At 30.5% G+C, this 72,089-nt stretch overlaps 3 protein-coding genes across 5 annotated transcripts; 2 read left to right on the plus strand and 1 right to left on the minus strand.

Moving 5' to 3' along the window:
- Positions 1-335: 335 nt before the first annotated feature.
- On the plus strand, positions 336-25,861 carry LOC129963551 (putative inorganic phosphate cotransporter). Of its 3 annotated transcripts, XM_056078004.1 has the most exons (11): positions 336-400; positions 1,903-2,091; positions 4,312-4,523; positions 6,815-7,051; positions 10,131-10,314; positions 12,378-12,508; positions 14,922-15,071; positions 17,594-17,726; positions 19,067-19,222; positions 21,265-21,350; positions 24,289-25,861. In XM_056078004.1, exons 2-11 carry the CDS (start codon positions 1,989-1,991, stop codon positions 24,496-24,498), a joined length of 1,602 nt encoding a protein of 533 aa, XP_055933979.1. In that variant the 5' UTR covers positions 336-400; positions 1,903-1,988; the 3' UTR covers positions 24,499-25,861. The 3 variants fall into 3 exon arrangements, with proteins under 3 accessions (XP_055933979.1, XP_055933981.1, XP_055933980.1); XM_056078006.1 differs by lacking the exon at positions 6,815-7,051; XM_056078005.1 differs by lacking the exon at positions 336-400 and having other exon boundaries at positions 1,910-2,091; positions 4,394-4,523.
- A 116-nt stretch (positions 25,862-25,977) lies between these two features.
- On the minus strand, positions 25,978-55,225 carry LOC129963550 (cytochrome P450 3A5-like). Its single transcript, XM_056078003.1, has 14 exons — positions 55,057-55,225; positions 52,292-52,388; positions 51,475-51,530; positions 50,244-50,340; positions 48,964-49,080; positions 47,977-48,065; positions 45,971-46,116; positions 41,440-41,564; positions 40,873-41,017; positions 37,582-37,742; positions 36,850-36,938; positions 33,347-33,490; positions 29,882-30,038; positions 25,978-27,952 (listed from the first exon to the last, which is right to left on the minus strand). The coding sequence occupies exons 1-14, from the start codon at positions 55,152-55,154 to the stop codon at positions 27,866-27,868; spliced, it is 1,608 nt and encodes a 535-aa protein (XP_055933978.1). The 5' UTR covers positions 55,155-55,225; the 3' UTR covers positions 25,978-27,865.
- An 8,083-nt stretch (positions 55,226-63,308) lies between these two features.
- On the plus strand, positions 63,309-70,510 carry LOC129962773 (lipopolysaccharide-induced tumor necrosis factor-alpha factor homolog). The gene is made up of 4 exons (XM_056076768.1): positions 63,309-63,394; positions 67,324-67,407; positions 69,072-69,240; positions 70,408-70,510. The coding sequence occupies exons 2-4, from the start codon at positions 67,395-67,397 to the stop codon at positions 70,508-70,510; spliced, it is 285 nt and encodes a 94-aa protein (XP_055932743.1). The 5' UTR covers positions 63,309-63,394; positions 67,324-67,394.
- Positions 70,511-72,089: the final 1,579 nt, after the last annotated feature.

Consider the following 72,089-nt stretch of genomic DNA (forward strand, 5'->3'; position numbering starts at 1 on the left):
TTGGAGAAACATTTCAAAATTCTTCATTCATTGTGGTAAAGAAGAAAAAAAATATACAATTCTAATACAAATTTCAATAAGGGTTATTCATTCTGCTTATACAGTAATAATCACATAAGAATTCATACATATGCAAAAAATACATATTTAAATGCATATCTCAAGAATGACATCATATGACAGAGATGAAATACTCAAAGTGCTGAATAATTTTATATGTTGATAACAGCTAGGAACATTTTTATATCTCAAGCAATAATTTCAAGATTCTAAAGGTGAATAGCGACACGTGATGGAAGAAGAATTTATGTTTTCGTAAAAAGAGTATCAGATTTCTTTTTGAATTTTCTCTTCAAGTCAGAGGTTGCTAGAAATTTTCTGTAAGGAATTTTTACAATTGGCAAGTATTCTTTAAAAAATGATTGAAATTTTTTGGCTTATAAAACTTTTTTGAGTGAATATTGTTATGTATTTATTCAATGTGTAGTAATATTTCTAAAATGAAAATAACTAATTATATGTTATGCAATCGCAATTAGGGATACATCATTTTTTAAAGTATTTTTATATCAAACACTGATCTATCTCTATAAAGTAATAGTTCCTTTCATTATAAGTTTTCGTAATTTACCATTAAAAATGTGCAAAATTAGAAGATTCTATATCGAGTCAATCGAATGACGTAGGAATATGGTAATGACTTTCACAATAGAAGTATTACAAATAAAAATTCATATTTGCAAAAGAAGATCTAAATTTCGCTTTCTCGTATTCGAAGTAGAACCATAACCGTCAAAAAGTTTGAACTCGAGATTTTGATGAATTTCCTGTTTGAAGGCATCTTTGAACCAGAAAAGCATATTTTTGTCATTATGTTTGTTTGTCTGTCTATTTGTCTGTGAATACGATAATTTAAAAAGGCTTTGAGTTAGACGGGTGAAATTTGGTATTTGAAATTACAACTAATTTTGTAAATTTCTGCCAAATTTTGAAGAAAATACATTTAAAGGAAGTTTTTCTGTCTAGCTATCCGAGTACAAATACCCTAGATAACTACAAAATGCAAAGGGTTCAAAATTTGGGTATCAAATTTTGAACCAAATCCTTCAAACGGTCGACCGTCTATCTATCTGTATTATCGTATTCTTGTAAACGGAATAATTCATAAATCGTTTTAAATCGATGAATTCGTTATATTTTCTTGTGACTATAATTATAATTCCGTGTCAAATTTTGGTGTCAGTCGGCAGGAAAAAGGTGTCCAAAATATATATTCTCAGGCAGGAATCAGTAAAAATATTAGATTTACGTCATATTAAGTAATTATTATTCGCCATTTCAGTTTTACCCAAGGTCCCCAGTTTTATGTGTGTGAGAGAGTGGGGAGAATTCCAGAAAGTATTGTGGACATCATTGCCGCGCATTTAAAATCGCCATAATAAAATAATAAAAATGTACTTTTGCTGCATTTCGATTACTGAATTTTCTTGCTATTTCGCTTGTAAACTTGTGACGTAGAAAACAGAGTAAAGCCTTTTATTACTTTCCAACCTTATTTAATTTTAGTTCGATTTTAACTTTTTCGTGTTTCCTTTTGTTTTTAAGAGCTTCTCCTCTTTAATGTAATAAAATAAAACGCAAACGCATTGTTGTTGCGTTTCAAACTTTTCTTCCATATTTTGACAACTTATTTATAAAGTATTATAAAGCTATTTGTTGCCTTTGTACAACATTCAACTATAGTTGCTTTGCGAATTTCTTGATTTTCTGTATTTTAAATATTCATCTAAACTTGCAAACTGAATGAAAGGGTATTACTTATTTTCGACTCTAACATTTTGAGATTTGAAGAATATTTGTCGTATTTTATTTTTCTATTATTATATTTTTTTCCTTTTTTAGGGTTTTATTGTTTAAAATTGAGAAAAACTATTAATTATCTATGAATAAAAAGATCTAGATTGTTTTCATTAACCGCTGACTTAAAGATGACTTGTGGAACAACGACTGTTAGCAATATAAAAGAATTTGATACATGTTCTGCAAATTGCAATCAAAAGGGATCTTTAAAGAAAGATGTACTGAAAACTGGTAAGCTTTATTAGTTCTTTGAATAATTCTGATGAATATTATATAATAAAATTGCGAATAATTAATACTTATCTGTTTCCTGTATTGGATAGATTAATTGTAAGTTCATTTCTAAAATTAGGAAAAGTCTTAAGATAGTTTCATTTTTTTCAATTATGATTAATTATTATTATGTATTTAGATATTTAATTTTTACTTTCCTTGCTTTCAAAAATCTATGAAATCATTTATCATTTTAATTTGTTAAATTAAATATGGTGAAGAGAGCATTATGTGCTATAGGCATTATATGCAAGAGGGCATTATGTGCTATAGGCATTATATGCAAGAGGGCATTATGTGCTATAGGCATTATATGCAAGAGGGCATTATATATAATAAGCATTTTGTTCGAGATGGCATTATGGGCAAAATGCATTATAGGCAGGAGAGCATTATATATAATAAGCATTATGGGCAAAATGCATTATATACAGGAGGGAATTATGTGCAATAGGCATTTTTTTCAAGAGGACATTATATACAATAGGCATTTTGTTCAAGAGGGCATTATATGGAATAGTCATTTATTCAAGAGGGCATTATATGGAATAGCCATTTTATTCAAGAGTGCATTATATGGAATAGGCATTATATGAAAAAGGGCATTATATGGAATAGACATTATGTGAAAAAGGGCATTATATGCATGTGGGCATTATGCTCAACGCGCAATAGCTAAGCGTAACAAGCTAGGCGGAGGCCAAAAATCAAATTTTCTCTGATTCAGCTCAGCGGTAACTCGGATATTCTGCCCAGGTTTGGCTCATATCTAGTTGTTCTATGTTTCTTACTACTTTCTACTTCTACTTATATTAATTTTATTTAGTACTTTCTTATATACTAAGTATACAAAAAGAAAGTGTTATAATCGTCACTAAATTCGAAGCTGAGATTATGACGAAGTCCCGACGTTTCAGACGTCTCTGAATTCGAAAACCACATTTTTGGAAATATGTCTCTCTGTGAACACGGTAGCTAAAAAATGCTTTGCATTAGATGGATAAAAGTTGGTATATGGTTTCTATTCCAAATTTGTAAATTTTTATCAAATATCGAACGAAATCCATTCTAAAGAAGTCTGTTTGTCTCAATGTCCAAATATAACCCCCAAATAAAGCACAATAATTATGTCACGGGGTTTGGTTGTCTATAGGTCTGTATTCTCATAAGCACGTGATAACTCAAAAACGTCATGATTTAAATATACGAAATTTAATATATGTTTTTGGGATTATACTTGTAGTCCTGAGTCATATTTTGAGTTCAATTGTTAGTAATGAAGTTGTCCAAAATGTGCCTTATGCTTTAGAATTAATCACAAAAGTTCGCATGCTTATAATCAGTTTTATAACTATTGTTCGCCAATGGCATGCGACTAATAATGCATAAGTACATTTATTATAGAGTATACTAAAACATTTCGAAGAAACCACTCTTGCTGGTTTTTCTTCGTTTGCCAATAGAGATTCAATTGCTCTTGCTTTGTTTTCCTCCACAATTTCTCATTCGCTGTTTTCTGGTTACGCCATCGCTTTCAGGCTGCCAAGAAGGAAGCAACAACAAAAATACTTTGTAATATAATAACAAATAATACAAAAACAAAAATAAGAAATATTCGACAACAACAAAAATACTTTGATAATTTTCAAAAAACATTTCGATATCCTTAATTTGCTTAGAGGTAAAGCTGTTTCCAGAAAACAGAATTTAGTTTGATTCTTCTAAGCAATATTGCTTACAGCGATGTTTTTGTTTATAAGCTGACGAGACACCATTGCATGCAGTGAATGTTTAGAATGCTCTTTTTGCTTTTTTTGATTTATAAAAGACCACTAATCACTCAGAATTCTTTTCTGTTTTTTGCTTTTCATTAAATATGCCGATTAAGAATTTCATGCAACCATCACATTTCTGTTTAAAGCAGAAAAGTAAAATTTTGAAGAACATTCTAAGATGTCGATTGATACCAAATATATTTAGAATTTTATAAAATTAAGTTATTTGAATATTTTTTCACAAAAAAAAAAAAAAAAAAATCAGAATAATAATAGTGTATTTAAATCGCTACAACAATTTATCGAATTCTATAAACGATTGATAATCTTTTACTCTACTCATAATTTTGGCGATTTTTATTACTGCAAGTAACAATTTGTACAATATTTAATATTTTTTTAGATCCGACAAGATCGATTTTTCAGTATCGCTATTTAGTGACTCTTTTGGAATTTTTTGCTTTCTTCGAAATAAATGCTTATAGGTTGACTACAAGCATCAGCGTCGTGGCGATGATAAACAATACTGCAACCAGTTCGCACGCAGTATTTAATAATACCACTGATTCCTGCCCTTTAAATTCTGCTGAAGAAACTGAATATTCAGTCTCCAAGGTAAGTATAATTTACTTAAATATTAAGGAGTAAAAAACTTAAATGAGTATAACTTTCAGCTTATTATGTAACAATATGATTATACTTGAATGGTGATGTCAGTTATAATAGTATTCACGTCTATGTGCTCATTTTAAAAAAAGGCGCCATAATGTGAGCTCTCAAATCAGATGTCAATCCTTCAAACCATGCCATTTAAATCACTACTTACTTTAACTAGAAGCTTCTGTTTGTTCAATACAAATGAGGATAAAATGAAAAAAATGCAATCAATCACTGTAAACAATCAAATCTTATTCTTCAAACCATAGGGTTAAAACTGATACCAGAAGTTATATTTATTTCAATAAAGAGCTTTTATTCAGTACTGATGGTAAACTTTGTCCATTAAAAAAATAAAATTGTAAATAAATACAAACAATAAAAAATGAATTAAAAAATTGTAAATAAATGCAAACAATAAAAAATGAATTAAAAAATTGTAAATAAATGCAAGCAATCAAATCTTGATTCTTCAAACCATAAAGTTAAAGCTGATACCAGAAGTTATATTTATTTCAATAAAGAACTGTTATTGATGGTAAACTTTGTCCAGTAAAAAGATAAAATTGCAAATAAATGCAAACAATAAAAAATGAATTTAAAAAAAATGTAAATAAATGCAAACAATCAAATCTTGATTCTTCAAACCATAGGTTTAAAACTGATGCCAGAAGTTATATTTATTTCAACAAAGAGCTCTTATTCAGTATTGATGGTAAACTTTGTCCAGTAAAAAGATAAAATTGTAAATAAATACAAACAATAAAAAAATGAATTTAAAACATTGCAAATAAATACAAACAATAAAAAAATGAATTTAAAAAATTGTAAATAAATACAAACAATAAAAAAATGAAATTAAAAAATTGTAAATAAATACAAACAATAAAAAAATGAATTTAAAAAATTGTAAATAAATACAAACAATAAAAAAAAGAATTTAAAAAATTGTAAATAAACTCAAACCATCAAATCTTGATTTTTCAGAGCATAAGGTTAAAACTGATACCAGAAGTTATATTTATTTCAATAAAGAACTGTTATGATGGTAAACTTTGTCCAGTAAAAAGATAAAAAGAGTAAATAAATGTAAGCAATCGTGTGTTAATCCTTCAAACTATAAAATTCGATAAATTCAATCTCTATTCGTTTTATCGGGGAGCCTTTGTTTATTGAGTACGAATGAAAAAAAATAAGAAGAAAAATTGTAAATATTCGTAAACGATCGAATAATGATTTTTTTAAACCATAAGATTAAACCATATAGCTTTTATCGGAATTTTAAGGTAAAAAGAATGCAATATGAATGGATTCCCTTAGAAAAATTATTTAATTGTTCAAACGAAAAGTATTAAATATAATATCTATATTTTAATAAATATAGCACATACAAATGATTATTTATTTTTCTCAATTGATCAATTGGATAAATTCTACAAATTAGCATTAAAAAATAACAGCTTTGATCTTTTATGATGATGTGATTGATGAACTGTGTTCATCTTAGCTAATTTCATTTTTTTTTTCATTTGGTAAATATGATTAAGAATAGACACATGATGAAGTAATACAACAGATAACAAAAAAATATATAATGGACTGTTGAATTCCTATTAAAACCATAATAAAATTAATATTTTTTTGTTCTTACGGAATTATTTAAATGTATTTAAAATTTTCTCGAAGGCTTTCATGGTTAACACAGATAAGAAGCCTCGGGGATAAAAAAGAATCCTCTAAAACACACAAAATATGCGTGCTATGCGATGCACTATTTTTTCTGCTAATAAAGAAAATACTCTTTTCATAACCACCTATAAGTTATTATTAAATTAAATATCTTCTGAACATCTTCCATTTGCCCATTTTTTTAAATAAAAAAAAAAAAATTGCGAATGTAAGTAAGATAAACATATTATTTTTCTTGTGGTTTTAAGATCATTTTATGAAGGATATTTTCAAATCACTTCAGTACTTGCACGAGTAAGGCTATAACATATTCACGCTCAATTTTTGCAAATAATGTTTTAACTAAAAAAACTTTGCAAATGATCAGTTTTAATGTAATATTTCTAATCCAAGTATTTTATAAATGTCCTTGAACTTTTACCAAAATAATGTCTTCTGAAACATGGTACCATACGCATTTTATCGCATTTACGAGAAGATGAAAATCAAAAAGAATATATTCATATTTAATAAATGCAAATTGAAATTCAATTTCAATTTCTTTTTCCCTCATATTTAAGACAGGTGGGGATTTTGATTGGAACCCTGCGATGCAAGGATATATTTTGGGATCCAGCTTCCTCGGATTTGTTATATCACAAACACCTGGTGGAATGTTATCTGAAAGATTTGGCGCGAAAACTATCATCCTGTGCGGACTGTTCCTTTCAACGTTGGGTCATTTGCTGTCCCCTCTAGCAGCTTATGCCAGTAGTTACTGGATGATAGCGGCGCAGTTTCTAAGGGGGTTTGGCCAAGTGAGTTTCTACTTAGACTAACAAAACTAGCGTTTCTTTGAAAATCTGTTGTAAATTTCTGCTTCAAGTTTTTATTTTTGTCGAAGAAATATATGCTTTATTAAAAAATATTTCTTTATGCTCTTCACCTTTTTTAAAAAAATATTAGCGTATAAGAATTTCAATTTAAAAAAAAAATTATATTATATTCCGTATGATAATTCCAATTTTTAATTTATTAAATTTCAGCAAGTTGTTGCTTGTTCATCAAGTTGTAACGCTTGATTCAGAATAGAGGTCTTAAAAGTTATATATATGTTATTTGGAGTGAAACAAGCCATTTAAATATAAACACTGTTTTAATTAATCACTATACAATTATGATTTAAATTATCATTATCTTTGGAAGGCAAACGATAAAGTGTGAGATGCAATGGTTACGAAAGTATTTATTTCAAAATGCTGGGAAAAAAATTATGGAATTCGAATACACAATACAATGAAGCATCTTTCAAGAATTTTTCAGGGAACCTATGTAAAACGGAATTTAAAATACCAGTGGGTGTGGTCGCGTCAAAACTCGTATACTCTATAATAAAAGTGTTATTCTAGAGAACAACTTTCATGGAATTGGAGTAAAATAGTTACGAAATATTTCCCTTCTTTACTGCATCAAGCGGAAATTTTTACTGAATCCATTCAGTTATCATTGGCGAGTGTTTTGACGATTAATAGATTTGAAAATCGAGTTTGAATTTTAGACATGGTTTATTCAAACGATTGAAACAAAATTTTGTCACAAAATCACATACTAAATTTGATATATTTAAGTAATTGCATCTTTCAGATAACACATTTATATGTTTCTGAAAGTACAGACCAACAGACGGTCAATCCCTGGTTGTATTTGGCTTATAATTTCATACATGGCTACACTATAGAAATTAATATGTGTACCGAATTTTACCCATCAAGCTTTCTTCGATTTGTATTAATTGTGTTAAATTATATTCGAACAGCAGGACTTTGAATAGATTTTGCTCAAAATTTAATAGAAACCTATAAATTTGATGCAAAGACCATATACCAAATTTCATCTATCTAGCTCAAAGAGTTCTTGAGCTATATTAGTCACAGACAGACAGATAGACAACTTTTAAAAATGTGTTTTTCGAATTCAAGGAGGTTTAAAATTTAGTGATTCGTCAAAATCTCAGGTTCAATTTTTCGATGATTACAATTCTTTCTCTATACTTCGTATATGAAAGAGTAAAAAGATGTATAATTGAAATTTGGTAAATAACTTTTATTAGTACAAATTTAATGCAACTAATACGGATTCATTTAAAAGTAAGAATTTTAAAGGTGTTATTTAAACCTTCTTTTACTCATAATTTTTCGAAGCGGAGTTTCCAAAAGTTATTGCTAATTTCTCCTTGTATTTGTCCTTGTATTTTTTTCTGTCATAGGCCATAGTTTACCGATTTGAAGTTGAGATATTTTTTTTCTTTGCCAATTCTGCGTTTGTTAAGTTTATATTTTTTATCAAATTCTTTTGAGATTTTAATTCCATCTTTCAATAAAAGTGCTTTACTCTTTCAAGATATTTTAAGTTTTTAAGAGGCAAACAGAATAGCAAAAATGAAATTTAAAAAAAAACGTGTACTCAAGCGCATACGAATTCGAGAATGACATACTTATTAAACACTACGCAATAAAAAAATATCCGGAAGTTTTCAGATTAGAGCATTTTTCCGAATTTCTCTAAAAATCTAGCCTACACTTTGGATAAAAAATATGTAAAGAAAATTGACGGCATTTTCTGAATATTTATGGTAATAAAAATTATTTCTACTTCATTTTAAATTAACTAAATAAGCATTTATCTATATAATATACCAATTTATTTTTGTATTCTATTATTTCGCATTTTAATAAATTGATTTAGTATGCTTTAGTTTTCAAACGTTAATTAAAATCTCAGTTTTTTCAATATCTTAGTATATTATTGAATGAAAATTATTTCCATATTATTTAAACTCAAAAAATAAGCTTTTATCTATACTAATATAACATTTTATTTTTGTACTCTTTTTTTTTCATATTAAAATGCTTTTCGTTTAGTTTAGTTAAGTGATATTAACATTCTGTTTTGAAGCGACATTATAGTTATTTCGGAGAACTATAGTCACTAATTTAACTGTTAACTAAGCAGTTAACTACAGTAGACTCCCGATTCTCCGCGGGCGGGTTATCCGCGCCTGCCGCACTAACTTTTCTTTTTTGCTTCCAAGCAAAGGGAAAATGCTTCCAAAGCAAGAAGCAAACACAAATGACTGATTTCTTCAAAAAGGTGTAGTTTTACAGTTATGCTTTTGTAATTACATAATACATAACAGTATTAAAACAGTACATATGTATTAATTTTTCTGTGTATCCTTGACGCCTCTCGTAAGTACAAAGCACTTTTCTGTTTTCATTAACAAAATGCATTTTAGGTTAATTTTAAGTGATATACTTAAATATTAAGCGTTAGTTAAACATTTCCTGCTGTTTATTTTACGTTTTATTGTACATAAAACGATTTTTGAAAGTTGGGATGACTGTTTTCTCTTTTGCTATACCCGTTTTTAGCTTTTTTCGGATTATCCGCGATTTTTGCTATCCGCGGCGGCCGCGCCACCCAATTCCGCGGATAATCGGGAGTATACTGTATGTCCAAAACTGTAGTCAGATGGTGAGAGAGACTCTTGAGCTGGCTCAGGAAATCCGCAATAAGCCAGCGGGAATGAATTTTCATTGTTTCAGTTATTGAATTTATACTCAACACATTGCTCTAGTATTCATCAAATTCTTTTTGTCTGTATATTGTCGCGACTATATGATTCATAGCAATTTTAAAAAATGAAATAAAGATAGACGATTCAAGACAAAAATATCATATAATGATATTCTGACTTATGATTCTAATGCCTCTAAATTTATTTAAAATTTGAATATAAAAAGGCTAAAATCATTTAAATCAGAATATCTGAATTAATTTTTTAAAATTCGAAATCTCTTCATATTTATACAAGTGTGAATAAATTAACACTGTCAGGGCTTGATTCCTGCCGCCCATTGCGTTTTGGCTGCCAATTGGTTTCCGAGATCGGAGAGAGGTCTGCTCAATTCTCTGGTCATGGCTGGGTACTCGAGTGGAGCCTTAATAAGTGGTTTCTCATCAGGGCCTATGTGCTCTTCAACATTTCTAGGAGGATGGCCATCCGTCTATTATGTCTATGGTGAGTTACAAAAAACATTTCATTTTTTGTAAGTTTACTGCAATAACGTAGGTAACTACGTTAAAAAATCGATTTTTTTTAAATATGATTTTTTAATTAATATTTTTAATGTTTGAACATTAATATTTTTAATGTTTAAACATTAGTATTTTTAATGTTTGAACATAGTATTTTTAATGTTTGAACATAATATTTTTAATGTTAGTATTGTGGGGAAAGCTTATAAGCCAGTTAACAACTACGCTGCACGAGCAATTGCTTTTGTATTGTGGTCATGTTACTCGACTGCGAACCAGAAGGTCCCAGGTTCTATCTTCGCTCAATTCAAACCGCCACAGTATTTTTGAAAAATTTGTTTTTTTTTTAAATTAAATTTTTTTTTTATAAAACCTTTTGAGTTTTGTTTTTGAGTGCAGTTTTTTGGAAAGCTAACTTATTTTTATATTTGTATTTATATACTTTTTAATCCTATTTTACATTTTTACAAACTATTATTTCTAATTCTTATCTTTGATAGAATTTTCATATGAAAATCTTCATAAATTTAAACATAAAGCATATATATATATATATATATATTTCAAATTTGGTGTAGCAATTTCTTAATATGTTCTGCAGTTCCTGAACTGGAGAATAAATTATCTACTCTATCGGAAACATTATATAGTTTTTCAATGTTTCATAATGTCAAAATGATTGAAATTTCATGTTATTTATCAGTTGAACTCAAATATTTAAAGAATAGATAGAAATAAAGTTTTTTTTTTTTGGTTCATGAATTAAGTAATATGTTTCTTAAGCTATCTGCAAAATTTTAAGCCAACTACTAGATAAACTTCTAAACCAAAACATTTTTGCTTCTTTTTAAATAATAAACAACTTTCGTCAGCCAAGTGGTATATTTTGGTTTCAAAAATGTTTTATACTTTTTAATATTTTTTGTGCAAAACTCAAAAATATAACTATTTCAGAGCCTTTTTCAAAAAAAAAAAAAAAAAAAAAAAAAATTGATCTCATAAGCTTTTATGTTGTCACACACTTTTAGGCATTTTAAAAAGTATAATAATAGGATCATAAAATACTTGTAAAAGTAAGAATGGAAATATTAAGAAATATTATTGCACTGTTTCTCGGACCAGGTAAGACTCTTTAAATGTTCGCTATGCGTCTGAGATGAAATTTTTAGAAAATGTTATAAAATATATTTTTAATTCTTACTTAAATTAAGTTATAAAAATACCTATAAAACAAAAATATCTCAATTAAAAACTAAAATTGTTTTGAAAAATAAGGAGAAATATATATATATATATATAGGGAAAATAGATAAAAGATATAACCTTCTGGTTTAGAGTTTTATGAAATGATTTATTCAAATTATTACAGATAATTTCGTAAATAATATTATCTTGTTCCCGATTAAGAAATGAGTCGGATTTCCTGTAGTTTTTATTCATTGAGGCTGACTGATAGATAACATGAGTTTAAATTTTTTTTCGCATTATGTAGCATTCAGATAACTGCAAAGTGTTTTTTGAATGAACAAATTATTTATTCGCTAAATCAGGAACTGTAGGATACATTGAGAAATTTTTATTTTAATTTGAATAAAAAAATGCCTGATATTTTATTTTGTTTTAAATATAATAATTTTTTAATAAAATTAATACAAAACAAAATTGATTTAATTAATCAATTCTAAAAATGAAATTAATTTTAATAAATAATTTCGCAGGTATATTTTATTAAAAATTCAATTTTTGAGAAAATAGAATTTAAATATGTAAAATAGAGTTAAAGTGTAAATTATACAAATATAAGAATAAATATAACTTCCCCAAAAAACAAATTTAGAAAAAAAATCCAAAGGATTTTTTTTTTACAATAAACTGTTCAAAACATAAAAATATTGCATAAAAAAGTATTCAATATGTTCGTTAAAAATCGACTTTCAAAGTAGTCGCTTATTTTTTAACAAATTAATTGATTTGTTAGAATAGCATGAATCCAATTAATTCAAGTGATATATCACAAATAATTACTCTTTCTTTTTCTCTTCACAGGAGCTCTAGGATTAGTATTATGTCTTTGTTTTCATGTTTTTATATTTGAATCGCCCACGGGCCATCCAAGAATCAGCGATGCAGAATTATCTCTTATTTTGAATGACCAAGAATCACAACTAACACTGAAGGCAAGTTATATTTCATTTTGTATTGATCAAGAATGCCACATTAATTCAGATAATCTCACAAATTGTCTGATATATATATATATATATATATATATATATGTGTGTGTGTGTGTGTGTGTGTGTGTGTGTGTGTGTGTGTGTGTGTGTGTGTGTGTGTGTGTGTGTGTGTGTGTATTAAAAGAAAATACGGTCTTCCAAGCTGAATTACTAGCACTCAATAGAGCAGTCAAATACGCAACCTCTCTTCCTACATCAGATCCCATCACAATTTACGTCGACAATAAAGCAAGTATACAAGCCTCAAGTTCACCAAAATCTAATAGCCAATTAGCAAGAGATACATTCACCCTTCTTCTTGCAAATCCTCACATTAAAATTTCATGGATCAAGGCACATGTAGGCTATGAAGGGAATGAAGCGGCGGACAAACTAGCCAAAACAGCGGCTAATGCTAATCAAGATCGGAATGTAATGAAGCTTCCAAGATGTCATCTGAAGAACATCCTCCAAACCGATATGATGACAAGATGGCAAAATTAATGGGAAGAAGGCGAAACAGGCCGCTCCACATTCAACATAATACCGAAAGTTTCTCTCTACGCGACCAACTGGAACAGAGCGGATGTCCTTTTCTTCACTGGACACGGCCCATTCCCGACATACCTACACAGATTCCACCTGGCCAACTCTCCTTATTGTAGCTGTGGGGAGATAGGATCCCCAATTCACTATGCCACCGAATGCCTACTGACTCTCTCATGGCACATGAGGAAGCCAGAAACAAGTCTTGAGGAAGAATGGTACAGGAGAGTTGCATCGAATACCCTTTCACGCGGCAAGATCCACTCCATAGTAAACCATATTCATAAATACCAAGACCTCTTCAAGACAACACAATAGCTGAGACCAAAATGCCACTTATCAAAATCAGCCGAAATTATAACTTCAAAAGTCCCTCAAAAGTGCAGTTCTGACGAAGGAAATCAAAACCACAGGACTCAGAAGGACGTTACAGATTTCTGACCTTTCAGTGATAATTTATATGCTTATACATATCATATAGATGTTCTCAATGTAATTTATCAGTTTTTTTCAGTTAGTAATCTCGTTTCCCTTTAAGTTGAACCCATAGTGACCATTTGTTTAAGTATCCTTGTCCCCTCTATTCGGTTATTACGTCACCAAAAAATTAAATACAGTCGTGTAGGATTTGACGCCGTTGGGATTCTCTCTGGAGAACCCTGGATGGTCTGTCGTCTCTTTCTTTCTACCAACATTTTCTTTCTTTCTTTTTTTTTTCCTTCCATCTTGTGCTCATCCAACTGGTTAGATAACTTAGTGTTATAGGTACCGGGGGCACAGGATGGCGTTATGTTATGTGTGTGTGTGTGTGTGAGTGTGTGTATTAATGAAATAAATATAGTATCAACGGTGAATTAGCTTGTCAGAAAAGGCAACTAGTATAAAGTTAAATATTCTTAAAAGAATTAAAGAATTTTAGAAATTATTTAAAAGCGGAAAGAAAAATATTAGTATTATTCAAAAGATAATCTTTTTTTTTTAAATTTTTATGCTATAATATTTTTGGTTGGTTTGGTTTGGTTATATTAACGTCCCGTTTTGAAGCAACACTAGGGCTATTTTGGGACGGACCTCGTAATTGTGAACCACGGTCAGTTGACGAGGACGACACCTGAGCTGGCACCCCCCTCTCCACACCACACCAGTGGGAGGACGTTTGGTCATGACGGATTTAACGTGCAACAGACCCCCTTACACGACGGTTCTTCGGTGGAATCGGGTCACGAACCTGAAACCCTCCGGTTCCGAAGCCGAGACCTTACCATGAGGCCACCGCGGCTCTCATAATATTTTTGGATGTTATCGTGCAGAAACTTCAAACTTTCGCTTAATTTTAATTAATTATTCTTCTAATTAAATTTGTTTTAAAAAATCACTCCACAATGTACATTTGCCAAAGCATACACATTATTAAGCGAAAATGAAGCTTTTACTCGATGATTAGCAGCATGCAATCTCTTCATTATCAGAAGAGATTGCATGCCACTAAATGTCAAACTTAGAAAGAAGAGACTAGAAATGCGTGGATGGCTTTTATTCATTTATAAGAAGTACTTGAGATACTTTTAAATTGTTGTCGGTGCTTATTGGCCTTGATGATCAAGCGCAATCAGTAACAATTTCAGCAATTAGTTTTTTAGAGGCACGGGAAAAGGAACGTATAGTATATATTTAAATATTTTAGGAATAAAATTTAGCTTGCAAAACTGAAATTATTTATTTTACGTAGGGTTATTCTGGGAAACTAAAAGCTTGAAATACAGTTCTCTTTTCGTTTATTAAGATAGATGAAGTGATTTTGCTTTTATAAATGTGGTAAATTTTGTTTTAGAGACCACCCACACCATGGAAAAGTATCCTCACCTCCGGCCCAGTTTACGCAGTGACGTACGCAATATTTGGCACCTACTGGATGGTGTCTCACTTCCTCTCAGTTCAGCCAATTTTTCTGGGAACCATTTTACACTTCTCAATTCAAGAAGTAGGTTTAGTTATTTTTTTATCAATTAAGTGTATATAAAGATGTACGTAATATTTGGCCCCTATTGGATGGTGTCTCACATCCTCTCGGGTACCATTTTACACTTTTTCTTCAAGAAGTAAGTTTAGTTATCTTTCTTCAACCGAAAGTAATTTGGACTAAATTTTAAAAAACAGAGTCTAAGTTTTTGTAATATTTAAATTACTTTTTTTACTTTATACTATATGAAGTATATAAAGAAAAAAGTAATATAATCATCAACAAATTTAGCATCAAGATTTTGATATATCACCTCATTTAATCTCTCTGTGCATAAAAAACACATTTTTTGGAATTTCGTCTGTCTTTTAGGAGGGTAATTGAAAAACGAATGAAATTTGGTGTGCTGTATTCTTGCCAAATTTCTAGATTTCTATGAAATTTTGGACAAAATCCATCCATATGAAATTTCATAATCCATCTGCCTGAATGCAAGCGAGCATGAAAACTATAAAACATAAATAACATTTGTGTCGCATTTTAGCATCTAACGAAGAGATGCGTATAAAAAATTTAACTAATATCTTCAAAAGTTTGACCCCTGCTGATCACTAAATTCGAGTTTGTGTACTCCAAGTCTTAGATGGGTGACATTTGAAATGTAATATTATTATTAACACTGTTGTTTTATTGCAAAGTTTTATTTCAGCGGTTTATAAAAAAGGCATCCATAATTTGTTAACTGTATTGCAAGATACGAAACACTCATGTGCGAGAAAATAAAAAATCTGGCTATTCGTGGCATTCATTGTTTCGCCTGAAGTCCATATGTGGGGTAGAGGGAATTTAGAGAATACGCCAGAATGCTTCAGGAAAAACAATTTTGCTGTTTTTTTAAATGGAATATGGAGAGTAAATGGAAAGTAAAATGGAGTGTAAAAATTATAGGCTAATAGAAATAAGAAGGCTTGTTTTTAAATATATTTAGTGAGTTCGTTTTTTTGTTTGTTTGTTTTAAACACACGAGAATAACTACTTCCTTTATAAAAATAATTTTTCTCTTCTCTTTTATATTACTTTCGTTCTTCAATGGTTATATATATTCCTTCATATAATCTTGAAAGTCTTAACTTTTCCCTTGTTTATATATCAATATGTTCACATATTGATTTTTTCTAGTGCTTTTGTATACTATAATTTTTTGTTATAATTTTCCTTTGAATTATTCATTTGTACACATTAACTGCAATTTTTTTTGTTGTATATTTAACGATTTTATTTACGATTCTATTCTGTACTATATTTTTATTTTTTATACTGTAATTGTTACTCGATTCGTATGTTTGCTTGCTTCTTTTTTTACTGCCATAATAATATTTTTATTTTTTATTTTTTTATAATTAGTAACCTTTTAGCTGCCACGATCCTGATTTGGGAATTTTTGGAATTTTACGTACTCCATTTGGCACACCTGACAGTTTAATTTCATGCAGTATAAATCAATCAATATTATGTGTAGCAGAAACAATATTCGGTGCTCCGTTTCTTTACAACAAGTGAACGAATTTGAAATTCGTCAGCAAGTTAAACGGAACAGAATTGTCATATTTGGCACAAATTTTTGATTTGGTTTTTATATTATTGCCAAGCAGATACTTTAGTATAGAATTCAATGATACACACACGAAGTATAGCTAAACTAATTTATTAATTGAACACAGAACTGAGAATACAGTAACTGACAAATCTTCTGCTTTTATATAAGCAGAGAAAGTTCCAGAATACTCTTCTGGAGACAGTAAGAAAAGTCCAGAACACTTGTCTGGTAAACTAAAGAAATGCCCAGTATCTTCTGGAACATGAAATAAAGTAAAACATAAAAACCGAGGAATTAAGTATTTACATATACTATTAATTGCATTGTCTCTAGCGGGATTCGAACCCAGGTCTCTTGATCATGAGACCAGTGCCGTGACCATTCGGCCATGGAGATTCGACTGTCTTTCTTCAATGAGGCATTATAATGAAATACTGTACAAAAATATGTAATGTAGGTGTTATAGTAATGATCTGTTACTTACTCAATCTTTTGTTTTGTATTGAAATGATATTACTGTCCATTTTATGACTGTATTGAAATGATATTACTGTCCCTTTTATGACTCTTTTTCAAAGATATCAAATATTTCCATAATTTGAAAATAATTATGCTGTTACACAATATTTTTGTGCATACATATAATTGAATCGACCAAAAAAATTTTAAAAATTGATAGTTATTGGGTTAATTAAGATTTTGTGTAGATTGAAATTAAGATTTTTGTAAGATTTTGTGTAGATTGATTGCTAATGTTAAAATGTGAAAAATAAAGATTGTCTAATTTTAGTTTATACTTTATGAAGTAACAAACCCTACTTCGAAATTTTATGTTCCTAATATTATCTGTCCTTCCATTCTTTAGAATTGTGAGTGGGCTAAATTTGAAAGACTGTAAGGACATATCAAATTTGTAATTATCTTTAAAAATTATTACCTTTTCCAGAATGGATTTTTCACTTCCGTTCCGTTTGCGTTTCAAATTTTTCTCACCTTCACAGCGAGTTGGGTATCGAAATGGTTGAACACGCACGGCTACGTGGGCGTGGATAAAGTGCGAAAAGGGAGCAATTTATTATGTATGCCTAACTTATTATCTCTTATGTCTTGAATCAATGTATTATTTTCGTTGTTACTAAATATTTAGTGAGTTCAAAAGTTTAAGTCATATTTTACTCCATTTTCTTCGAATTGTCTTTCAAATAAATAGTTTGAGATAATTTTCTTGTATTCAAAAATGTTATATTTAAAGCTAAACTTATATATATTATATAAAATATTCTTTTCAAAAATTCATTGGATTTCATTTACTTTACATGAAAATTAGTTTGGCGTAATTATTTCAAAATTAAATAAACTGAAAATATACATATTTTTGTTAAACTTTTCATTTTATTAAGATAAATTTTTTTAAGATAAATGTTCCAGTTAAGGAGACAAAAGTACAATGTTTTAATCAAATTTTCCATTAAAAGTAAAAATGAAAAGATAGTAATAAGAAGATAAAAAAATGAAAAGTTTATCAAATACTAATACATATCTACACTGAAAGTTACTTTTTGCTACTTACAGAAATGTTAGTAAAGCTGTTTTGATTTTCTTAGAAATTTCAAATCTGAAATGTCATGAACACATTTTGATTTACCTTTATTTGTTCTTCTGGAAGAGGATTGAAATTTTCGCCACTGTGTTTCTCTGTGGCAATACATAATTTTGATATTTTCAAAATTAAAAAAAGACGAAATAAGTAAAGATAAAATGAATTACTTTTTCTATATTCACAATGATGATCGTAAATTTTTTTAACGAAAATATCCTAAACTTCAAACTTAATGAAGTTATATTTACGACAGTTCGATGATGATGTCGTGTCCGTGTTACCACGGAAGGAGGGGTGCAGTAGCTTCTGAGCGTAAAGACCCTTTAGCACCCAAGGGCAGATGTCTGACTTCTAGCTCATATGAAGATAACACTCACACATTCGTTTGCACAACCACTTTTTATAGAGAGGCACATTCGCACACCTCACAGATAGAACACAGATTAAGAACGACCATGCCCGAACTGGGACTTGAACCCAGGAAACCCAGATCATGGGGAAGACGCGCTACCCCTATGATAGGACGTCAGCTACGAAAGTTTTAAAAAGTTTTTTTTTACGAAATTAAGTTTTACGAACGAGTGCAACTAACTTTTTGACTGATTTCTGTTAATAAGAAAAAATTACAGAAATAAAATAAAGATAGACGAATCAAACAATTATGTTTCCAAGTAAAGATTTGAATTTCGTTTTAAATTCTTTTTTCATTTTGTAAACGCCTTAAAGAAACTTTTACAATCACAGTGCACTGTACTTTTCTCATATACATGCATTATATTCAATTTTTTGTATTAACGTAATTATTTTTGCTTTCACCAGTTAGCTTGGGATACTCGCTATGCCTCTTGGGAGTCTACTTCTCAGGTTGTGAAAGACTGCCGAGCACCGGCTTCGGAATCGCTGCCATGTGCTTTATTGGCCTCTCCTTCACAGGTTGCATGATTGCTCCGGTCGATATGTCTCCCACTTTTGCAGGTACTTCCAGAAACGTTTATTACTTAATTAGGTACATGCTAATTAACAGTAAATGTCATATCAAAGGATAAATAGCGCCTTCGTCTACCAGCTATTCGCATACCATAGCCAACCATACTGCTGGCTTTAATTTAGTCATGTCAGCCAGGGAATGACATCATACAATATCGAAAGAAATATTATTTTAAATCACTTTTGAGCAATAAACATGGAGCAGTCTGATTGGTTAGATGGACGAGTAAAATGTGGAAACTGATTCACGAATAAAATTGGCGAAATCGTTCTTATTGTTTAAGTTGTATCGATACCTCTATAAAATGGAAAGATAAAGTGGGAGGCGAACATTGATAATGTGTTTAGGAGTGATTTTTTTTTTGAGAAATTAGTAATTTTGATTTATATATATATATATATATATATATATATATATTAGGTAGATAGATAGATAGATAGATAGAGATTTTAAACCAATCTATACTTATAATAAAGCTCAATGTGTGTGTGTGTGTGTTGGCGCTCTACAAGAGAGGTCATTTGACATAAAGCTACCACATTTGGTACATGTATACCTTAGAGGTCGGAAATGTGCACCTGGGGTCCCTTTTTTGAAATTTTAATTAGAATTTTAATTATTAATTAAAAACTAACTTTCCCGCCAAAAAAATCTTCCATTTTCCCCACCGCCAAATGAGTAAGGCTTTAGTGTTTTTTTCTCCCAACAGTAATAAGGCTAGGGTTAACATTTTACGGCGGATTATTTCAAACGATTCTGTTTATTTTCTTAATGTTTGATGCATTTAAAATTAAACATTGTTAATTAATCCATGGTTCAGATTCATTCTGAAGTACTTTTGAATTAAAATAACACAGAATAAAGGAAATTAAAAATGTATAATCTGCATAGCGTTACCCCAACTGGCGTAGAAAAATTCACGCATTTGCGTTACCGTAAAAGGCGAAGAAAATTCACGTATGCGCACTGTGTTCTGATTGTTGGCATGGCAACCATTATCAACGGGCGATTTAAATTACTTTTAGGTTAGTTGTATGCCTTTGTAAGTAAATTGTATTTATGTTAGTTATATATTTTTTGTATATGCTTATAGTTTTAAGTACATCGTTTTTTAAGTAGTTTTTTTTAACCTGTTTTCAATGATTTAAATTATTTTTAGGTTAGTTGCATGCTTTTGTAATTAAATTGTATTTATGTTAGTTATATATTTTTTTATATATGCTTATAGTCTTAAGAACATCGTTTTTTAAGTAGTTTTTTTAAACCTGTTTTCGACCGATTATTTTAAACGATTCATTTTATTTTCTTAGTGTTTGATGCATTTAAAATGAAACATTGTTAATGAATCGATCCGTTCATGATGAATCTGAGAAAATTTTGTTGACAAATTCTTGAGATATTACATAAATTAAGAAAGATATCCTTTAGTGCCCATAAAGTTTAAACGCTCAGTGACTCTATTATCAGTAATCATATTATTAAAAAAAAATGCTTTGTTTCAGTAAAAAAATATTATTATATTAATTGCAGATTAATCATTTACACTTTAATTTGAAGCATAAATTGTACGAGGGGTAACAGAAAATGAGAGAGATACATATCACGTTATGACTGAAGGCCTTTATAATATTATGAGTGAATTATATCACTATCAAAATGTTAAGTTTTAAAATATTTTGCTGAAGAATCTATTAAAGTTGGAATTGCATAAAATATTTAATTATTAAAATTTTAACGAACATTAAGATTGGCGAACCGGCTGGTCGCCAAAGGCGGCTAGTCATAAATAAACGAAATGAATTTTTCAAAGTATGAATTCAGCTTCCAAAAAATCGTTTTATTTTAGGATAATCTTAATGAATCAAATTTTAAAAAAATATATTCAATTTCTGTTGACATTATATATTAAAAATTATTGATAGCAACGAAACTTTTAGCAAACGATTTTTCATGTCAAAAAAATTTTTTTTGAAGAGAATAAAAAAGATAATGAAGAAATGTGCATGTTTTATTTATTTATTTATTGCAGGAAGCGTGATGGGACTGTCGTCTACCATTGGCAGCTTGGCAGCCTTTATATTTCCCGTTTTAGTTGGTATCATGACAGACGGACAAGTATGGTCTTATTCTCATCTTTATCATGCATTACAGAATATTATAATTATCAGAAAATGGCTTGAATATTTTCGGAGATAGTGCTAAAATTCTGCTATTATTTGTTCTTATAGAGAAATATATTTCGATGCACTAAAATACATTCTAGTGTATTTTCTGAGTTAATTAGTCATCTGACACTTTTGTAAGAATTATAATTTTAAATTCTGATAAATATTGAAAACAATATAAAACCATTGGTAAAAATTCCTTCATTTTAGATTTTAGCAATTTTTTAATTTTACATTCTGATTTTTATTGGTTTTAAATTTTGTAAATGGCACAGGTAAATAAATATAGAAAAATGAAAAAAAAAAGTTTGAAAAAAAATGGTTTGTATTAGAATTTAACACTAAACATACCGGGAGCGATCAAATGACCGTTTTCCAATGGCAATTCCAATATATCGGTGCAATGCCGGTTATGTTTAGGATTAAATCATAATAATTCTTTATTTTATATGCTTTTTAGAATACTTTGCATATTATTTTTTTCAGAATGCATATTGTTTTTGAGAATTCTTTATATAATATTTTTATAATTAATCTGTAATTTGAAGTAAATAACATTTAAAAAACTATGATTGAAGAATATATTTGCTGTGAAGAAGTTTTCTGTTATTTTTTAATATGTCGTTAAGAACAATGTAATAAATCATGAATAAGAGTTTTTAATGAATAAAATTGATGAACAAAAGTTGATGGAAGGTAAAAAAAATGCAACTTAAACATAATATCATGTAAAAATATTTTGATGGATACGGTCTAATTTAAAATATTTTATTATTCTTCAATCCTTCCTACATATTATAACACCTATGTTTTTGAAAATGTATGAGAATGAATTCTTAATATTCAACTCGTGAATTTAAAATAAATAAACTACTTCGGTGCTGATAATTAGTATCTAATATCGTAGTTGTTTCGCATGTTTTGTTAATATGCCAGAATAATTGCGAAATGTATCATTTCATAGCAGACTTTAGAATTTTTAAAAAAATTTGCCCGATTTCTTCTATCTTATTCGTTGAATTATTGTATTACTATACTAACATGTACAAGAGAAAAGTTTTCCCATAAAAGGCATGCAGCTCAAAATTTGACGCAAATCAATAATTTCGATTTAAAGATCATGAACTGAATTCCATCAACGAAGCTGTGGCGGATTAGTAATGAGCAAGGAAAGAACCAGAGACATTGTGACTCTCAGCCCAGTAACATGACCACAATACAAAAGCAATTGCTCGGGTTGCGTAGCTGTTAACTGGCTTATAAGCCTTCACCACAGACTCTCCCTCCAGTGAGTCTGAGGGGAGACAAACGATATGGCTGTTGAGCGGTGATGTATAGAGCTGTTGAGTCTAATGTGCCTGTACCTATTTGAGTAACGCCGCGCGTTATGGCGAGTGCGTGTGGTTGCTGTTGCTGCGTCAAGTGAGTCTGACGGTTTTGGTTTGCTATGGGTAGATGGCGCCACAACAGCTATATGAAGGTTGAAGGATCATCGTCCGAGGTCACCAATGTGGCGGATTGTTAGGAGCGAGGATAGAACCAGGGACATTGTGACTCTCAGCCCAGTAACATGACCACAATACAAAAGCAATTGCTCGGGTAGCGTAGCTGTTAACTGGCTTAGAAGCTTTCACCACAAAGCCCATTGCGTTCACACAAGCATAATAACGAAAGCGATTTTTTTCTGTCTCAGAATGTTTGAAAATTACGAAATTCTTGAAGATATATATAAATAATATTGTTCTTACTTATGTTTTTTCTATGTACATGTTCAGCATTAGGGTCAGAAATTTTTAAGAGAGGGTATACCTAAACCTTCGGAATTACATAGCAATATAAAATCGGAAATGCTTCCCAGACAAGGTAGATGGCATTCTACGCCTGATTCCCGAGCACTTTACAAAAGAATTTTAGTTTCAGCTACATATAGCATGATTTAATGATCATAACCAACGATAACATAGCTGTTTACATAGAACAAAGTGGATCATTAATAAACGACATAGAAATGACGTCAGGATTGATGTCAGCATAACAAAAATGCGTAATTCATATCAAAAATTGTAAAAATATTTTTACAATTGACTCACAACGCACCATACACTTTAATAGGGACGACAATAAGAAATCCTGCGCATGGAGAGAGTCACCTTACAGCATATTTTTATTCCAACCAGAAAGAAACGAGAAAGAGTAAATGAATTTGAAATTATTTTTTAATTAAAAAAACTAATAAACTCTTGAATACGGATGTCATAGATCGAAATATCAATATACATACGGCGATCGAAATGCGAAATATCGATATGGAGAGGGATAAGACTCATATGGATATTTCATCTAAACTTTGGTTTTGCTGTAGTAAGATGTGTGAAATTATTACTATGCCAGTGATTATGATCACACTCTCTTCATATGAGCAGCTGTGAGGTCATTACTTATGACCACTGAATCTTGTGCCATGGAATACTGAAACGGAAAAAAAAAGAAAGCTTGGGAATTCCGCGCTCTTCAAAACCATCTACACTGTTTGGGAAGCATTAGTTCCACTGTATTGCAATATGATTCTGAATCATGTAGATAGAATTGTAGCGCGATTATTATGAGCGAGGATAGAACCTGGGACCTCGTGGTTCGCAGCCGAGTAACAAGACACAAGCAATTGCTCGCGTCTCGTTGCTGTTATCTGGCTTATAAGCTTTCACCTCAGAATCCTTTCACCCACCCTTGGAAGTCTATAACATTGTTACTCAGACACTCTGTATACTTCACCTTTGATCATCGTAAACTAAAATGTGAAAATGATAAATTCTGAATAACTCTTCCAAAAGTTTGATTGATCGCACACAGTTATTTTAAATTGATTAACACAATGTTTCTCTTCGCAGCAAACTTTGGAGCAATGGAACAAAATTTTCTTCATGTGTATCGGAATTGTCTTAAGCTCAGGTATATTTTTTTGTATTTTTGGCTCGGCCGAAGTTCAGCCTTGGAATTATACTTCAAGTGAAGATGAAAATAAAGCTTATTCAGTTGAAAATGAAAGAAAAGAATTTGAAGAGATGGGTCATCCTGTTGATTCTACCATTCATCTTTAAGAAAGGAATAATAATTTTTATTTATTTTTTGTAAATTTTAGTAATAATGATTGTGTTAAGTTATGCATATCTGAATATAAAGAAAATGAAATATTTCATTGAATAAATGAAATTCATACATAGTATTTGAAAAAGGTGAGTAGTTAAAGGCCATTCTGAAGAATTGAATGAAGCAATAAAGATGAATGCTATTCATGTGAAAAATATGTTCGGATGCAACCGATTTAATATAAAAACAAAAATCAGGGTGCTTTACTTGAAAAAATATGAACATCCAAAGGCCTTAAGAAAGTTTCAGTGTAACAATAAAAATCAGTGTCTGGAGTACTTGAGAATTGTGAACAGTTGAAGACCCTTAGGAAGAATAATAAAAATCAGTGTGCTTTATTTGAAAAATAAAAATGATTAAACGCCTATTAGAAGATTTCAGTGTAACAATAAAAGTCAGTGTGTGCTTTACAAAAAAAAAGTGAACAGTAAAAGATTTTTAGAAAGATTTCAATATAACAATAAGAATCAATGCACTTTACTTCAAAAAATGTGAATACTTAAAAGTTTTTAAGAAGATTTCATTGTAACAGTAAGATTTAGTGCGTTTTTCAAGGGCAGCAAGAGCAATATTTTTCACTTGTTTCTCTTGGAAATTAAAGTAAACTATGACCTGTTTTGTGATTCGTAGAATCATGAAGAAAGTCGGGTATGCATTTTGGATTAATGCCAACCAATTGATTTCAAATTTAATATAGAAATGCGATGCCAAGGTCCAAAATAAATATCATTTGTCAAGTCTTTTTCAATTATAGCTTCCACATATACACAGATAGATAGATAGACATTTACCCTGCAAGAGTATCTAATATAACATCTGATGCTGATAAACAATTCTAGTCATTAAATCATATGCCAAAATTTTAGTAATCTAACTTGCTGCGTTTTTGAGTTACCGTGTCAACATCCATGCTGATTCAAAGGTTTCTGATGCTTCATGCTGATTCATGCATGTTCCAGTTGTAAAATAGTGGTTAATCATCTATTGAGCTTGTTAGAGTTTTGACTTATCATGCTCAGATAAGTTGATAATTCCAAAAATGAATTTTGTTGATATAAAGGTTTGAAACAAGAAGATTCCTCAAAAGTTTAAGGTCGAATTGTTTTGATGAATATGATATTTTATATAATTCATACAATATAAAACTTTAAAAAAAGTTGACGAACACTACGAATGAAAGAAGAAAATAATAATAATTATGTGTGAACATCTGTCTGAAACAGTATGTACAACAAACAATGGTATATTTTGTCTCAGAAGATTTGCAAGCAATTGTGTATATATTTACCCATGATTATGATACTAATAAAATCAACAGACGAAATCAATTTATTGTCTTTATTCTTCTCATTATATGTACAGGGTGGTTATAATTAAACTTCTCCTATATACAGCAGCCTAAAACGCAAACAAGAGAACGGATTGCAACGAAATTTTGTATATAGACTATACACGAAATGCGTTCACGGAATTTCGAAGGGAAAAAAAGTTCCAAAATGACCACTAGAGAACGCCTTTTCCGGAAAAATATTCAATTTAACACAATAAACCATGAAAACGGAATACAGAAACAATATTAACATTTATTGATTAGTTTCTGATCACCTTGTCATCGAACCGCTTTTCGTAAAGGTAAGGAAAAAATAACAGTACGCTGTTTAAAAGAACAGTTCATTTTGCAGAAACAAGGATTAGGATGAAATTGCACAAGAGGAGCAGTTGTAAATCTAATCCAGGACGATGTAAAGAAAGGACATTCCCCTGCAAAATTTCAAGTCGATGGACAATATATTCAACAATAGATCGTAATTGATCAGTTGTGATGCTTCGCACATGAAGCGTTATGGAGTTTCCAGCTTTACCCGGTTTTTCATTTTATTACTTGTAATTCTTTTTCTGGATTACTAATATTGTTTCTGTATTCCGTTTTGGTCGTTCATTGTGTTAAATTTAATATTTTTCTGGAAAAAGTGCCTTACATTTTAAAACTTTTTTTTTCAAAATTTCGTGAGCGCATCTCGTGTATAGTCTATATACCAAATTTCGTTGCAATCCGTTCACCCGTTTGCGCTGTATAGGAGAAGTTTAATAATAACCACCCTGTATCTATTCTTTCTTATATGAAGTTAATTCTCCTCATTACAGGCATCTAATTTTCCTTACATACAGGGTGTTTCATAAATGATGGGAGTAACTTTAAGGGGTGATAGTACACATCAAGACGAGTAATAGTAAATAGGAAACCAAGTGTCCCAAACGTCTTCCGAAGGAGATAGGCCCCATCAAAGTTCAGGGCCCTAAATTTCAAATGATGATAAAAAAAAATGGAAAAATGGATCGATTCATTTGCGGTTTTCGCTAAAATCATTCTTTAAATTAGTATTTTCTTAAACAAAAATTTTTTTAAGACAAAGTTTAAAAAATGCCGATAGAGGGAGCTCTAGACTTTGGAGTACCGAACAACTACTTTTTACCAGTATTTTTTTTATTTTGTTAAATGTTTACTAAAGCTTAGACTTTAACTTAAATTTTGAGCGCAAAATTGAAACCATCGGGAGCGGTTAAGTGGCGCAAATTAACCGCGTTCAGGGGGTTAAATTTTAAACGCTTGTATCTAATGAGCAAAATAATAAATGATGAAGCAAACTTTAATAGGTGAGAGTAAAACACCAAAACAAACAACATTCATCAAAGAAATCGTAGTCGTAATTTTAACCGGAAGGTGATAGAGTGCGCTGAAAGAGATTTTGTCTCTTAAAACGAAATCTCTTAAATAATATATAAATATCTAGACGTAAAATGCAAATAAAATTCACTTTATTATTAATTCGTACAAAGGAAGTTCGTTCCTGTAAAATGAGATATTATTTTTTGATTATTCGTAAATATTAGCAGTCCTTGATTTAAAAACAAGAAATGTAAGATAATAATTTTCTAGAAATAACTCAATAACGATTAATAGCGTAATATTAATCGTTTCTTCTTAACTGTCGCAAATCATTTTTTCTGATAAAATCTATTAATTATACAGCAGCTATTTGTACGAATTATTTATGTATTCAGATCTTATACTGGGAAAGACAGAAGGAATCTAAAGGATACTAGTATATAAAAGAATTAAAAAAAATATCAAATTGTAACAAAGATGATTTTTTAAATTCTATACCAAAGTGATATGATGAATAATTTTTAGCAATTCATAAAACATAGTTAATATCACTTCTTTCACATATATACGTATATTTGAAACATATAAAGCTTCTAGGTGATAAATCACTAACAGTATCAAAATATTTTCTTCGTTTTTAATCCTCATTCTTACTTCACATCTGTTCTTTTCTCTAAACTCAAAGGAAGGTCATTCACAGAAAGAAGAAGCATTCCCTTTTTATATTCCAGCGGCACCTGAAAGCAAGATATTTTTATCTTAAAAAATTATTTTTTTTAAAAAAATTTAAAAAAAATTTATTACTGTAAAATAAATGTTTCTTTATCTTATTTATTTTATACATTTTAACTTCAATTTATAATATATTATTATAAATATTAAAGAATTTGTAATAATTTCTTTTCTAACATCCGTTACCAGGTGACGCCACTCACATGAAATCAAACTTTAATTATAATAAAACTAACTAATAATTAAGCTATTAATAAAAATAACTGTCCATTAATTTAAGAAAACAATAAAACGGCGTACTGCTGCAGAGAAAACACAAATGTACAGAATTTACAAACTATGACATATCATTAAGTAAGTGAATATCTATTTCATAATATTATTTTTTATAAACATAAAACAAGTCGAATTCAATAAAAGCAAGCAATGAGCATCCAAACGTAACTGGATGTAATTATGTAATAAATGACAGCAATTACCAAAAGCAAATTTTAACAAAAAAATACCAATTTTGAATTTCTTTACTAAATTAAAATGTTTCCAGTTTTGAATAAAGTATGCAATTTTGTCGTCTTTAATATATAAAAAAAACTTAACTATTAATAATAAAAATTAATTTATAAAATAACAATTACAGATCTTGTTTTTTAATAATTTAATAAATTGTAAAACGTGTTTCATTTGAGAGACAAATATATATTGACAACATTTTGTACAATAACTATTTAAAATAAACTCTACAACTCATATGTCACATGCAAAAAGGTTTTTTAAATTAGAAATTTTGCTGATTTTTTTAAATAGAATACAATGTATAGTTGTAAAGTCCTTGAATAAATTAATCTGTTTAAAAAAACAAATTACAAATTCATTTAATGAGAGAAATCAAATAAGAAATAAAGCTTTTTTTTTACAATTTCAGCTTTGATTTAGAATTTATAAAAATAAATTCGAATTACTAATAATTATATTCTAATTATTAATTAATTAATTGTGATTTTATGTAAACAAAATATTCAAATTGCTTTAGAAAAAAATTTGAACTTTAAAATGGAGAATTCGAATTCGATTTTTTTTAATTAGATGGGACCTAATATATTTGAAAGAATTTTTTATCCAAATTTTTATTTTATGTAGATAAGATTCTTCATTCAATTAATAATTATTCTTAACTATATATAGTAAATTCTAAAATGATTTAATTCTAAACATCGATTAAGGGTTATTATTGTAAATAGAAAATTAAACAGGTGTCCCAATTTTCAAATTACAGTTTCGGGTTGATTTTTGCCCCATATATCTACAGCTATAATCAGGGTTAAGAAATTCATGTCTTTTTTAAAAATTCGTTTTTAATATATTCTAAAACAGTTCACAATTTCTTAATACAATGTTTGGTTTATTCAATTCAAGCATATTTCATTGCTACAGTATTTGCTCATTAACTCTTTCGAGACAAGCAAAGTTGGTGTGCCGTCTTTAATCCGGATGAGTGCATTTCGTTGATATTTTAAAGCATACACTAAATATGAAATGAAAGAATGCTCATCATATATGAAGTAATATTTCATCTTAAACTCTGGAATATTCCTTAAATGTTACGTTAATGATGGCTAAAAGACAATCAGTACAGACAGCTTTTTTAAAACATTCTGTCTTTAAATCAACATGAAATAAATTTTGTGCGGGATTTCGTTATTTTTATTATTTAATCAATTTTAAATTCTTACGCATGTTTAGCAAAAATCGGCAAGTACTTTTTTTTTTATAAAAACACAAAATATTCTTTTTTTTTAAATAATAAACATGAAATAATAATGTTAAGATACTAAAATAACATAAATAAAAATTTATATTCATCATAAAATTTTCTGATTAAACCATTACAATGTTTCCAAAAATGTGATTATAAAAATGTAAAAACGTTGCCTCACCTTTGTGGTTGCATGAGGTTTGAGCCTAAAATGTCGTAACACATTGCTTATGCACATCTTAATTTCTAGTAGAGCAAACCGCATTCCAAGACAGTTTCTGGGTCCTGCACCAAACGGTAGATAAGCATACTGAGGATGCTTCGGCTCGTCCAAAAATCTATAAACAAATTAGAAATGTTTTTGTTCAAGCACAAGCATTTTGTAATGTCTCTAGTGAAAAAAAAAGAAAAAAAAACTTTATCGAACTTTCCCCATTCATTTCAGCATATTTTCTAAATCATTTAGCAGTTACTAGTAAATTAAAGGATTTTCCATAATAATGGTGATGCAAATTGATTAAAGGTCCGACCACTGATGATGGGCCATATTTCGCTTAGCAAGGTTGCTATATAAAGGAAAGCTGTACTGTGGCGTCCATAAATTCTATCGATTGTCCATGTGACTCTGACATATTATTCATAGCAGTTGTGTTATTCAGTTCACCCGGAATGCTTAGGCAGGATGGGGGAGTGTAATTTCTCAATGCGGTAAAGAAGAGCACTGATGAGTACATAGCACAATTTTTCTGGATTTATATATTTTATTTAAGCTGCTGTGAGTTTTTTTAAATCTTTCTTTATATTAAAAACTATTTTAATTCACTTGATACGTAATTTTTTAAATTTTCCATTTAAGGATTTATTACATAAAACTATAAGGTTAGGCCTAATTTGAAATTTGATTTTGAAATTTAATAAATCCTGCATTACTCGGGAGCGATCTTAAAAATTGAATCAGGTATGGGGAGGGGAATCGGTATTTATGCAAGCAACACATCACAGATAAAATACGAACCAGTTTGCTTATTAATATAAGGGAGTTATATGAGAAACTATAGAAATTGCGTAATAAAGCCAAATGAATTAATTTACATGCAGTAACCTCCCCATGTTGTCACCTTTCTCTTGCAATTAATTCAATTAAAATTAGGTTTGCATACCATTCTCTCTTCCATTTTATTTATGTCATTCATTTCAATGTTTTTCTTTCAATTTCTGTTAATTTTTCTAATTAACAGCAAGTGTCTTTTTTAGGGATTATTAAAGTGTAATAGGTTATTTTTATACCGATAGGCTAAGTGAAGTGGCGAATGTCCTGAAACTTTAATTCCTGGAAAATATAAATAAAATTTTTCATCAAAATTCTCATAAATTTAAAAATATACAATATGAATTTTTATATTCCTGAGTTTCAACTCAGTTTCTACACTGGTGTGCAAAACTTAAGCAACAGGTGCTTTTTTTTTGCCATAACTCCACAAGAAATCATCTGAGAAACATGAAATTCAGAAATGAGAGACAGCATTTTGCACTTAAACCTCGAAAGCATAGTTGAAAAATGAATACAATGCATATAGTATGGAATCAAACAAAAAATGGCTTTGTTGAACTCATCGTATAGCTATACATGATTGTCTGTCGAAGAGGAAGAACAACAAGCAGATGTTCTTTAGTATGGGATATGCCCTTCCCTTACTGTTATGGTTGCTTCGCACCGTCTCTCCCTACCCAGCACCAGATTGTCGAACAGTTCTTGAGGCAAGAGCGCCCATTACTCAATCAGCATATGTTTCAGTGTTGGGTCTTCCCCGGAGGATGTAATCGTGTCTCAAAGCGTATCTCCAAAGCGTCCCACACATGTTCTATCGGATTTAAATCGGGAGAGAATGCTGGCCAATCCATTTGAATGATATCTTCACTTTCTAGTAGCAGCTGAACATCAGCAGTCCGGTGTGGTGGTGCATTGTCATCCATTAAAACGAAGTATGGTCCAATAGCACCTAGGAATAGACGCACATGGGGAAGGATCATCTCCTTGCAATAGCAATCTCTGATTACGGAACCTCTTTCGAAAACGCGGAGCTCAGTCCACCCGTTTAGCATAATGCCTCCCTGACGACAACTCCAGGATCACCGTAAATGTCTCTTTCCGTGATGTTATTGGGATGAAACCGTGTCCAGACCTCTCTCCAAATCAATTGGCGTTGATAATGACTTGTGGCACTGATACGACTTTCGTCCGTAAAGGAGACACGACTCCATTGATGATATGTCCAGTTTTTGTGCTCCTTACACCATTCTAAACACTGCCACTGATGGCCAGCTTTCGAAGGGATGTAGCGTTTAGGACGTGGGCGAATAGGCCAGCTTTGTTAAGGTATCTGGCCACAGTAAACCGCGACACTTGTCGCCCTGTTGCTGTATACAGATGCTGAGCAGTGGTGTTTGTTGACTGGTATCGGGCTTTTTCCACCTGCAGGACGGTATATCGGTCATCAACTGCAGTTCTTTTCCTAGGACGGCCACCATCAACCTTTCTAACAACTGTACCTATGGTTTGTAAGGTTTTCCAAGAGCGCGAAACGACACTTTTGTTTATTCCGAACTCTTCAGCTACAATGGTCAAATTGCGCCCCACCTCCGGCTTTTCGATCATTCTTCCACGTGTGAAGTCGTCCAGGTGATTTCTTCTAACCATATTTTACGATAGAACTCACTTGCACTTGCAGCGGATGTCTTTCATTGCGCCTCCGTTCTTCCTTTCCTTGTAGTCTTGAGCTGCGTGCGCCGACTGTACGTGTTTTGCGTACACTCACTTCGACTATGATGTTTCGTTCCTGACATTTGCATACGCATACCTTTGTACTGAATCACGTATTCATTGTACTGATCGCAATAACTCTTTTTATACAATTTCATGGCTACTTGCTTAAAATTTACATTGTTGCTTAAGTTTCGCACACCAGTGTATTTTCTGTATTATCAATAATGCTTAGGAGGAATTTAAGTATTCATATTTTAAAATAAATATGATTTCATTTCCTAACACGGCATGCAAAATTTATCATTAAATTTTAATTTTTATTATGGTTCTGCAGGAATTTATTTTTCTCCTTCCGTCTGAAGCCTTTCTAACGCTCAGGAATTGTTTCGCATGTCTTAACGAATTTAATTATATTTAAACGTAGCAAAAACGAGCATCATACTGTATAACCGATATTTTGTTAAATCTTTGTTGAAACTGCGAGTAAGTTTTAAGTTAAATAATATTTATAGTAAATAAATAAGTTTATATATATATATATATATATATATATATATATATATATATATATATATATATATATATATATATATATATATATATATTATGAACTTGTATAAAGGAAGTGCAATTGGATCCCAATTTTTTTGTCTTTACTCTACAATTTAAAGTTAACTAGTAGCATTTTTCAATGATATTCAAGATAGTTTATATATATATATATATATTTGAAGAATCCTATGTATAAAATAAATTTTAAAACTTGAAAAAAAATTGACACACTTTTACATTTATCGATAATGTAATTCGTTTTTAGTGTTCAAAAATATTGAAAAATTAATTTTGGATATATTCCACACAATGCAAAAAAATGTGACCCACCTTTCTGGATTAAATGTATCTGGATCCTGGAAAAAGTCTGGATCATAGTGCATACTCAAGGTAGGAATTGTAACTCGCATTCCTTTTTCAATCACTATGCCAGTGTTTCCGAGCTTGTAGTCTTCCACAGCAGTTCTCTCGGTACTGGTAATGGAAAAAGTAGAATGTCTGTATTACAGTAACATTTATATGTATAATTATCTGCAAAAGTTGTGGATAATTATTCATACAATATGATATTGTTACGAATCTATAATGTTACTTCCCTGCTTGGTTAGTCTCATAGTAAGTGAGTTTTATAAATATTTTAATGGAAATTGAATGGATGCAGGTCAATGACTTCTGATTTGGCAATAAGTTTGGTGTCTTTGGAGATATAAGAGAAAGTTCAGGAACGTACAGGATTTTTGGCGATTTTCAAGATACAAGATGCTTCTAGAAGGGCCAATGCCTTGTAATGGAAGTATAAAAGCGAAGGTGCATATAGGGGGATTGGTCAAGTCAAGTGACTTTTCCTTTAGAGTGTTGTGCGCAGAGTTGCTGTAGCTGCAATCTAAGCAATATTGTGTTGTTCAATTTAGAATTAACCATTTGTGCGCGTTTTTTTTATTTCTCCAGGAATTCACTCTAGCTGTATTTTGATGCTTGTGTTTCATGATTTTCTTGATAAAAAATCGTTGTTATCCGTTATGGAGTTTTCATGTTATGCCCATTCGTACCTACGAAATTCCTATTACAATATGTTGACATCTCTGAAAGCTTGGAGTTTTCAAAACTATCAAGAGGGAATAATGGCGAATGAGGTCACTAGTATAACATTCCGATGTGCGTAGTCTACGTGAACACAAGATTGGATTTATAATCAGTATTAATCCCTTTTTAACTTTTTGAAAGGACCAAAGAAAACAGCATATTTCAAATTTAATCTAGTGAGGAAAGCAAAATGTTTTGTAAATGATAGGGATATGTTAAAAACAGGAATGTAAATGTGAGATAATTCTATGTATTTTGTAACAGCTATTATTTATAACAAAGGCTTCCAAACTATGACTCGCGAGTCAATTGTTGGTGGGTCCAAGAATTTCTGCACTTGAATGTAGCTTTCTCGTATCTTTTCACAATGATATGGACTTAAAATCTTTATGAACCATACAGTAGCGACATGATAAACATAATAACGCAATATGAAAACAAGCGATTCGAGTCGAATGAAGAAACAAAATAGATGTCTTTTTAACGTGTGGTTGACTAATATAAATGGAAACCCGGCTTTTTATGGAATATAAGTAGAGTGGCGACGACTCCTAATCATGAATTTCTTTTCTTTATGAGTATTCAATTCAATTTACCTATGCATAAATTTTGAAGCGAACGCTTATCTTTTATGTTAAACATTTATTAAATTTAAAAATAAATGTTGTTTCCTCACAGACATTCTTTTTTTGGCCCATAAAACCTCTATCAGGAAGAGAATGAGTTATTCATCGCTGAAGAAATTCATTGAGCTGAAAATGAAAGGAATAGACTATAGGTTCGATTTCTAAAAAGTGGGTCATAATTCCTGATATATGGGATAATTTCCAGCATAACTTTAATATTTGGTGCAATAAACATAGGTTTCGTTGTTAACTCCCTCTCAGGGCAAGAAATTCTGTTGAAGCAAAACATAGAAATCAAGGAAGTATCCCCAATTTTTTCCCTCTTCCCTTTGTTAAAAGATATTATTTAAATATCTCTAGCCCGTGATTGCTTTATTCGCTAGCCTAGCTTACTCTCAACAGTTAGGGGACGAAGCACATTTCTAATTTCAATTCAAAAATTCATCAGTTCATTGCAGAACTTGGACACTTTGTAACGTATGTCTGTGGCTACGGTTTATGTTTACACAATCATTGCACATGTGGAAATAAAGATGTATCTGATTTCTACGAAATAAAATTGTCTCATACAAGTCGTAATTGTCAAGTAAGCAAAGTTTATAGCTTAAGCTTTTGCTTTTGAGATATTTTATTTTGCTTTCATTTAAAAGTGTGTCGGTTTCAGAGGCTATACACACGAAGTTATTCAAATTAAAATTAAGAATATTTTAATTTCAGAATATTATACACAGGGTTTTTTTTTCAAATTTTTAAATTCATTTGCTGATTATTTGTTTTAAATTTTTTCTTGATAGGCGAAATAACTCGCACGTCACTGTTTCATGTAAAATTACATTTGATTATTCTGAAGACATTGAAAAAATTTCTAGTTTTATTCTTATTATTTTTCTTAAAGTTACTTTTAAATTTATTCTTTTATAAGCAAAATATCCACACCAACTCTTCTAGAACTGATCCGAAATGAAATGTTTTGCTATTTTAATTTGTCACAACGTTTGCTGTTTAAAACTCTAGATATACGTATAATATCAATAAAAATATCTTGGAAGTTCAGAGACAGAAATTGTCCCCTAAACTTGGCCCCATAAGCCGCAAAGAGCTTAAATCGGTCCATTTATTTCATCTAGCATAGTGGTTAACACCTATCACTTTGGTGATAAAACTGTTCAAGATTAAAGACCCTTGCAACAAATGATGTGTATTATGAGATTCTACATAACAAAGGCTCGATATCATATTGATCAAGAATAATTTTAATTCTCCGGAAGTTGTTATCTGGCTTATAATATTACCACCACAACAGTCCCCCACCAGTGGGTCGGTAGAGTTTTATCGAGCCTTTGTTATGTAGAATCTCATAATACACATCATTTGTTGTAAGGGTCTTTTGTCTAGTGGTTATGTTACTCGGCTATGAACTCTAACGTTGCGAGTTCAAACCTCAAACCTGCACATTGGTGACCCTGGTTCTGAACAACCGCATCCTTCATTCAGTTGTCGTGGCTCCATCTACCGGCAGCAACCACTCACACACACTCGCCGTCGCCCGCCATAACACTTGGCGCGATATCAACGTTCGTCGCTCGCCATAACGCCTGGCGCGATAATCACGTCCGGGTCACCAGTTTGGAGCGTGGTTTAACACGCTTTGCCAAATTTACTTTAAATTAAAGTATTAAAACATTTTTACTTAATGAAAGCTGCCAGCCATGTAGATAACAAAAATAAATTTTAATTACAAAATAAATTAACAAATATAGAATATGATACATTGGCCGTAATTCCATCGACCAGCACGAGACAGAAGTTCTAAGCCAGCTGGCGAAGGCAGGAAGTGAATCACTCGTATCCGTTGGAGAGCAAAGTTCATCTCCAAAGGTATGATTGATGCTTATCGCCAGTTGGCGAAACAAACAGTCATTTATCGCCTGTTTGGCCGCTGCACGTTCATTAAGAATTGCGTTCATTTCATTAATATATTTTGCATGTTAACTTTCGTTTTCCTTTTCTCTGTTGTCATTTACATTAATAAAATGGATGTTGTTTAATCATAAACCTTATCAGGTTGGTCCTTTGCGACGGATTAATAGAAACATACAAAACTCATGATGTCAATGAACTCACGATGTAGCAGGTGGGTGCATCCTCAGTGTTTCTGACACCACTGCATCCAAAATCTTCATCTCACGCACCGCGTCGTAGCTCATCTCTTTCTGTAATTAAAAAAAACTGTGAACTCATTTTCTATACTAATAATAAAGACGGATGTGAATGTATGTGTGTGCTGGCGCTCTACAGGCTAGAAAAGGTGTAATTCATTTATTATATGAATGAAAAGTTATTTTATCTTACGAATGATTAATATTTTAATAAAATTATTTGCAAATAGATAATCTGAATTATTAATTAAAAAACAAGCATTACTGAATTATAACGATATGGTTAATTGGTTGCCACATTGTTACCCCAACTGCCTTTGTCGTAAAACAATATTGAGAATTTATTAATATATAAGCTATTCCTAAAGTTTGAAGGTTATTACTTACCATTTCCATTGATCTGAATATCCCAACCTATACTCTCTCTTTGTAATCGCTCAAAACAAACATTCATAAATTTATGCAAAAATAGTTGTTTAATTTTTTTATATGATAAATTACCTTTTAATCTATTTTTCTGTCTTTTGCCATTTTCAGATATATTTCAAATTATCTTTCCACAGTTTATTATTATTTTCTTTTTGTTTCTCTCTTCTTTCAAAGATTTTATGAATATTTTAGAACATTAATTAATATGTAACGTCTCAAAAATGATTGTTAGCTAAACTGAGTCAAATATTTTAAGACGTCCACTCACATGTTTCTGGAAACCTTCGTCCACTTCTTTGATCACCTTCTCTTGCCACTCTGGATTTATCGCCAAGCAGTAAGCTACATATGTGAGTACCGTCGCCGTGGTTTCATATCCAGCCATGAAAAACATGACACACTGGGCCAGTAATTCTGTATCTGTTATATCTGAAAAATTAAACATATATATCACTACTGGAATGATGATTTTTAAATCAGAATATTTAATACACATAGTATAAATACTACAAGTATCATGTTCCAAAGATGGAACATGCTCCATTGCATCATTTCTAAAACTGTCCTACAGACGAAATACCACAAGTTATTGCGTTGCCCAAAAAATAGATAAATAAGAAATATTTATATTTCAAAGGCTATTGTAGTATCCAAAAGCTGAGAATACTTCAATATTTCTAGGGATACGAACTTCACAAGGATTACAATTAGCACTAAACGAAACGGCATTTCACATAGGACATTGGAAAACGATCATTTGACGATTCGCCATAGGTTTATATTAAATAAATGTGTGATGTTAGGTTTATTGTTAAATAAATCTTTCATTTTAATTTCTTCTCCAAAGCAGGTAAAAAATATTTCAAACCTCTTTATTGCCTAAGGTACTTTACATCCAGTTTCCTCCATGGATATTGAATTTAGCACTTCAATGAATACAATACTTCTGAATCAACAACTTGAGACAAAAACTAGAGCGATTTTCAAAGAAAGGAATAATCGTTTGTTTTTTGAAGTAATGCATTTAAACATATACTTCCAGCTTCGAAATTTCACTAAATAGGATAGACAATTTTATAAATATGATTTGAATTATTTGGAGAGTGACAGTAAAATTATAAAAAAATTATATAGACCTTGTAGTGTCAATGTTTCCATTAGTGAAATATATTTCGTACATTCATCTACGTATACACGAAGTTTTCGAGTTTCTCTCTATAAAATTTGCAAAGCAATTAAAAGTCAAACTTATTGGCATTGTTACACCATTTTTCCCTACCACTAATTAATATTGGAATGAATTTTTCATAATAAATATCATTTATAATATAATTCGCCAACGGATTCTAAGACGACCACATTTCGACGACTCCATCTCATTAAGGGGTGAGACACGGAACGATGAGTGCATTTACGGTATTGACCTTGGATTTCCCCTATTAGATACTAGTAAATTTAAACATCTCCTTTCGTCTTTCCTTTCACCCCTATTTTGACGAATTAAACCCACCCTAACGCATGCGCAAGTGCGCGGAGGATTTACAATCCGTTGCTGAACTATACACATATTAAAATAAATTATTAAGATCAATCACAAACAATAAATTTCACAATAATTATAATTCGGGAGATTCGGATGTCAATAATTTAATTTAAAAGGCCCGGATAATTTGAATTTATTATATAGATTATTGGCTAATCGTGACCCAATAAACGATTACTAAAATGTTATAGACAGACAAATATTTCTAGTTGAAAAACTGCTCTAAATAAATAAAGAAAGAATTTTTCAAAATTTTAATTACATCACTTTTAATGAATTAAAATTGAATTAATTGATTATAATGATTTTTAAATTTTAATATTTCTCCTCCCCATAACAAAAAAATATAGAATATTTTAAATAAAAATTAATTATTGATTTACAGTTTTATTCCGTGCAATTTTTCTCTTTAACTTTAATATAGTCTCAAAATCAGTTTTAAACGCAGTTTGTAAGAACACTTCTTACTGTTGTAATGAAATTCGAAGTTTAATTGTTTTATGACATTTTCCATTCTTGTTAATAATGATTTTCAAAAAAAAAAAAAAAATTACTTTCCTTAAACCTTAATTCGAAAGCAGAATTTCAACTTTCGCTTTTATTAATACGATAAAGTTTCTAAATTGGCTTTCTTTTAATGAACTGCATGAAGTAAAAATGGCTATGCACAACATTCTTATCATTTGGAAATGACTATACGTTCGAAATTTAGAAAATGTTTTGGACATTTCTATTTCTTTACTAGTTATTGTTACAATGCTTTTTAATAACTATATATTGAATGACAAAATAAAGTAGTTATAAATAATGGTAACTATCAGAAATTACCCGCTCAGCAGGCACTTCTTGCCCCTCCCCCTTCCAAATAAATTGCAACTCATTATTTGCGGTTTTCAGATTCTTGTATATATGACACAAGGACATGATAAAAATGGCGATTTGATCAAATATCTAAGGTAAATGATCAATTCACGGAAGATGTTAAAACAGAAACTCTATGGATTGAATTCTCTAAAGAAAGTAAGTGATTTGGTCAAATCCTTTAACAATTTTAGTGAAAAGATGAAATAATATTGTTTAAATAATAAAAGCATTTATTTAAAAAAAACTATATATTATTAAATGTAGAGTAGATAATACAACGATAGTCACTGAAACACAAATTATTTATTCGATAATAATTAACAAACGAAAAAAAGGTATTTAAGCTGATATTTTTAAAAGCAAAAAGGATATTTTAGTGAAAGTATAAACATTTTTAGTGAATGTAATTAATAAATAATAATGTTCATTCATTTTTATTAAAATACGTTGTTAATTTGTGGCATCTGGAGTTACAAAGTAAGTTGCTTTTTTTACAGGCACACCTTTTTGTTTTTCATTGTATTTTGGATTGTTCGCAGGAACACTTCTTAAATCCTTGACTTCCAAATAAGGATAATTTTCCTTCAATCTCACGCAGACTTAGGTTAGTCCGAGAGCTATTTCGGTAAATGTTGTAGTAGCTATTTGAAGAGTATTTCTAGGTAGCCAATCTTTTGTAACTCCAATTAAGACACCAATTTGTTATAAATTATTTTTTATATCTAATACGACCCCCACAATGTTATTTACATCTAATGGGTCTCTGTCTCCCTTTGGTACATCAACCAAAACTGTGGAATCCACTGATATGTCTAAATTTCTTTATTTTTTTTCAGCTGATCTTTTTAGGTGTTGGTGAGAAAAAGGGGATTTATAACAAGCGAAACCGAACTGTGCAAGTCCTGACTAGTTTCTTTCATCTTTTCAATAGAACAGGTAAGGAATGTGATCAAATCAGTTACTTTCTTTACGGAAATCTCCCCACCCCACAGAGTTGTTATTTTGACATCTTCTATGAATTGATCATCTACCACAGGAATTTAACGAATTCTCCATTTTCATCATTTCTTTGCATCATATACACATGATAATATTACGAATAACAACATGCATTAAACTATAAACAAAAGCATAGAAATAAAAAAGTAATACTTTTGTGCTTGATATAAGCTGAGAGAGCATCGTTGTTGCTGACACTTCCGAAGCGATCAGTTTCGTCTTCCGCCGTTTCCTGATTTTCCAATCGGGCATTTTCCACGGCTGCATCCATCAGAAGTTGCAAGAAATCGTTGTACCTCTGCAAATTCAATGAATTTATCACCTCATTTACACAAAAACAGAAAGTATTAACTTGACACCATACCAAAAATACACAGCATCATTTATGAGCTACGATAGGATATGTTAGAAAATATTTCCTGCATGGATGATGTGCTTATTTATTCATCTAATATAAATTTTTTACTAAACAACAAGATCTTTAAACTCAAATGTCAGATAAACAAAATTTAGGCTTATACGGGCCGGGAAAGAAATCACACTTTCTTCGAATTTTATTGCAACTCTTGCCGTCTGCAATGAGATAGTTCGTTGGGATTACTCTGGGAAAAAGAAGTAAATTCAATATGAAAATAAGATAAAAAAAATGTTTTAGAAAATCTGTTGAGTCCGCTGGGAAAAGATTTATTAACTAGAGTAATAAAAATCTTCTATACATACTGTTCCAGTTTCTTTCCTTTTCTGAATGATTTTTGTGATGACGTCCCGGAAGAAGTTGTCCTTGTCCAAAAGCATAGGGTTCAAACTGGCCGGCAGCAACTTCAGCAGCCACGTGGGGACCAAAACTGAAGGGAAAAAATTTCTGTAAAATGCATACCTCTTTGAAACATTATTAAATAGCAATAGTATATTTTTATTACAATTCTACGTGGGAAAAATATGTATGAAAAACCCGTTAATCTAAAATATAAAGCAAAAAAATGAATGTATCTGTCTATCAATCTGAAGAGTTCTTTCAAAATTGTGAATGGCAGGAATCTGACATTATGAGGTGCATTTCAAGGCCAAATTTGTTATTTTCACCTCCTGTGTTGTTGTTGTTGTTGTTTCTGATGGCACTTCCCATAGACAAGCCCGCAGATTTCGAATTCAGCGATTTTAAGCCGGGAGCGAGCGTCTCTTGTGTTTAGTAGCGCCAGCTAGGGCCAAGAGTACGACTTTGCTACTCACGCATCACATTCACTTGCACAACCCCTTTATACATCGGGGCACATTCACATATCTCACAGATAGAACAGATGAAGGACAAACATGCCCGAACCGGGAGTCGCCCAAATCACGGGGAAGACGCGCTACCTTTATGCCAGGACGCCGGCAATGCCGAACACTACAACTACCGGTGTTAAATATAAATACAGTTTTAGCACACCCGTCAAATTGACGAGGGGGGGGGGTTGTATCATCCTAGCTTTCAAAACGTTTGTATTAGTTTATGTAAAAAACAAAGAAATAACAAAAACAACATTTAATATAATAATTCATTAATTATTAATAAAAAAACCAAGAAAAACAGTTTGTATTTGTATTTATACGATATCCATTAGAGCTTCTGGCTCTAAACTGAATAATAATCGGAACAAAATAGATCCCATTATAACGGCTACCGAACACTTTGGATCAATTAATATAATTTCACATGAAAAATGTTTCTCAAATTTTTCCAGGAAATGTCTGAAAGCTTTGTATAAATGAATGTAAATAATTCCATCATTGCATAGATGATCCATAAAATATTATAAACTTTGAAACTGTTAAGCCTTCATTTTGATGGTATAAATAGGTGTATGTCATACTGATTATGGAAGTTAAAATGGCCGAGTGGAAATTAAATAGGAATAGGCAATTGTTCTTATATTTCATTTAAAGTTTTCATAAAGTTCTAGTACAATACATAAATTATATCAAAAATTTTAAGCATGGAATTTGAAAACCGTCAACATGATGGTAGTCTTGGTAGATATAGTTTAAAATATCTCATTAGATAGCAAAAAAAAAAAAAAAAAAAAAACGATAATTTTCTCCATTATCTGCCTTTAACTTTGAAAATATTTTATCACACAAAAATTATTTTTATATAATACTAAAGAGTTTTAAATTATCTTTTAATAGTACTAATATTATTGTAATTAAATTTTTTTCTTTTAATTATAGAAAATCTTTCAAAATTCATTTCTAAATGTATTTCGTAACTATTAAATTAAAACTAGTTTCTTGCGTCTACAAATCCTGTGTAAGCTGTTTTAACGGCGACATATATATTTTATATGTATAACACATATATTTACCCTCTTATAGTTATCGTTTATTAATTTTATCCGCTAAAGGAGTTTTAGCATCTTCTACTCTAATTTGTTAAGGCATGAAAGCTTTCAGCTAAACGGCATTTTTAATATCGCCTTTTGCTTCGTATTTGTAAAACTTATTTGGAGTTTCCACTCTAAAATATGCAGCGTATAACTAACAGCCCATTGAAGAAAAACGGAGTTGCTAGGTTGAAACCGGCAACTTTAAGAACTTGTCCTTCAATTTGATGAGTCATTATTGCGAAAATAAAATGAACTATTATCTGAGAGAGTTGAAAGTTGAATGACATTTAACAGGAGATAAAGCAAAATGAGGGAAATGTAAAATATTTCTCTTATACTGTTATCAGTAAGCATAGGTCACAAGGGTTTCGTTCAGCATAAACTTTCTTACTCCATTCTTGTTTTATTACATAGCTTAGCATCTTCCTGGATTGTATGATGAACAAACAAACTTTTGGATTTAATGAATATATTCTATACAATTCTATAGGACATAAACAGGGCTCTCTGCGATTTTTCTTTGAAAATATTCTGTTTTCTAGATTAAAAAGCTCTAATTATCTAACAAAAAAAAACTTTGCTTATAATTCAGCCTTTGTGAACAATATTTCCAAAATTAGCATAAAAAATATTAGTAAAATAATAATTAATTTTTACAATACCGTCTAATTTAATAGATATTCTAATTTTAATTAAAAATATTTCAGACAGTAAAAATATTTTATGAATTATAATATTTTATACAAAAGTAATTTTTACGTTAAACATATTAGACATGAAAGGATTTTAATTCCGAGCAATGCCGGGTATATCAACTATTAATCCCATTGGCGGGCACCTCAGATTTGAGAATGGTTGATTCTGCCACCCTAGTAGATATAGGAATGGTGTGAGATCGACTAACCCCTACCGATGAAGGGACGTGCCTCCCAAGGGAAGGGTAGTACCGTGGCCGGCGATGGCCCTTAGGATTCAAGCTTAATTTCCGCCAATTGCTGTCGCGACGGTCCGGTCATTCAAATTTTATCCATGTATCACAGAGCGGGTCGGATTAGCAATGTGTGATATCAACTAGGAATAATATAAAATGCAAAATAATAATGATAATATAACATATAAAACAATAATAATAGTATAACATAAAATAAATAAATAATAAAAATGTGTGCAAATAGATAATATAATAAAACTTAATAATGTGGAAAGTAAATATTGTAGGTAAAAGGTAGTTAAAATATTTTTACTATTAATAAGTATCATATCTAAGATTAATATGTGACATATTTAGAAATAAATAATACGGTTCAAAATTTCAAACTAATCTACAGTGAAGTGTTACTAAGATAAAATGCTAGAAAGATATACACTGGCGGGAAAAAATCCCAACACTAAGAAGGACTTGTGCTAGATAAACAAAATATGGTAGGCATGTCATGTTTATACATCTGAAAGATGACATCGAATCAAATTTCGCGCTTCCCGTATATTGTGGAGCTAGTTGCTTTAAATGCGTGCTGTAAAGTTTGTGAGCGTTATTTATCTTCGAAATCAGACGTATTGAGTTGATGTTACCCAAGAATGCCTTTAAGAAGACGAAGAAGCCATTATCAACATCTCTCCGAATTTGAATGAGGTCGTGTAATAGGGCTACGAGAAGGTGGATTTTTTCCCGCGCTATTGCAGAAAGACTTGGCCGGAAAGTATCCATTGTGAATGATAGTTGGGAGCAGTGGTCAAGGGATGGTACTGCCTCAAGAAGACCGGATTCTGGGTGGCCAAGTGGCACTAGTGAGAGGGAAGACCGCCATATTCGTCGTCGACTGTGGCGCATCGTACTGCGTCAATGGCAGAAGTTCGAGCTGCAGTTGGTACCACAGTGGTACAACGAACTGTTAGAAATCTGTTATTTGTAGGACAACTCCGAGCCATGCGCTTTGTAGCGTGCATTCCACTGACTCCAAGCCATTGCCGTTTGCGATGACAGTGGTGTCAAGTCAGAGCTAATTGGAGGACGGAGTGGAGATCTGCTATGTTTTCTGATGAAAGCATGTTCTGCCTTGGCGCCAGTGATGACCATGTGTTGGTCAGCATGGGGCCAGAGGAACACTGCAATCAAACTGTCTGCAGCCTAGACACACTGGACCTACACCTGGAGTCATGGTCTGGGGAGCAATTTCCTATGACAGCAGGAGCACTCTCGTGGTTATCCCAAACACACTGACTTCAAATTTGTATGTCAGTCTGGTAATTCAACCTGTTGAGCTGCCATTCATGAACAACATTCAAGGAGTAGTTTTACAACAGGATAACACTTATGCTCATACCGCTGTTGTAATGCAACGTGCTCTACAGAGTGTCTACATGTTACCTTGGTCTACAAGATCACCAAATCTGTCTCCAATTGAGCACGTATGGGATATCATTGGACGACAACTCCAGAATCATCCACAGCCAGTACTGATTCTTCCAGTATTGACAGAACAAGTACAACAGGCATAGAATTCCATACCACCAAGTGACATACCACTGTCACAAAGTGACAGTGTATATTCAAATATATTTTGTTCAACATGCTGGATACCTATTTTTATATTTTTCTAGCCTTTACACAGTCTGGCGATTAAAAAAACGATTTTGATATGCTGGGAAATAATCTCTTACGAAGAATTGAAAAATAGCAGAATCTACAAACTTCGGCTCATGTCCCTTTACTTTATCAGAATAGATCACATCATCAATTTGTTTGAGTTACACTATATTATAGATATGCCATCAGACGGAGGTAGAACAGGCAATTGTATTTGCAACGCTATTTTAATATTGTATGAACGGACATCATTCATTGCTCTTGAAAAGAAAACTTATCGGAAGCTTGAAGCACTTACTGGAAAATATGAAGCGTGGGATAGTGAATGAAAGGAAGCTTTCTTGCACTTTCCTCACGAACTCGTTTTGCGGATCGTTGTGGGAGTTGATTTGGGTTCCAAAAGCTGACTTCGCTATGACGTCCATTGTGAAGGCTCCGAACATACTGAAAGAGAATCAGAAGTTATTCCACTGCCTTTTATGAAGTTTAACACGAAATCCATTTAATGGTAATTTGAAAAATTCGTTTAGCATTTTAAAGACAAGATGTATCCCTTTGTACAGTTTGTATCCTTTTAATCCGTATGTTACATTCAAATGTCATGTTCAATGAAACAGTTTCATTTAAGTGCAAGCGTAGAAATAGACAAATTTCTCGGGAAAGGATTTCGTCCAAAATTTAAAAGAAATCTATAACTATGCGGTGAAGATAGCACATCAATTTTCATTCGTTATGGATTGTTTTCTAAATTATTTTATTGCCAGATATGCAGTATAATTTTATAAAAATATTTTTTCACAGAACTTAGAAAAGCTTAAACATCGAAATTTATATTAATATTAAGGTCCAAATTATTGATGATTTCGAAATTGTTCGTATTTTTTTCGTGTACGGGAATTTAAAAATGTATGTGAAGGAAATAGCTATGTTTAAACTAGAAGTCCATCAGAATATCCGATCCATAGACACGTAAGAAAAGTAGAAAAGATCTACTTTTATATATAGCTGATTTGGTATATGTTTTTAATAGGCAACTTGGTAGAACAAACAAACGAACAACAAAAAACAAACGAAACAAAACGAACCACAACCATGTTGTTCTTTCAAAATTAAAAATAAGAGTTAAAAGTGTAAATTCAAAATAGTTATAAGTGTTGTTGTTGTTTCTGATGACACTTGTCATAGACAAACCCGCTTTTACTAAATTAGCGAATTAAGCACAAATTTTTACGTCTCTTGTTTTTCAGTAGCGCCATTTAGCGCCAAGAGTACGATGTAACCCTTTTTACGGGGCGGACTTCATTCATGCAATTCATTCATTTAACCACTGATCGTAATTTAGACCTGAGCGAGAGAACGATCACCTCTGATTCAGTACCCTCGACGACGGTGTCTCGGTATTCTCAACGTGGAGGACTTTCCAACCACGACAGATTTATACGTGCGCCAGCCATCAGTACACACGGAGAGTCTTCGACTGGCGAGTTGGAATTCACAACCCAAGGGATGCGAATACAACGCCCAACCAACCAGGCTATCCTGGCCTATAGTTATAAGTACTTGATGTGAACCCTACCGAAAATGCATAGAATATCGAAGCAATACGATAACTGAAACCAAAACTTTTTCTGCGTGCCTGGAGCGAACCTTTGAAAAGAGGCAGATATTTGTGTATGGCGATACTTGATTTTATTTTGGGGGAGGGACTACATCCAACATCAGATGTTTGTTCACCCACTAACAACTGACGATGACAGACTTATGCATATCTGTAGGTTTTCAAGGCGCCACATCTGAGATGCTGAAAAAGTATTGGAATCGATTATCGTATCACCGTGATATCGTTTGTATTATTGCAGGGGCTTACAACGAACACTTATAACCATGTTGAATTTAAACTTTCATCTGCTATTTGTAATTTCCGACGAATCACACTTTGTTTTGATTTCTTTTAACAGACCACCAAAGTTGGGATATCCATTTGTAAACACTCTAGATAATTAACAGAACTAATTTTATAAAGAATTTGAGATACACTGTATATATATATATATAATATTTGAATTCCTTATATTTGATTTGAAATCAGTTTTAAGATTTGTTAATAATAATAAGATAATTAATGATATTTGATTTGAAATTAATTTGCGTTCTTCGAACAAACATCATGAATTCTGGAGGAATTAAGTAACAATACAAATTGTAAGTTTTCAATTGGATAATTGTTTAAAGGAAACTATCAGTTTGCAACTTTTAAAATAAGATAAAATAAAATCTTAGACTAATTTCTGAAGGCTGTCTCACCCTTTGCAGTCAACAGGTTCACCTTTCTCGCAGTGTTTCTCACACACTTCAATAACTGATTTGGCGCATTCATTAATAATAGACCCCATCTGAAAAAAAAAATTACTCACTTTATTCAGCAAATTTTTAAGATAGAAAACAACTGTTAGTGCAACAAATTTGAGAGCAACTTTTGATTACACAGATGGAAAATAAAATCTCTACACCAAGAAGGAATTTCACTAGTTAAACGAAATTTGGGAGCCGTGCTAGTACATCTGGAAGATGACGTATGGGAGGCGTTAATCTAATTAAATTCTAATTTTTATGTTACGTAGAATTTTTTCGAAATAGTAAACTATCTTTAACGGTTTGAAAATAAGTTATTGGCAAACGATTAGAAAGGACATCTTAAATGAAGAATTTTATTGGATAGAAAATATTCTATGGCACCATCTACATCGAAAATCTGTACAAATGTTACAAAAGTTTACATTGTACATTGTAGAAAAGTGTAAAATGTATGAAAGGGTAAGTGTAGTTTATACTTTAATTTGCACGCTTACTATTACGATTTTTTTAATAATTTAATTAAAAAAAATTTTAAGAAATTGCCAACAATTGTATTCTTATGTAAGAATAAAGGAAAATTTCCCAATAGAAAAGATATATGCTATACGAATAGAAATGGTCCATTAAATTAGAATTCATTCCTGCTTATTTTAATCATTTAAAAAATTTTAAAAATATATATATATTTTTTTTTTTGTTTTTTAAAGTTTATATTATTTTCATACATTTTATTTTGCTACAATTAAAATGGAGAATGGCATGTAAGAATATTTATATTGATTAGTCATAAGCAAATAAACGCTGTAAACATCAATTTTATAAAAAGTTCATGACAAAATCTGAAGCAAGTGGGAAAGGAATGCCTTAAAAATAAGGTAGACAAAGTAAATACTAGAAGTAAGAAGATGTGGAACTGCAACAAAAATAATGGCTTACTTGTCTCATTCTTTTAGAGGTGAAAGCAGGGGTGATAGTGGTTCGGATTCGTTTCCAATCTTCCCCAACAACTATACTCACATTGCTATCTGAGACAGGATCACCAACATTCATAATCTATTTGGCAAACAAAAGAAACTTCAGCTGTTTCTGTATATTTTCATTTAATGTATAGTTATATTTTAAAACCATTATCACAAAAACGATTACGCCCAGAACTATTTGAATGATGCGGTTTAAATTTTCTGGGATTCATATATCAAATATAGCACTTTTGTTTCAAAACAAACAAAATTGCAATTTTATTGATCTAAATTATTAAATCCGCCATTCCATAATAGTTGTAATGTTTCAAATAGCATAATGATATCAGTCAGAAAAGTTGAACTTGTATAGATTATTATTATCATTTCAGTATCAGTATTTTCGAATTTTTACTTCCTTATTTTTTAGAAATTGTTAATTCTAGGACTCTTCCCCATTACGGAAATTATAATGTTCTTTTTCATTCGCAAATTTCCTCCATCAAGCACATTATAATTCACGTTAAATGTTTTGTAAATGCCTACATGCAATTTTTCACAATATTTGCGTGTATATTAGATATTAACCTTCTGTTAAAAGGGAAAATGAACTTAGAAAGATATATTAAATGAATAGAATTTAATATTCATGCATTTACAATAATAATTTGTGTTCGAAATTCTCGATAAAAATTAAGAAGTAAGAAGACCTAATAAAAATTTAGGGTTTAAAAATGTTTTTTAATATTGATTAAATTTTATAAAACTTTGGAAATTTTAAAAGAAAATTTTAATTCATGAAATGAATACTCAATTTCAAGAGATCTAGATAAGATAATTTGTTCTAAGACATAAGATATTTTATTGTAAATAAAAGCAAGTGAGATAAATGCGATAATAATAATTAAAAATAAAGATAAACACCATGACTGTTAATAAACATTTCTAAATAAATGATTAAAATCAACATATTTACCACTTTTTACTGCGATTTGGAGGGGAGAATAATTGCTTTAGTAATTAAAAGAATTGTTTCCTCCACAACGACAAATTTAATAAAACAACACAAACACTGTTCATAGGATAACTATGAAAAATTATTTGCATTTTCCAAAATCTAAAAATGAAAGTCATTATTTAATAATTCCTTTTAAAAGGTAGATTTTTACTTTACAATTAAAATTATAGTTACGAATGATAGGTAAATTTTGCATTCAAATTTTACAAAAACACGAAAGTAAAACATTTATAACTCACCCTTCTGTAAGGGAACACGTTGAAATCCTTCACCAGGATATCTCGTAAAAGATCCGGATCGCCAACTATAACATTTGGTTTGTTGCCATCGAAAGAACTGAAAAAAAAACATTTCAAAATTTGCATTTCAGATATCAGATGCATTTTACTATTAAATAAGCCCTGACTGTATTTACTGCATACTTCAAAATTATCAAATATTCAATTCACAAATAATTTGAAGATCGTTCGCATGCCCTGGAAACTAACGCATATGAATGGTTCTAACGTTTTTCTGCATTAGGGACATAATTCTCCATATCATTAACCCTTTCTAGGGCCGTGGGAAGTATGCTTCCCACCAAATTTATCAATATTTGTATGAAATTATGTAGGTTGGCATAAGTTCTGACAATTTTTTTTTTACAAAGACAGAAACTTAGATGTTTCAGTTTTTTATCTTACACAAAATGATGTGTCTTGATTTGTTACTTAATTATTAATCAACCAAATTAATTAATGAATCAAATTAAATTTATCTAATAAGTTAAATGAATCCCTTTTCTTATTCTAATTTCAAGCCTAAAAATATTTTAACATATTATGACTAGAAAAAAAATGGCCCTTTAAAGGGTTAACAAAGATGTCCCTTTTCAATAAACCTAGTGTCATCATAAATGATCCCAAAAAATATTTTGTATTTTATTGTCTAATGCGATTGTCTTATAGCAATCTGGGAACTCATGCTTTAATTTTTACGTATAGAGTATTATTATAGATTCAGTGTTAACGTTTATGAATTTTTATTTTCATATTTTTGCTAGCAATTTTCAGTCGTTTGGCGGTTTTGAGGTTTTGAGTTATGTTCAAAGACAAGCAGACATAATTCTAAAAATATGTGTTTTGTATTAATGGAAATCTGAAATGTGGAAATTGTTCGAAATCACGGATTCAAATTTTCATGATTTCGACAAATCAGCTAAGAATAATACATTTCTGTCATTCCATGTATAATCATAGTAGTCTATTTTCTACTATGTTGATTATTATTATCAGAAGAATTTTATTGACCTATTTCTGATAAATGAATCATCTAGTACAATTTGGAATGTAATAAAGAAATATTATTTAAATTTCCAATAACAGGCAAGTAAGTAAAAATCTTTTTCACTTTTCATTCTTAACTAGTTTTCGGAATTAAAAATAGTTAGTTATACAGATGCAATTCTAATTGAATAACAAATTCAATTACCCGTATACTTTTCCAAGAGGCGTACGAGTCAGAGATTTTATTAGATCGGCCATATTCTGAAAAAGTAACGTAAAAAGTTTGAAATTCAAGTTAAAAAAACTAAATTAAAAGATAACCAATAAAATCTCTAAAAAGCAAAATAAGTACACAAATAAAATACAAATTTCATCATAATGTTTTTTTTTATTTTTATTTATTTCCAGCAAATAACACATGTTAAGATTTCAAGAAAATAATACTGTTAAAAATCCAGTACCATTTCCTTATCTTGTTAATTTCACGATTAGAAAGAGAAATTTACAGAGATACTTAATAAACGTCAAGTCGATGACTCTCGACCTTAGTGATATAGATGAAGGTTATGGAAAATGCAAGAATTATGTGTCTATCTTTATGAAGAATTGAGATCTGAAGATTCTTCAGGAAAATTCCTTGTGAGGCCACGCAGGTTTATATAAGTATCTCATCATTTCATCTCTATCTCTAGAGTTGAGTTCGCAGAGCGATCTCGAATCTCTCTCTGTAATTGATTTAGAAGCTGTGATCATTTAGCACTATTTCTGTTAATTAATTAGCTATTTGCTGTCTGCTTGAAGTGTTAGTGTCTACAAGTGTTGTTTTTTGTCTGCATTTTGGTCGTGTGTTTTTGCAATTGTATTCCAAGTTTTCCAGAATATTCGTGGAATAAAATATCATATTCCTTTATTCAGTCTACCGGACGTCTTTCAACGTACACCAAATGGATAGTTTCATAACAATGATAGCATATCACTTAATGCAACAGTCATTGCTATGACATTATACATAAAACTCTCACCTTTGTAGCAATAATATACAGCAGATAGAGGTAACCAGGACGCGGTGCACTGGGGACACCTTTATTCTTCCAGTAGTTGTCATTTCTCCCTAGATACCTTGAAAAATATTTTAAAATTGTTATTTAATTCAGAATAGGATAAACACCTATAAAAAAATCTATCATTCAAAAATTCAATATATACATATATATACATAAATGGCATGTGGTTACGCCTAAATTTCGTCAATGGTATGCAGTTAAGCCGAAAGTTTGTCAATGGTTAATAAACTAATATTATATATATTCATAAAGGGATATGACTGTCTTCTATAACAGTTTGTAACTTGCTTAGGTTTTTGAATTCTTAACATTCATCAGAATTTTTCCAATTGAGATCGACATCAGAGAACTTGATATGGGTTGCTAGCAATAACTTTTGTTGTTTCCTAACTCTTCTATAATGCAAACAATTAAGTGGGGGGAAAGATATGCTTTCATTATCCATTATTAAAATTGTATTTGCTAATATTTTATGACTCTCTCCTCCTAAGTGCTCAAGTTCAGAAAATTTTAATTCCATTCGTTGCTTCTTATCTGCACGAAACCGATTTTTAATTAATTGTTGACATAAAATATCGCCCGAAAATTCATTGTCGGAAAGAAAATGATGACGGCTGTATTCAGTTTAAATCCATGGTTTCTCATTCATTGTTATGCTTATAACAATTTTTTCTATAAATTTTTATGTGACTTAAAAATGTGTTTCATTTATTTTTACCAACCATATACAAAATTTAATATTTTGTAAAAAATCTGGATCCAAATCGAAAAAGTTTAGAAACCATTGGCTTAAAGAGATTTAAGAAAATGTTTTTCAGTGTTTTAAAGAATCTTAAATCTTTCGTCGATATTTTCTTTCTTACTTTTTTTTGCAATTTATACTTGTCTCCTGAATATATCCTTCTTAAAGATTCACCAATTGACGTATCGACAGAGAATTAATACGTGGGATTCAAATATTTATATACTCATATGAACTTCCTCTGAACAGATTTTGCACAAAATTTGATAGAAATCTGCAAATTTGATGTAAAAAAAGCATACCAAATTTCAACCGTCTAGATCAAATCGTTTTTCCGAACTCAGGCAGGTCAAAAACGTGGAGATTCGCCAAAATCTTGAGTTCGAATTTCTTTCTATACTTTCTCTATACAAAATAAACGAGAAAGTAATACGTATTATTACTACGTATACGAGAAAGTAATTATTATACGTATCATTACTGCGTATACGAGAAAGTAATTATTATACGTATCATTACTGCGTATACGAGAAAGTAATTATTATACGTATCATTACTGCGTATACGAGAAAGTAATTATTATACGTATCATTACTGCGTATACGAGAAAGTAATTATTATACGTATCATTACTGCGTATACGAGAAAGTAATTATTATACGTATCATTACTGCGTATACGAGAAAGTAATTATTATACGTATCATTACTGCGTATACGAGAAAGTAATTATTATACGTATCATTACTGCGTATACGAGAAAGTAATTATTATACGTATCATTACTGCGTATACGAGAAAGTAATTATTATACGTATCATTACTGCGTATACGAGAAAGTAATTATTATACGTATCATTACTGCGTATACGAGAAAGTAATTATTATACGTATCATTACTGCGTATACGAGAAAGTAATTATTATACGTATCATTACTGCGTATACGAGAAAGTAATTATTATACGTATCATTACTGCGTATACGAGAAAGTAATTATTATACGTATCATTACTGCGTATACGAGAAAGTAATTATTATACGTATCATTACTGCGTATACGAGAAAGTAATTATTATACGTATCATTACTGCGTATACGAGAAAGTAATTATTATACGTATCATTACTGCGTATACGAGAAAGTAATTATTATACGTATCATTACTGCGTATACGAGAAAGTAATTATTATACGTATCATTACTACGTATACGAGAAAGTAATTATTATACGTATCATTACTACGTATACGAGAAAGTAATTATTATACGTATCATTACTGCGTATACGAGAAAGTAATTATTATACGTATCATTACTACGTATACGAGAAAGTAATTATTATACGTATCATTACTACGTATACGAGAAAGTAATTATTATACGTATCATTACTGCGTATACGAGAAAGTAATTATTATACGTATCATTACTACGTATACGAGAAAGTAAAATGGGTCATTTAACAAGTGTTTGCTTGTATTATTCTATTGCAACAAATAATTTTCATAAAAATAATTTATTTTAGGACTGCCAGTGTAACTATAATAATATTTGAAAATTTTTATTGTTCAGTGCATAAAAATCAACCATCACTGTCTGTAGCAGAGTTCCCTTGCACGGATTTTATTTAAAAGGTAATAAAAATCTACAACTTTCAAGTAAAGAAATTTACGTTTACTTTTTCAAAAATCAGTTTTTATAATGTGGTGTAATGCATAAAAATTCATTCATTCGGCTCGTGTGTTTCACGGCCGGCAGCCATAGCACCAGATAATTAATTTTTTTAACATGGATTCAGAGAGGTCTTAATCATGGAAATAAATTTAAAAATTTTATATAGAATGTTTTTAACAATTACAACTTTTTATACTTTCCATATATAAAAAAAGTAAAAGTCAGTCCATAGAGGATTCTTATTTATACAACAAATATGACTGGATTGTAACAAAAATTAATATTATAATCTACAAGAGTGCTTACCACTTTAAAAAACTTAAAAGAACAATTACAGCTGCAAGAATCCAAGTGGAAGTTGAATTTCCAATCATATTTGTGATGTTAATATATTCAAGCGCCATGATGATTATTCGAAGGGATAAGTCAAAACACAGCAATCAATGTTTCCCTCTGAGCTAGAACTGATTTGTTTCCTTTTTTATTTAATCAAAAAAGAATTTTTATTTATCTTCAACGTCACATTCGGCAACACGTGATAATCACTGAGTTGATTATCCAATGACGTTTAACAGTCTGACCTTGAGTCTCGGGTCCGTTTTCAACAACTCAAATAACGAATTTTGAAAAGGCTAGAGTAAAATACTATTATTATTTGTATCTTTTTCTCTTTTAGTTTTTAATATCTCAATTGTCGTTCTTTATGGAAAAATAATAATGATTTATCCTTTAACATCATGCAGGCTGAAGCAATCAAGATTTCTTTTAAATATGAAATGATAAACGTCATTTGATAAATAAAAAAACTGGTATTCATTAGATTAATTATCTTCGTTTGTTTTGCCACCTTGTTATCTCAATTTTTTTCAAAGACTGTTGCTTATCTTAGTTAAAATTTAAAGTTCAAAAACAGTAAATTGTGTACGAATCTATTAATAATATTAATAACTGAAATAATTACAAATATGGGAAAATTAGTTTAGTTCTATTAATGAGTTATTGTAGAATCAATTCAAAAAAGGTATTGAGATGGGCCACATAATAGAGAATTTTGCTCGGATTATTTCGACTACACTTGAGCCAGCAATCACTTTCCAAACTTCCGCACCACACCAGCAGCAGACATTCGGTTTTAAGGGGCATTAACCTCAAATACACAGCAGATATGTAGAAGAAACTGATTTCGAACACAGAACTATTTTCGAAGCTTAGACCTTGTCATCAGAGTACCGTTGCTTAGAAGTATAGGAAGAAGTTCTACGAAAGCTTATATATATTTGTTGTCCGTCTTCAACTCTTTGCTCTGTAAAGAAATATTCTAATTTAAAAACAGCATTATTTTCGACTAAAAACTGTTGTCGCGAACAAAAACATAAACATTTTAACCTTTTAAAAGGCCATTATTTTTCTTGCCACTATATATTAAAATAATTTTAGGATTGAGATTGGCTTAAAAAATAGATTCATTTAGCTTATTAGATAAATTTAATTTGATTTATTAATTAATTTGATTAATTAATAACTAAGTAACAAATCAAGATGCATTATGTTGTGTGAGATAAGACACTGAAGCATCTAGGATTCTGCCTTATCGACACATTTGTGAGAACTTATGCCAACCAACGTAATTTCATTCAAAAATTGATGAATTTGGGGGGAACATACCTCCCATGGCTCCAATATGGATTTCGACAGCATGGTCCCTCGCGCGTTTCTTAACCTCGCCTTCTTACTTCTCTTGTCTGACATCCAATAATTTTGATGTACAAGACTGGCGCAAGGATTCCTTGTGCTCCTAAACAATGAAAAAGTCATAGACTCCTCGTCAATATATCTTATTAGATTCACTTCTAAAACATATTATAAAAATTTTATTATGTAGAAAACAATTGTTTCTGTAAATATAACTAATGTAGTAATACATTGACAACTGAATGTATGTGCTTGTGTGTGTACGTGTGCGCGTATGTTGCAATCTTGTTTTAAAAAAGAAGGTATTAATTTCATATTTTCGCTTCAGTGAAAGTTTGATTCAATGCATCGGAATTAGAATTGTTTCCTCTTTCTCTCTCATTTATTATTAGTAATTGGAGAATCAGAAATTTATATATTACTAGCCGCCTTTGGCGACCAGCCGGTTCGCCAATCTTAATGTTCGTTAAAATTTTAATAATTAAATATTTTATGCAATTCCTACTTTAATAGCTTCTTCATCAAAATATTTTAAAACTTCAAATTTTGATAGTTATATAATTGTCTCATAATATTATAAACGCCTCCAGTCATAACGCAATATGTATCTCTCTAATTTTCTGTTAGTCCCCGTAGAATTTATACTATAAATTAAAGTGGAAAGGATTAATATGCAATTAATATAATAATATTTTTTACTGAAACAAAGTATTTTTTTGTAATATGATTACTGAAAACAGTCACTGAGCGTTAAAACTTTATGGGCAGTAAAGAATATCTTTCTAAATTTATGTAATATTTCAAGAATTTGTCAACAAAATATTCTCAGATTCATTATGACCAGAACGATTCATTAACAATGTTTAATTTTAAATGCATCAAACACTAAGAAAATAAAACGAATCGTTTAAAATAATCGGTTGAAAACAACCTAAAAAAAGCTAAAAAAACGATGTACTTAAAACTATAAGCGTATACAAAAAATAACTAACTAACATAAATACAATTTAATTACAAAAACATGCAACGAACCTAAAAATAATTTAAATCATCAGTTATAATGGTTGTCATGTCAACAATCAGAACACAATGCGCATGCGTGAATTTTCAACGCGTTACGGTAACGCAAATGCGTGAGTTTTTCTACGTCAGTTGGGGTAACGATATGCAGATTAGAAATTTTTAATTTCCTTTATTCTGTTTTATTTTAATTCAAAACTACTTAAGAATGAATCTGAAAGATCGATTCATTAACAATGTTTAATTTTAAATGAATCGAACATTAAGAAAATAAATAGAATCGTTTTAAATAATCAGCCAAAAAATCTTAAGCCTAGCCTCATGACTGTTGGGGGAAAAAATGTAGCCGTACTCATTTGGCGGTGGGAAAATGAAGATTTTTTGGCGGGAAAGTTAGTTTTTAATTAATAATTGAAATTCTAATTAAAAATTCAAAAAAAGGGTTATCCTATCTTTTAAGTTAGATCAAACTGCACACAGTGTGCAAATTTGATTAAAATCGGTTAAGTAGTTTAGGAGTAAATCGCGGACAAACAACGTGACACGTAATTTATATATATTAAGATTAATATCTTTGAGATCGATCAAAACATTTTGGGAATTATGTTTGTGTGGTTCGACCTAAACGTGGAAATTCAATAATGCTATAGGCTAAACGCATGAAATCGGGTTCTAAAACTTCACATTATATTGTTTATTTTTGTCGAACTTTCCAAGAAATCCGTCTATAGAAAGAAAGCCTCCCCTTCTACCTATGTGTATTGGAATATCCCAATTCAAAAACTAGATGAATGAAATCGTGCATACAGTTTTATCACCGGAATCGTAAATGTATATTTAATTGTAAATGTAATCTGTAGAAATGTTGACAATCTCTTTGTAATTATATTCATAAGGATAAGCAGAGCTTTCTTCACAAATTTTATCACCGTGGGTTAAAGCAACTTATCTTACCATTAACATCTTAGCTGGAAATTTCAGCGCCTATTGTCGAACGAAAATATCTACATGATTATGAAATAATTAAAAAGCAAAAAAATGAAGAAAGACAAAAGATAATATTTTCTAATAATAAAATAACTGATGAGGGAAAAATGTTTCTGTGTTTTTAGTCAGGCTTTAGAATTTTAAATAAAAAAATATTTATTTAACATTTTTAAGATTACATTAACATTAACATTTAATAACGCTATTACATAAAATAAAAATTTTTTAAGATTACTTACTTAATTCACACAAAAACGTATATTTTAACATATAATATAAAAAAGATTTTATTCAAATATGCAAATGTTGTATGTTAGATAATGCAAAATATAAATTAAACTAATTATAACTTCTCTCTGTATTTATATATAAAAACAGAGTGAGCTATATGTGTATAATGATTTAAATTTAACGATACTTTTAAAAATAATTATTTTCAAACCACTTGAATTTAAATGTCACTTTAATTGTAGTTTCTGAATTTCATTCGTTTAAAGTTTACACTCTCTTCAGTCTGCATATAATAACACTCTCTGCAGTTTGTAAAATAAATACTGTCTCAGTTGAATTCAGAAAAATTCCATTTTGAAACTACAGGGTGTCCCAAAAAAATGTATACACACTTTAAATAATTGTAAATTTGGGGTTTATTATAATTCGAATAATTTTCAACATGTAAAAGATTCTACAAATATCATTCTATTGTTTTGTTATCGCATGTTCTCAGACTGATGTCCGTTCTGCTCCAGACACTGCTGACAACGCGAAGCGATGGAATAGCACACATGATGGAACAATTCCCTTGGGATATTGGTACATTCATGTTCAATGGTGCCCTCAATTGAACAACTGTTGCAGGTTTATGGACATCCTGAACAGTTCCATCAGCTTCAAACTTATCTCTAATTCGAGTGATGGTAACTCGTGTAGGTGGTTTTTTGTTAAACTTCCTCTTAAATTGTCTTTGCACTTCTACTGCATTTTCATACTTCCAGTAGCATTTTAGAATAAATTTCCTTTCTTTAAATTCAAGTCTGTCTGCCATCACTCTGTTCAATGGGTTCAGTCCGTAAAGAAAGAAGAAATAACTTAGTTATCAGCTGCTAAAATGTGCATACATTTTTTTGGGACACCCTGTATATAAGCTCTGAATATGTTCACATGTGTCCTTGTTCCCACTTTCTCTCATCCTATTGGGTGTATACAGCTGATTAGTCATGATTTTAACAAAGAAACGGAGCTTTTTCCGTAATATCACGACGACAATAAAGACTGTTATAAAAAGAATTCACTGCCTGCTCCCTTTACTAGTAAATATATTTCATATAAATGTATGTGAACACTTTGCACTTTTTTTATATATGTTTATAATTATTTATTTTGTTGATATAAAAAGGTTTGTCTTAATTTCGACGTTTTATGACATTTATTTGTGGCAAATACATCTATTAATTTAGTTTGATTCACATTTTCTAAAATAGCATATTCTTTGGATAAAATGTTTAAATAATTTAATTTAGATTAATTTAATAATAATCTTAATAATTATTTATCCTGTTTGATATCGTAATTCCGATTGCTGTCTAGTTTCAAATGTTAACCATATTTTAAAATTTTAATGAAATAAATCTTAAATTTAAAATAAAATCAGTATTAAGGACTTTTTAGATGAGTTACGCCTATCTGCTGCAACCCAATGAGTGCTGAATGTAATGACTATGTGTATTTGAATGTGATAACCGAAATTATTTACGTAATCTTGACATCAAAATTATAAATCTGTATCAAATGCAATTTATAAAATCTTTTCAACTTTATCGAACTAGAGGAAAGTGGCCCGAATTCTTGATCAATTCTTCTCATTATACAAAGGAGTTAACATAGGTGCACTGTTTAATATATGTATAGAGAAAAAGAAGAGAAAACCACTTCCTCCGGTTATTTTTTCATACATATTATAGAAAAAATATTGTAAAATTTGAACTACAGATTTTGACGATTCTCCAATTTTTAGAACATTCCTGAGTTTGAAAAACACATTTTTTGGGGAAAAGCATGTCTCTCTGTCTGACTTTGACAAAGATAACTCGAAAATGCTTTGAGCTAGATGAATGAAATTTGGTATACAATCTTTCAACCAAATTTATAGATTTCTTTCAAATTTTAAGCAAAATCCGTTTACAGGAATTCTGCCTTTCCGGCCGTTTGAGCAATGTAAATGCACAATTTATTTTTAAATATAAAATTAAGGTCTTATTCATTTATTTATGATAATTTTAAGGTTTATTTGAAAAGTATTTTCGACTTAATTTTGATTTACAGTTTAAACAATTCGATTGCGTTCATTTACATTCTACAAGAAAAATTACTAAGAGATTGCCATTATTACTAAGGTTGGGAATTTTAAATTATACAGTCAGCTGTAACTGTTCTTTTATTGTTGTTTACGATCAACCATAAGTCATGGATAGTATCCCCAAGATCCCAATAGTTGGTGCGAGTTCAGCAAATATTGCACAATGGAAAAAACTTACCAGAAAAATTAGCTGGATTCTCAGATGCAATTTAAAAAAATAAAACCAGTTGATTGTGAACTTTGAAACAAAAACAACTATTAAAAGTGTTTACATGAATAACACAGAATAACAGCAAGTCATTCAACTGTGCTCTATGGCCTGTTTTGACTGAAAAGGCTTCCGTTTATCTCCAAATACTGTTATTAGATAAGATAGCAATTTTGTTATTCGTTTCAGGTTATATGAGGATAATACCTGAATTTAAATAATTCAATATAAAACGGAACTCTAAATGATAAAAATTTCTTAAAAGATTAGCATTAAGAGAATTAAGAATTAAGGGTGGCACAAGTGTAACCGAAAGCAAAATTATCCCCAAAATTTTTTTAACTAACAGTTTTTTAATTAATTAAACATGTAATCAAGGATGGCTTGAGATACGTACAAATATGATAAATTTTAAGGAATTAAGATATATATATATATATATATATATATATATATATATATATATATATATATATATATATATATATATATATATGAAATGATATTTTAAACTCTTAATTTCAATTTAATTAATTTCCAAGCTTTTATCTTAATTTAGCCCATAGTAAGTTCATTCTCATATTTTGTGATCCAATTCCACTTTCTCTACTTAATTCATTCAAGAGAAGCTTTATAAAATTGCTGAATCGGCTAAAAGTTGACACTTTCGCACGCTCGGCGTTAAGGGGTAAAAAATGTCCAGCAAGTACATTCTTTCTTAAAAGATCCCTGTGTTTCCCTTACATGTGATTGACATGCATCAGAAATCTCTATCAGAATCTTAATAATATATTAACACTGTAAAGAAATATTTTCCCTATCAAAATCATAGGTTATATAAGACCAGGGATAAAATGTTCAAGAGCTTTTCCCTCATTCCTTTTCTGTGTCGCTCTGTGCGCTCATCGCGTGTACATATGCCTGCTTTTTCAAAATGAAATAAAACGACGTCACGAAATTAAAAGTATCTTCACTGTCTTCAAACTGCATCATGCTTCTCAACAAATAATGTTACATATATATATATATATATATATATATATATATATATATATATATATATATATATATATATATATATATATATATATATATATATATATATATATATATATATATATATATATATATATATATTGTGTAATATTAAAATCTTTCTTTGCCTTTTCTTAAAAACTGCAATTTTTATTATTTATTTATTTATAGATTATGGAAATAATGACATTTCCCAAAGGATTTTTAGGATATTGAAATAATTTTTCTCACAATATTTTAGAGCAATTTTCATTTGCAAATTGATATTTTATCTGTAAATTCATGTTGCGTGTACAAACTTTTGCATATCTCAATAAGTTTAAAAGATACTGCAAGTATTTTGCTTCACAATACGGGCATATGTATAAAAAATACATTGTTGAAACGAAAAATGAGATACATTAATTATAATTTATTAAATTAATGTTATCGTCACTCTTGATTTTTTTTTTGCCATATATGGCCAAATTTTAGGGGAAAAAATTAAAAAAAAAAACAATAAAAGTATTAAAAACGGTATTTTAATCCACAATTTTTTACGTCAATTGGATTGAAAACATAAGCGTTTCGTGAACATTTCATTTTTTTAAAAGCAATCTTAAGAGACATAACTAGGGCATATAATTTAAGCCAAAAAGAGTTCAGTTTTGTAACTTTTCATATTTAAAAATGAATAAGAAAACATGTTTAGTTTTATGAGAATTTAATTTCGGAATTTCGACTAGGAAAAAAAAAAATGGCAAATCTGAGAATTAAAATACGACAGAAGTAAAAATTTCTGAAAATAAAAAATATCCATTATCGTTTTTCCCCACCTTAAATTTTTTTAATGTTTTTTCTATGATTGATTTAAAGCTGAATCGGATGGCTAGATATTTTTTTAAATGGAATTACAAATTGTTAAGAAAGAATAACAGCAATCTTCAATATCACTGTTGGGTAGGAAAAGAACATTTTTTAAAAGATTAGAATAACGAAAAAACATCCGTCATAATATTTTAACAATATGTCTTACTTAATTTATGGGTTTTAGGATCACGTTGACGTAAAATCGAATTCGACTTCCTTTCGTTCATAGTCAGATCAATATCCACTTAATCGAAACCGTATGTCAAAAGATTAGTTATCACCGTGCACTCAACAATTATCGATTTACAACATAATTATTCTTTTCAACTGCGTGACGAATTTCCGTTTTTAAATTGCTCTCAAGTGTCTCCATCTGGACAAATTCTATTCTTTCGCAATTCGCCACCCCTCTTTAAGGGTAGAAAAACTTCAAAGAGGGTAAAATGAAGCATCCTAATCCTTCGGGGAAAACTATGCTGACAGTTACATTTTCTAAGGTAAGTGCCTTTTTCATGCCCTATTTTTCTTCAAGTATCAAGATGTTTTTACAATTAATAAATAATATAGATAATGGTAAAGTAAACGCGAAAATTAGCAGTTTTTAAAAGCATCAGTCATATATTCCATTACTAGGAAAGGGAATATACATTTTTTGATAGCTGCTTAATACAACTGATAAAAAAAAAATGCTACTCTAAACTGTCAATAACAGTAACAGATTTTCTTATAAATAAAATATGAAGAAATTGTACCGAGTTTGCGAATAGAAAGAACTCTTTTTCAACTGACTAAAGAAACAAATGTCCGTAGGTGACATGTAGGGGGATTTCATAAAAAATATGTTGTAAAAGTGTATATACAATACATGTATCAATTTTCATTCTTTCAAGTAATGCCGTGATACTTTTCAAAATATTTGTAGCTTTGTCTTCATGAATTTTCGCTCTTTGACAGTCACTGGAATGTAGAAACGGGATTTTTTCTGTAAACACTGGAACTTTCTTTTGATAGCATGTTGAGTTGATTTTAACATCTCCTCTCCACTTTTCTTATATTTAATTTCGCATCGTAGAAAACCCCTGTGACAATCATAAACCCTTTACTGAAGCTATCTTTGGATTGACAGAACCAGTTTTGTACATACTCCGCTTTTAATAGTAAATAGACCTACTTTCGTTGCTATAATTTAAGTAAACTTATTCTTCATCAAGGGCCATAACTTATTTCTATTTATGGACAGTTAAATACTTTTCATACAGGGTTATACAAACTTTTCGGCGTTCAGACGCGTATCTTGGGAAAAGCTGGAAAACATCTTGTTTTTTAGCTTTTCTGATATTTAAATCTTGGTTTATTGCTTTATAAATCACTAGAGGGCTTCGTCCTCTGCTCGCTTTCTTTCCGATCATGCATGTCTTCTCATTCGGTCTATTTTCGCCTCTTTCTTGATCTGATATGTCTGGATGTCCAATTTTTATTTAATAATCATTGCCAGGTTAGCACTTGTATAGTTTAGGTATTCAGACGATTGTCAGCTGAGAGAAAAAAATATTCTGTTACTCGAAAAAGGTAAACAAACCGGAAAGCAATTCATGAGTATTGCCACAAATTGCACATTTAAAAGTAGAATTAACGAATAATATTGTTTTAAACTCATTTGCTGTTAATTTGATGTTAATCAAAGCTTTACTTTTCCTTTCACCATTTCACTGTCACGTGCAATATAAATATTTACTAAGAATTAATAATAATTTTCATTAAATATTTAAAAAAATACTGACAAAACAAACCTAGAATATCATGGTCAGGTTACTTGCTTGCTTGAATAAAATGAAATATTTACATAAAAATCGTTCATAGTATAATAATAAGAAATATTGATGGAATATTTTGAAAAAGTTTTTTTTAGTTACCATTCCAAAATTTCTAAAGTTTTAAAATTTTGTCGAAATAATGAAGATACAATACATTTGAAGTAATATTTACAAAATAAATAAATAAAGGATCGTTTAAGGTATAAAAATACGATAGTTTCTCTTACACGTGTTTAACTAATCAAATTTTGAATAACGAAATAAGAGTGTGCTTCACCTTGGAAAAACATACTGTCATCGTGATGGCAACATGTTGATAAAAACTCATTTTAATCGTGCTTGCGAAATATGATCCCGCTGATTAAATTTTATTTTTATGAAATACTAGCCGCCTTCGGTGACCCGCAGCTTCGCCAATCTTAATGTTCGTTAAAATTTTAACAATGAAATATTTTTTGCAATTCCTACTTTAAGAGCTTCTTCATCAAAATATTTTAAAACTTCAAATTTTGGTAGTCATATAATTCACTCATAATATTATTAAGGCCTTCAGTCATAATGTAATATGTATCTCTCTAATTTTCTTTTAGCTCCCGTAGAATTTATACTTTAAATTAAAGTGAAAAGGATTAATCTGCAATTAATATAATAATATTTTTTACTGAAACAAAGCATTTTTTTTAATAATATGATTACTGATAATAGAGTCACTGAGCATTTAAACTTTATGGGCACTAAAAAATATCTTTCTTAATTTATGTAATACCTCAAGAATTTGTCAACAAAATTTTCTCAGATTCATCATGAGCAGATCGATTAATGAACAATGTTTAATTTTAAATGCATCAAACACTAAGAAAATAAAACAAATCGTTTAAAATTATCAGTTGAAAAAAGGTTAAAAAAAACTACTTAAAAAACGATGTACTTAAAACTATAAGTATATGCAAAATATATATAACTAACATAAATACAATTTAATTACAAAAGCATGCAACTAACCAAAAAATAATTTAAATCAAGTCCTCATCCGTTGTCAACAATCAGAACACAATGCGCATGCGTGAATTTTCAACGCCAGTTACGGTAACGCAAATGCGTGAATTTTTCTACGCCAGTTGGGGTAACGCTATGCAAATTACAAAATTTTTAATTTCCGTTATTGTGTTTTATTTTAATTCAAAAGTACTTCAGAAGGAATCTGAAAGATTAATTAACAATGTTGATTTTAAATGCATCAAACATTAAGAAAATAAACAGAATCGTTTGAAATAATCGGCCGAAAAATCTTAAGCCTAACCTCATTAGCGTGGGAAAAAAAACTGAATTCTTACTCATTTGGCGGTGGGGAAAATGAAGATTTTTTTGCGGGTAAGTTTGTTTTTAATTAATAATTAAAATTCTAATTAAAAATTCAAAAAAGAAACCCCAAGTGCACATTTTCGACTTCCAAGGTATACATGTACCAAATTTGGTAGCTGTAGGTCTAACGGTCTGGCCTGTAGAGCGCCAACATTCACACATTGAGCTTTATATAAGTAATAGATAGAAAATATGCTTAAAATATTTCTTTAAAAAATTGACTGAAAAGAAAAATAATTAAATAACGTCTGTAAATGCTTACAAAATAAAAAATTAAAATGAAATATACGATCGCAAATTTCAAGTTATTATGTGAAAACATTATTAATTTTAAGTCTTTATTTGTCTTAATTAATTTAAGACTTTAACCAGTTTAAACCGGTTTGAAACAATCAAGATACTTCTCTATCGGTCTCTATCCCTCTCTCTCACTCTCTCTCTCTATATCTATAATGATAAATTTTTTTAACTTTCATTTTCAATTTTTCTAGCTGGCAAACAAAGTTTTGGATCTCGACCGATTTTGAGATGAAATAACAGCTATGATGTCATAGTTCTGCGTCAATTTTTTAAAAACGTATCTGCTGTCAAAGAAGCATACGTAATGATAAAGCAATACTGGTAAAAGCAGGTCAACCTTTTCAAAACGCGTCTGCTTTCAAAGAAGCATACATAATAATAATGCAATACTGGTAAAAGTGAGTAATAAATATATGCGATTAAAAGATGACGATGAAAATTGACATTTATGCTTTATTCATTACCTACGCGATTTCAAGCTTCAATATTCATTGCTTACGCGATTTCGAGCTTCAACTCCCCCCCCTAACCAAAACAACATCATGTCCTCACATGATACTAAATTTTTACGGAGAAGTAATAAGTATCATTGAAAAGACAATTTTTTGAATTTGAAAATGACGTGAAAATCATTTCTGAGCTGTAATATCTTCGCAAGTTATTGCGGAGAAACTCCAACATTTCTCTTAATTTTTAATTAAATAAAATTCTAATTAATTTTTTTAAAAAATCGCTTCGTGGTGGACATTTTTATTTTAGAAAGTTATGAATGCCGGGCTTGGTGGTTCTAGATCAAACTGTCAAGCCTGAAAAGAATTACCACAATAGACACACCCATCCATCTTTATTATAAGTAAAGATTAATTTATGATCATTTTTAATGAACAGCTTCTACAGTTTATTTATGTCAATTTATAAATACTTAAAAATAATTTATCTATTATTTACAGGAGTGAATACAGCCACTGCCATATTATTTAAATTTTCAAGAGAAAGTGCAGATACTCTACTTAGAGGAATCATGCAGCCTATAAGTAATCAAATATTTTTTTCTACTCATTTATATTTAGGAAATAAATAACTGCATGTGTGTTTATGCACGTCTATTAAATTTGCCACCATTAATGAATATTGTGGTATTTTTTTTACGAAGAAATAAGACGCGAAATTTTCCAAACCAAATCTCAAAATTCCTGTTTGGTTGTCGAAAATTTCTTTTTTCTTTAATTTGTTTGTTTAGGTAGATGCAGATATCCTATTTATATAAACAATGTCTTTTGGATGATATCGAATCTTAAACCCATAACCCTCCAGATTCAAAGCCGAAATTTTATCATAAAACCACGCACTTTCAAATATCTATCAAAAACAAAAATATATACAGATTGCGATATTTTTATGTAACAGTAAGATGTCGATACGTATTATCTGAGATATGGCAGATATCAAAACGTTTTATTACGAAGTTGTCCGCTGTGATGAGACATATTATTCACTCGATTTGAATAATTTTTTAACACCATTATTTGAGGTGGGACTATAGGAAAGAGAAAGCTGCAATCCCCCAACAATTCCTTTACATTTCAGCTGAAAAATCAATCAACAAACTTGTCTTAGAATTTCATCTTTCTTTCGTCCCTTATCGGTCCAAAGCATATCAAGTTTATTCTAATTATTACATTCACAAGATACTGTGCCTTATAGTAAAAACGCGTACGTCTATGTTAACTAAATCTTTTTTCTGATCATGATGTCGTCCTCATCATCAGACACGAACTAGAATGCTGAGGCTATTTCTTTGGCGACAGTTTAAAGTCAATTTTCCAAGAACGTTAACACTGAAACTTTTTAAAAGCAAGTGGCATGAAATGAACTCTTCCATACGGAGAAGTCCATTATTTCTCCTTATTTGAAGTAATAAATTTATCAGAGTGTTTCTTTAATCGCCTGAGATTTTCCTCATCGTCGAACTAACTGCAGATGAGTCCCTTACTGCTTCAAAGAAGGCCGCTTCAGTTTAGCTCAGTTATATTAACATCTCATTTGGAAGTTTCTCGAGAACTATTTTATCACGAACCTCGTAATTTGGAATCTTGATTAGATGATCAGGATGACACCTAAACCGGCATTCCTCTCTCAAACTTTCCTACCACTTTAATGGGAGGACATTTGACCAGCGACTTCAGATTTAACGTGCACCAGACCCGCATATATGCATATCATTTGTAAAATTGGGTCACGCACCTGAAATTTTTCGGCCTCGAAACCCAGACTTTACTACGAGGCCACCTAGGACTAAAGCAGCAGTGGGGGTTGAGCAGACTCATTCACTAGGATCATCTATCCCATGACTGCGCTGATTATTATATTCGTGAGTGAACCCGTGAATCCCCCCCCGAAACAAATCTAATAACAGACTAGCTTACATTTAGTTATCTGAAAATCATTCATTTCAACAACTGATATCTAATTATTAAATCATTAAAAACACTCTGAAATTCGCCCATGTATATTCTAATGATATTAAAATATTAAAAAACCACTGAAAGTCTCATATGTATATTCTAATCATAATCTATTGTATATTCTACGTACATGTATATTCTAATTAAAGTGTGCAACGATATGCGCTATAAGTTTCTTTGAAATATTCCTTTCAAAAATGTATTATTGTTTAAAGAACTTCTTTTCTATTCAGATATCATTGACTACCCTACCCACTCGGTTGTGATCACCCCTCCAGTAATGCTGAGTAACCAACCCATGCGAGTCACCTGTGGCAACTGCCAGAGGACAGTGCTGACAACTACAGTGAGAGAAAATGGCGCATGCGCGTACATTTCCACTCTCTTTGTATGCTTTTTGTGGTAAAGCAAGCTTTCTTTATGTTTATATAAATTTAATAAAATTTCTCAAGTAGGCTTTCCTTGTTGCTCCATTTTTTACAAAAATAAAATACTTTGTAAATATTAATTTCATTTTTCTAAGAAGAGGAAACTTAAACTACTCGTTCGTCTTCGAAATTGTGCGGCATAACAACTAAGATGCATACAAAAATACAAGTTTTATTTCTCAAGAGAAAGTCCAGAGTTAAAAACTGAATGTTAAGGTGGGTTTACACTCAGCCAGTTATAAAACATCCAGCTAAGACCACATATGCCCAGAAACTGTACAGTAGCAAGTACTTACCACGTCGAGATAAGAACTTGCTATTGTCCGTTCTCTCAGCGCATGCGCAATCTTCTTTCTGCGCATGCGTGACTTATTGGAATTTTATAACTGGGATGAGTGTAAACCCACTATTTCTCTAACTGCTATATTCTATATTATACAAGAAAGATGCAATTTACTTTAAAAATAACTGTTGTAGAAAATGAATAAGGACGCTTAGAAAGGTATTGGTTCCACTTTTTTTTAATACTGTGGCAACTAAAGTAAACAAAGACTAGAAAATAACGAAAAGAGAAGCGTTAAAGTGTCTCACGTTTTTTCTTAAAATGAAGACTCATGATTCCGTGATCGCTAAGACTTCAGATTGCGTATTGCAGTCAGTGTTCCTAATTACTCCATTTTCAAACACCCTTCCTACCTTGTATAAAAATGATTCTAACACCAATTAACTAAACTGATATTTCATGGATATGTAACTCATTTATTATACTTTGAAGAATATATTACCTGTAACGTTTCATAGTTATCCTTATCTTTCTATCATAAACTGTTTAAGTCAGACAATATGTTAAATACTAGAAATCAAAAATTTTTCTATCGATTTTCTTTCTTTACAACTTCAAATAATATATCATATTTTTTTTCTTTGTATCTTATATAATGCTTAGTTTGTTCGTTGATAGGTTTCATTTTAATGTTGAACTCTTTAACAATTCTATAAACAGAAAATCCAAGCAGATGAAAAATGGTTATGTGAATTATTGGTTAAGATATCTACATTGATCTTTAGAATATATTTAAAGTATTTCTTGATTAAAAAAACGTTTTTCGATAATGCTATTTGAAACTTTCTGCTCTTGCAGCTTTCCTTGTTTCTGGATTCCTTTGTGCTTGGACTCATGTAAAGATGTTCACCATTCCTGTCCAGGTTGTGGAGCTAGACTCGGAACATACAAAAAATTATGAAGATGACAAATTTTATTGCAAAACTGTATAAAACATTTTTCAGATAACAAAAAATAAAAATATTTTATTTTGCTTTATTCAGCAGTTTGTTTCTTTATTTACCGTAGTTTTTAATTATTTTCAATAAATGTTTGAGATTTCAGGAAGAGTGTAAATTCTTCCACAAAGCAGACTCCATAACTTGGGATATATCAGGCGTTGAGAATCAGAGTTGAGTAACAGTTTTCAATAAACTGATCTGGGGAAACAATTTGAAAGAGAATTATTTGACAAAATTTCTATCTGGTAAAGGGCAGATAAAACTCTTTTAATTCACACTGGTTCTGAAAGAAATGGCGTTTTTTATTCCATATGATGACTAACTTAATTTAAAGAAAACGATTGATTGATCCATTCTGATTCTCAATATCTCACTCACTATACAGCATTCATAAATACATTCGTTAAACCTCTGCAGTTCTTAGAACATATTCTATTTAGAGCGAGGAACAGAGCCTGACTAAGGTAAGGGTAACAGTTGCGCCGTGACCCCATATAGGGTGGGGCAAATCGAATAGAAAATTTATTTTACGTTTCCTTTATTAATGAACTTTTTTAAAAACAAAATATCAGCACAGCTTAAAATCCGTCAGTTTCATGTTAGTTTCTCCATTGATCTATCATATGAACACAAAAAAAAAATCTATATTTCGTAAATCCCTGGTTTTCTAGGGCGGAATTCAGTTAAATTTTCGCAATTGCGATGGACAAATTTGACCAATCAAAAGCCTGTAGTTTTGCATACCTCAAAATGCGATGTCTTTACAAAAATACGGACTTCTCATTGGCTTGTTTGAGCCTAAGAGAGTTTTTAGTTTTAAATTTAAAAAGCATTTTGAATTAATTTACGAAAATACCATAGACAAGTTATATGCACTTCTATGCGCGGCTCTTCATTACTGAAGTAGTGAAGCAGAGTGGGGAGGGGCTAAGAAGTTTTTGCCCCAATTAGGCTAAATCGGGCCCTGGCGAGGAAATAAGCTTTTGACCATTAGAACATTAATCAGTTCTATTTACGACAATGATAGATTGACGAAAGAAAGTGTGAGGGCGCTGCGGATGATTAGAACCAGAAAACGAACTGAAGGGAAGAGTGTGGAGAAGGAGTACGGCGGGAGAGACGGGGCCGAGAGAAGTTGGTTGGATGTTCGAAATTTCTATGATGTTAACGTACTAAATTTTGTAATAGTGTTCTTGTGTGTTATGTTTCGTCCTACGTCATTTAAATGTTGTCAAAAAATTTAAATATGGTGTCATGCCAATTATTTTCGTTTACATTTATTTACTAAAAGGGCAGTCTTTGCCTTATTAATTTTTCTGATGAGAAATAAGAATTAAAAAAGCTCGGCAGCGCCGACATCTTGGTGGCAGCGAACGGGATCAGGATTAATGAAGGTGTCTATTATCTTTTCTTTTAATCCAGAAGGAAATCGAGGTAACCCACCGAATCCAGGTATGTGATGAGGGAAATTACGGCAGTAGCTAAAGGAACTCGGGTAAGCTAAATGTTTACTGATTTGGTGCGCATGTAAAGATATAG

This window comes from Argiope bruennichi, chromosome 3 (genome assembly GCF_947563725.1).
Source record: "Argiope bruennichi chromosome 3, qqArgBrue1.1, whole genome shotgun sequence".
Taxonomy (NCBI): Eukaryota; Metazoa; Arthropoda; class Arachnida; order Araneae; family Araneidae; genus Argiope; species Argiope bruennichi.

Bases quoted from the DNA above. Each gene is read 5' to 3' on its own strand.
- LOC129963551 (XM_056078004.1), top strand. From the start codon at position 1,989: ATGACTTGTGGAACAACGACTGTTAGCAATATAAAAGAATTTGATACA. The intron at 4,524-6,814 runs GTAAGTATAATT...CTCATATTTAAG, and splicing joins CTGAATATTCAGTCTCCAAG to ACAGGTGGGGATTTTGATTG. The intron at 19,223-21,264 runs GTACTTCCAGAA...TATTTATTGCAG, and splicing joins TATGTCTCCCACTTTTGCAG to GAAGCGTGATGGGACTGTCG.
- LOC129963550 (XM_056078003.1), bottom strand. From the start codon at position 55,154: ATGGCGCTTGAATATATTAACATCACAAATATGATTGGAAATTCAACT. The intron at 51,531-52,291 runs GTGAGAGTTTTA...TTACTTTTTCAG, and splicing joins TGTATATTATTGCTACAAAG to AATATGGCCGATCTAATAAA. The intron at 48,066-48,963 runs GTAAGCCATTAT...TTTTTTTTTCAG, and splicing joins CCTCTAAAAGAATGAGACAA to ATGGGGTCTATTATTAATGA.
- LOC129962773 (XM_056076768.1), top strand. The intron at 69,241-70,407 runs GTAAAGCAAGCT...CTGCTCTTGCAG, and splicing joins CTCTTTGTATGCTTTTTGTG to CTTTCCTTGTTTCTGGATTC.